This window comes from Pelodiscus sinensis, chromosome 8 (genome assembly GCF_052426305.1).
Source record: "Pelodiscus sinensis isolate ZL-2025 chromosome 8, ASM5242630v1, whole genome shotgun sequence".
Classification (NCBI taxonomy): domain Eukaryota; kingdom Metazoa; phylum Chordata; order Testudines; family Trionychidae; genus Pelodiscus; species Pelodiscus sinensis.
In genome coordinates, this window is record NC_143059.1 from 71,836,251 (window position 1) to 71,892,346 (window position 56,096).

The following is a 56,096-nucleotide window of genomic DNA, read 5'->3' on the forward strand; positions in this document are numbered from 1 at the left end:
GGGTCCCCCTCCTAGCAAGCGCTTCCTGCCCCTGCCCCGCGTGGAAAGGCACCAGGGACCTTCGCGGAAAAGAGCCACCGGCGCCTGCACTGGCCAACGGGCCGGGCTTGTAAAAGTCCCAATTCAAACCTCGCGCAGCCCCAGGATCGTTCGGTGCCCACAGCCCCATCTGACGTGTGGATGCTGCGTTTTCCAGGGCAAAGACGCAGCCTCCCGGCTTCCACGCCAGCCACGGGGAAGCCACGGCCCCGCTCCACTGCGACCGAGCCCCCTGGACCACACCAGGCAGTGTTCACCGGCGGCCCACGGAGCCCTACACGGAAACAGCTCCGAGACCCCAAACAGGGCTCCGCTCTCAACTGCGGCTGTGACAGGGGTCCGCGAAGCAACGACGAAAGGGGGACCAGGGACAATCTCTTCCGCCTGGAGAAATCCACCGTCCCCTTGTCCCCCGAAACGGGGCTGCCGTGAAGACCTGGTGAATCCTGCAAACCCCCCTCAAGCGAGGTTCCCCTTCCTCGAGGAGCCCGACGGCCGGATGGAAACGGGCTTCCTGCTGCCACGTTACAACCCGGCGTCCCGAGAGCCATCGCGCCACGGGTCAGGATGGAGAAAGGACACTCTTGGGGTGGGCAAAAGGGCCTCCGCGGGCCAGCCCCTGCCACTCCCCCTACCCCCAGGCCAATCAGGGCTTGGGGGCGGGAGCGCGTAAAGTCTCCTCCCACAGCCAGGCGCACCCAGTGCCTAGTGGGAACTGTCAGCTGTTCAGAACAACTGGCAGTTCTCTGGGGGGTGGGGAGGAAGAGGACCAAAACTTTGCTCCCTCACTCCCAGACCAATCAGGGAAGGGAATCACAGAAGTGTCCTGGCCCCGCCCCTTCCAGGACAGCCTGGGGCCACTTAAAAAATTTCTGAAGGGACCCCCGATCAAAAATGATTGACCACCCCTGGTCTATACACACCCGCCTGCCTCTGTCCACCCAGAAGGAAGTTCTCGCCCTTTAAAAGAAAAGAAACCCAAGAAACCCCTCTGACTGCGCCGACTTCAAAATGCCCAAACCCCTTTAAAACGGGACAGGAAGCCTGAATTTGACCCTTTGCCATTTTCTGCCAACGGGCGCTGTGTCACGACTGTACGCCAGCCACCAGACTCTACGCGGAGCAATAACTGGCCTCGTGTCAGGGCGGAGCCCTAAGACCAGTTCACACCTGTGCCCGGGGCGGCTAGGACTGGTCTGCGGACGGGGCGCGCTGCTCGTTGACGAAAGCTGATAAGAGTCGCACACTGGCCGTGCGTAGTGAGGGCTCCTGCCTCTTCGTCCTGGCCCCATCCCCGAACACACACCACTTGCAGAATGCTGGAGTCACACACATGGTGGCCTGGGGGATATTGACAAGAGAACGGGTCTGATTGGGATCTTACGCGCCTAGCAAGACTCCGGAGTAATTTACACTGTGTCCGTGGAGAGAACCAAAGGAAGGCCCGACGGGGCGTGCACGGGCAGCTTTCTCTGCTCATTCCCAGGGCGACTGGGAACCGCTACCGGCTCAGAACCTGCACCCACACCAACTCAAATCAACAGGACCACATTCGCGTGTTCTGCTGCTTCGGGTAGCAAAAGGAGGATGTGAGGAGCCTGAATCGCAGCTGCGATCGAGGAGCTGCTCCACTCAAGGCAATGGATTTACACCGCTGCAAAAACTGGAGTAAGAGGAGGAGAGAATCAGGTGGACCGCGCAAAGCTGCGGGGCAGCAGGCCAGGAGCAAGGAGCCGAGGCATTGAGCCACCGCAGAATCCGGCCCAACAGGAGACCAGAATCGGGCCCCTTAATTTTAAAAAGGGTCCCCCCAGGTTCAAAGCCTGCGTGTGTCTCACCAACGTTCGCGGGTTCCCCGAGCCCGGGCGCTGTGCACGGGAACATTCCAATGCCTGACGTAAAGAGACGCCCATCAACCCTGAGACTAGCTCGTCTTTAACATAAATGCGCCGCCGTCTATCGGAACAATGCATCCCGGGTCCCTGGGGAGGGGAAGGCAGGAGGGTACCAAAGCAAACCGTTTGCACTAAGTGATCACATTTATTTGAATATTTTTTTTGTGTTCTAAAATTGGTTACAGAATAAATACCTGTGCCTTATAGCAGGAAGTCCACTTTTTTTTTTATACAAAGTGCTTGTTACAGGAAGTTGCATCAGCGATACACGGGAAGGGGCGTGTGCAACGTGGCAACGCTTCGCTCCCGGAAACTAAAACAGATTTTTTTTTGTTTACTTTTTTTTTTTTAAGTTTCTTTTCCCTTTTTTTGTTGTTTTTTTGTTTTGTTTGTGCATTAAATCTCCTGCCATCGTGTATTTACAAATCTCCGAAAGAAGGGGGAAAAAAAGCCAGGATGCATGAGAAGTAGCCTTTCAACACACACACACGCACACAGGGAAAAAAAATCAGCCTTAAAAAAAAAAAAAAAATCTACAAATATTGTTTCTTACTGAATCAATGAGAGAATTTTCTTTAAAGGGAAGGGAAAATAAAAATGAACCAAAAAGAGCCCAGAGATACTGAAAGAGAAAAGGAGCCACTGTCCCTGCAAGTTTTCAAAACCAGAACGTAGCAAGTACGTGTAAAATTCAGAACCCGATGTCTGATTGAAAAAACCTCATTCATTTCTCCTCGTTAATTTCATCCTCGTCTTTTTCCAGCGAGGGGAGGAATTTGGAAAAATTAAATTAAAACCAATACTTGAAAGAGAGGAAGAGGAGAGAAAAAGACCCTCCCCAACGGCGAAGAGCGGAGCAGGAAGGAAGGGGGGGGTGCAATTTAAAAAGACAGCAAGAAAAACTGGACGCGGAGCTCCGAAAGCGTCAGGAACACCACTCCGTGGCGAGTCTGAGGGTTAACTGGTGACGTAGTGTTTGGTGGAAGGTTGGCCATAGACTCTGTAGAAATCCTGACGTCCGTGCTGCTGGGAGGCGTCTATCCAGTCCCTCACGGCAAGTCCGGGAAGCGACTGAGGTACAGCCGGCGCGGGGGGAAGAGGGTGGGAATACTCCTGCGAAGAGACTGTCCAGGGAAAGTGACCCGACCGGGGGTACGGCTGATGCCCGCTGTGATTGGACACCGAGGAGCAGTAACAGTTGTCCACTGAACAGACCAGGATTTTGCGCCCGCCGTACTGGGACAGCACGGACTGCTGAGATGAGGTGCTACTGGGGTAGTGAGATGGGTTGAAGACGGACCCCGAGTGCACCGGCTGCGGGCCGCTGGGGAGTCCGACGATGTGCTGCGTGGAGCTACAAGGCACCATGGGTTGTGCGGACTGGCCCTCGCCAGCGGAAGCGCCCTGGCTCATGTACTGGCTGGCCACAGGTCCAGGCGATGGCTCTAGGAAGCTGCCTTCGGGGAAGGCCGTGGAGTGCTTGCGTTTCTCCGCCCCGGGGTTGCTGACGCTGCACGGGTACATGGGGATGCTCTGCAGGAAGGGGACCGGGGTGCTGAAGGGACCTGGAGGGGGAGAGAGAAGAGACAAAACGGCCAGATCAGAAACCACCCCTGGAAGGCAAGAGGGGACGCTCACAACCAGACCACAGGCGCTAACGCTACAGCGGAGCCCCCATGGGAACCAAACAGCACAGACCACCCACCCGGCCCCACCAAGCAGTCCCCCTTCTGGTAGGGTTGCCCGGTGTCCGGTTTTCACCCGGACATTTGTGGCCCCTGTCCGGTAAAAAAAAAAAAAAAAACCCAGAAAATCCTGGACATGTAAAATATCCGGTATTTTCTGTTTTTCTCGGACGGAAGGCCGGCGGGGCCACTTTTCCACTGCCACGTCTGGCATTGACAGCGGGGATTTAAAGGCACAGTGATGATTTTTTTTTTTTTGGTCAACAAGTTTGGTCCCCCATTTCCCCACCCCGCCTATCAGCTGTTCCAGGTGGGTAGGAAGCCTTGAGGGGGAGGAGCAGAGGCAGGAAGAGGCGGAGCATAGGGGGGAAGTAGCAGAATGTGGGTGGAGCTTCAAGGCGGACAGGGGTGGAGACCCCCTCCTCCTCAGAACGCGGAAGTTGATGCTTATTAGGAACCAGGCCACCTGCCAAGTGGATTGTCCCGGCAGTCGTTTTCTGGTGCATTTCACCCCGCGTGGCTTGCACGCCACAGGGGAGGGAGGAAGGTCCTTGCGAACAGCTTTCCAGCGGCCCTACGCCCCAGCGTGCTTGCACAAAGCTCCCTGCACACGCCTCGGAGCCGGCTCGCAGACAACGGCCGGACCCCGACATCGGCGCGGCGCTGACGTAGAAGAGAGAGCACCTGCTACCGAATCTCAGTGCTCTCCACGGCAGGGCCGACTAGCCCGTGCTGGCCCCCAGCCTGGCCGATTGCCAGGCGGAACGTCGTCAGCGGACGCCGCAGCCGTGCGATCGCTTCTGGGGCGGTGGCCAGCGGCCCGGCAGATCAGCCAACGTTCGGCTGCGAAGCGGGAGGAGATTTTGGCCCAGGGCAGTGGGCGGACGGCGGCTCGCAGGGGACACGCTAGAGAATCTTTAGGTGAGCAGGCCTCACCCCCCCAAGAATCTGTCCTTGGAAGGGGGAGCCAATCCAGCTAAGATGGGGGCCTCCAATTGCCAGCACTCGGGGCAAACCTGAGGCTAGACCCAGACAGCTCTGAGGCCTCCGGGGGAGACGGACAGGAAGGCTGGGGAGATATCCCACCTTGAGCCAGTGGAAAGAAGCAATCCACACGCCATCTGCCCTGAGCCAGCCCACAGACCGGCCGGACCAGTCCCGCCGTGTGGGAAGAAGCTTTTCGGGTCGCTCCATCTTGCGCAGACCCTAATGGCCTAGTTCGGGAAGCAGCCGAGGACAGTGAGCAGGGCGTCTCGGAAATAAGCCGAGAGGCAGGCGCTGAAATTCCCTAACGCCCAGGCTCGCACATAACTGTTCACTGGGTTCCCTGTAAGCTGAGCGCTCGGGCGGCCACCAAGGACAGATTCTGATGCCACTCAGCTGATTAGCGGCGTATCCACAGCCAGTGGCGTGTGTTTCTACTGGTGGTGCACACCTGCACATGCCTCGGTGCGCGTAGCAAAATTTATTCCACGCACACAGGGGAAAACCGGAGAGAGCATTGGCACTGGGGCTGCTTGACCCCCAGCATGGGGCTACTGTGGAGTCAATTCCTTCCCACTCGCCCAGCGTCCCCTTCTCCCCCGCGGCCCCAGCCTGGCCCTAGGGTGAGGGAGCTGGGACCCAGCCGGAGCTGCATTGCTGGCGGCCGGTGTACAAGGTGAACTTTGGCTGCCGGCTAGAGCCAAACATTACCTCAGCCTCCTGGCCCGGCAGCGGCTCTGCGGCACCAGGGCGGCCCTCTGGCAGGGCCCAGGAGCAAGAGCAGGGAGTGGGGGAAGGCGTGCAAAGAAGCCAGTTCTGCAGCCAACTCAGCTCAGCCACCCTCCCGGCGCGCGAGACCCTGCAGTCCTGGGCCACCATTCTGCACGGGAGCATCCCCTGGGCCGCGGGCTCGGTCTGTGCCGGCAGCATCAACCCACAATCCCGGTCAGAGTCGCTACGGGGGCCTGCTGCCTCTCCCCCGCGGGTGCCACAGCAGAGCCCCAGCGCAAACCCGGACTGCAGAGCCATTTCCTGGCAAGAATCGGCCTCCGAGGCAGACGCCCGCCTTGGAACGGGACGCCGGGTTCGAGGAGCTGCAGGCTGCTCGCTCACAGAGGCGCAGGCATGTCTGCTGGGTCCCCTTGGAAGCCGGATGGGGCGCCCTATGAGCTCCCACACGGGGCTAGGAAAGGATCTGGGGATCCGGAGACAGAGGGAACTCAGGGCAGGGTCTGCAGGGACAAGCGCTAAGCACAGCCAAGCCCAGGAGCAAGCCACGGTTCCTTTTATTTAAGGGCAGGTCTATGCTGCAGGGACCAGTCGATCTAAGCTACGCAACGTGAGGTACGTCAGCAGCACAACCCAAGTCGATGGAGCTTAGATCTCCTGACTGCAGGGTTCACACTGCGCTGGGTGGATGGGAGAGAATCGGCGATTGATTTAGCAGGTCTTCACTAGACCCGCTAAATTGATCTCCGGTGGATAGATGCAGTAGTGGAGACAAGCCCTAAATCAATGCTAAAGGCAAATGGCAGGCAGGTGCCCAGGTAACATGGAGAGACGGGAATCAAAGACAGAGGTTGATTCGGTTCAGATCCTGCACGTATTCTCTGCGCAGGGTGGGAAAGTTATCTGCCTGCGTAGCCGTTTTCCATCCCTGTTTAGAGCCGGGATAGGTCAACGACAAATGTCTATTTAAACGCAGTCTCTCCAGTCCCCTTTCGTACTCGCTCTCCCCCAGCCTCCAAGAGAAAGCACGTTTTACTGGCTTGCCGATCAGCAGAAAGCAAAACCGACATTCCCCCGGGAGGGCTTGCGGCGGTTGTGCCCTGCACAGCATTTCAGGACAGGAAGTGACACGTTAGCATCTCTCATCCCCACTGCCAAATCCTTCACCCGCCCACCTTCCTTCCTGCCAGTGCCGGTTTCTTTTCATCCTTCGCTAGTTTACGTTGGCCTGGGAGATCCCGAGGCTGGCAGAAGCCCCAGACGCGCCGATGGAGCACAGTACATGCTGCGGTAGCCAATGGAAATTGCAAGGGGGCACGTAGGAAGGCAGAAGGCAATTCTGGAACCTGGCCAGAACCCCCAGGCTGCCTCCTGAACTGAAATTTCATGCCCCAAGATCCAGATTATAGTCCCGGGACAAGCTGAGCGGGGAGCTCGCTGGCCGCGGCAGACCGACGGAAGGGGAACGGAGGTTTCCGCCGGCCTCGCAGGCGGTTTCCTGCACGTGAAGCCCCTTCGCACACAAAGGGCCAGATCCCGATCTGGGTCACGCCGGTATCACTCCAGAGCAAAGCCCCGTGAGTTCCCACGGCTCTACCACAGCGACCGTGGTTCAGGGCTGCTTTTAACCTTCATGAAGTGAATGCACAACTAAGAGCGGCCAAACTGGGTCAGAGCAAATGTCCATCGCGCCCAGCGTCCTGTCTGCCCACAGTGGCCAATGCCAGGTGCCCCAGAGGGAGGGAACAGAACAGGGAACCATCCAGTGATCCCTCCCCTGTTACCCATTCCCAGCCTCTGACAAACAGAGGCTAGGGACACCATTCCTGCCCAGCCCAGCTAATAACCATTGCTGGACCTAACCTCCATGAACCTATCTAGTTCTCTCTTGAACTCTGCTAAAGTTCCGGTCTTCACAACATCCTCTGGCAAGGAGTTCCACAGGTTGACGGTGCATTGTGTGAAGACACATTTCCTTTTTTTGTTTTAACCCGGCTACCTGTTCGTTTCATTTGGTGACCCTTAGTTCTGACGCTGGGGCATTCAATTCCCTGGGCGTTTTTAGCCTGGGAGCTGCCGTATTTCCCTCGGAGACTCTGGAGACGGGGAGCGAAGGTTTGTCAACACGACACTGCAAAGTGCAGATTGATCAGCCCTGGGCGAACCCCGCTGACCTCAGAGCAACCCAGCAGGGGAGGGGGAATGCGGCTTCCTCTCCCCCCGCAGGCAACGAGCATCTTGATCGCGGGGCACCACGCTACCAGGCAACGGGTCCCCGGGGCGCTACGGCTGGAGGGGGAGAAACGGACGAACTGGCGGCACGTTCCCACCTCCCGAGGACGCCGGCGCCGGACGCGCCACTCACCTTCCAGCAGCTTCCGCAGCTGCTTCTCCTTCTTGGCGATCTCGTTCAGGAAGAGCTTGGAGTTGAGGTGGCCGATCTTGGGCGGGGGCAGGCTGCCGCCTGTGCAGTTCTGGGTCCTGTCCCGACGGGCAACGAGAGCAAAGACTCAGGAGAGGCGTCGCGCGCCCGCTCCTCCCTCTGCCCCCCCAACCTCGGCTCCCGACTTTCCCCTCCTCAAACCGTCTGCCTGGAGCGCTGGGAACGGCCTCTAGAGCAGCCAGGCCCCCAGCCCAAACGCCGGGGCAGGCCGTTCTCTGGGGCTTTGGCCAGCCTCGTTTCCCATGGCCCTTGCGGTGCGGCTCCCCCGCAGCCTACCGCTGCAGATCCAGCCTGCGTTCCCTTTCCCTTCAGCTGCATCCTCCCCGCCCTTCTGGGATCGCGGCCCCCCAAGTCAGTCCAGGACTCTCCCCCCAGCTCCCCTTCGGCTGGGGGCTAACGCGTCTGCCGGGGCCCTTCCTGCGCCTGGGTAGGCCACCACTAGGGTGCAGGCTTCCTTGGGGTGCCCGGCCTCTCGGCGAGGCCCGTGTGGGAGAGACCAAGAGGCGCATCCTGCCGGGGTGGCGCGTCCTAGCAGAGCCCGCACGCAGACCCAGAGCTGAACCACTGAACGAACGGGGCCGGGTGCCGCCCTCCGCGCCTGTCGTGCTCCCTCCCTCCCCGGGAAGGTTCTCCCGCCTTCCTTTCCCCCGCCCAATGCAGGGAACGTCTCCGGATCCTACAACCGCTGCCGGGCATTCTAGGTCTACACTTCTCATGGGAAGACCGCAAAGCACCCTGCAACCGGCCGGGGCTCAACCCTCCCAAGCCCAGGGGAGCGGGGGGAAATATAGCTCCATTTTACAGAGGGGGAAAACTGAGGCACCAGGCAGGAAACGTGACTTGCCCAAGGTCACTCTGTGAGTCTGTGGCAGAGGGGGTGCGAGAAGCCAGGTCACGCGAGTTCCCACCCTCCGGCCCCGCCTGTGAAAACCCTCCCTTCCCATCCTGGCCAGCAGATCGGCTTCTTACCTGTCCATTAAGATTTTCACAGACTTGGTATTCTGAGGGGGGAAGGAGAAAGGCTGGTCAGCAGCTGCTGCGGATTGTCTCTGCCTCTCCCAGGACCTGTCGCCCCGCCCTTCCCCCAGGCCTGGCTCCCTCCCGGTGGGTGCCCTGGCCTTTCCCACGGGCTGGGCGAGCCACCGGGCCTCTACTCGGGCGTCAATTCCTGCTCCTCAGCCGGATTCGGCCCGACAGCTCCCCGCTTTGCCCAAGGAAGCGGCAGGCCCCCGAGGAATTCGGGGGTTGACCATCCGCCTTAGGGAACGGTTTGGGTCCCAAGACCCAGCCGGGCTCAGGAGTCCGAGGGCACCCACCCCCCGCCCCGATCCACTGGCCGTTAGAGATGGGCCAGGAACTGGGGGCGGCGGGAGGCAACACCCCTCCCCTTCCCTCCCCGGGCCAATTCCCCCCCAACCCCTGCCGGCCAGCAAGGAGTCCCGGCTTCCAGCCACCAGGCCGGAGGCTGGAAAAGCTACTCCAGCTACCAGGAAGCCAGGCTAGGACCCTGCCCTGTCCCCTCCCCGGAGCCCCTCGCATACGGTGCTCCAGCTCTTCCCAGCCCCTGGGGGTGCCGGGCTCCTCTGCTCCCAGCTCATCATGAAACCCAAGGGTCCTTGTTCTGGGGGGTCCGGCCAGGCCAGAGCTGCCCCACAGAGTCCCCCATCCCTCCTCTGCTCTGTCAGAATCCAGGCCCTGGATTTCCCTGCGCCTGCCCCCGGCCAGGCGGCCCCCCCTCACCTTCATGAAGTTGATGTCCTCGGTCTTGTCGAACATGACCTGGACGGAGCTGAGCAGCTTCTTGGCCTCCTGCATGCGCTCGTTGAGGTGCAGCACCTGGGCCGCGTTCTCGTTGCAGAACTTGGCCTGGGCTTTGTCCAGGATCTCCATGGTCTTGCGCAGGTCTTCGTCCAGCAGCTGGTGCATCTTCTCGTACTGCAGGCGCACCTCGTCCTTCAGCTGGCTCACCTTCTCCTGGGGGCGAGGGGCGTGCCATGGGTCAGTCGCGGCCCCGCCCACCGGCCGCCCGGCCCCGCCCGCCCGGCCCCGCCCACCGGCCGCCCGGCCCCGCCCACCGGCTGCCCAGCCCTGCCCACCGGCCGCCCAGCCCTGCCCACCGGCCGCCCGGCCCCGCCCAGGCACGGGGCCATGGCCCCTGCCTCTCCCCACCACCCCTCTCTTGCTAGGCCGGCCCTCTGGCTTTGCCTCAGCCCCCAACCCAGCTAGGCAGGGCTGGGCAGGGACTTCCAGGAGCGAGCGGCCCGGCCTCATGGGCCAGGACGCCTCGATTCTGGGCCTGGCGTGGGGGACGGAATAATCTCAGCAGATTCCTCCGTGTCGCCCACCCAGGCCTGGCGTCTCCCCAGCCCTTCCCCGCCCGCCCTGCGCTCGCTCCACCCGGACGCCAGCGCGGCCGGCAGCCTCGGGGCCACGCCTCTGCCACTCCCAGGGGCGCCTGGGCGGGAGGGTGGGTGGAAGAGCAGCTCCAGGGCAGGGGAGCAGCCTGGGAACCGCCGAGGCCGCAGGGCGGTTCGAGGCCCCTGCTGGGACATCGCATTGAGCCAAGCAGATCCCGGGGATCTGGGGGGCTCGGGTCTGCCCCAGAGCACCCGAGGCGACCGGCAGGGGGAGCTCCGTCCTGGGGCCCTGGGTTCGTCGGCAGCGCCTGCCTGCGGGGCACCAGGGACGGCGGCCGGGACCTCCCCGTGTTTGCTGGCTTGAGACCTCCCCCTGGTGAGTTTCACCTGAAACGCTGAGCTGCAGTGGGCCGGGCTGGAACCGAAGGCGGGGGGGGGGGGGGGGGGCGGGGGGGGGGGTTGGGCCCTACAGATTTGCCCCCCAAGCAAAATATGAACTTCGGCCTCTGAAATCTCCCCTCCCCCCCCCCACCCCTCAGGGTCCCACCCCCTGCCCCAAGATGCTGCCTGGAACCTGCTCCGCTTGGGGTGTACTCAGACGGTTCCTTCCCCTAACCCAGGCACCTTCCTCTCCCATCCCGAGGCTCCATGGGGCTGGGGGGAGCGCAGCCAGAGTCCCCTCTCCTGATGGGGGAGGGAGCTCTTGTACCAAGCGACTTCCCCACCTCCCCCAGGTTCCTGGCCCCAGGAACGGGGCAGAGGGACACAAACTCAGCCCCAGCTGCCTCCCAACCCCGACTCCCCACAGCAGAACCCTGGCTTCACTGGGGGGTCCTTTCTGTTCGCTGGTTCCCTGCCCTCCCCGGAGGTCCCCCGAGGCTGGCAGACCTCCGCCAGCATGACTCCCCGCTGCCCTGGCCCCAAGCAGAGCGCTAACTGCACGCCGGCCCCCTCTGCCCCCAGCCCTCTCTGCCCCACGGAGGCCGGCGGGCGAGGGCCACGAGGAAGGGAAAAGCACCAGCTACCTCCACCAGCCGCTTGTCCGACTCCAGCTTGTAGAGCTGCTCCTCTATGTCCTGCTCCCTCTCCTCCAGGCGGTCCTGCTGCTTCATCAGCATCTTCTGCAAGAGACAGGGCAGGCGGCCATGAGGCATGGGGCGAGCCGGGGAGAGGATCAGAGTTACACAACAGCAACGGGGGCAGCTGAGCGGCACGCTGGCTGCCGAGTCACCAGGGCGGGGGGATGACATTCCCTCCTGCCCCGCGATTGGAATCGTCCACCCCTGATTCACGGCCCCCGGTAGCGCCGGGGCTGTCTGGGGGTAGCAGTGACCAGGGGAGGGTCTTACAGAGCAGCCAGACCAAAGACATTGGGCAACGCCAGGGAACAACACAGGGAATCATCAAGTGATCCCTCTCCTGTCGCCCCTTCCCAACTTCCAACAAACAGAGGCCAGGGACACCATTCCTACCCTGGCTAATAGCTATTGATGGCCGATCCTCCATGAATTTGCTTTTTTGAACCCTCTTCTATCTAGTCTTGGATTTCACAACATCCTCTGGCAATGAGTTCCACAGGTTGACTGTGTGAAGAAATACTCTCTTTGTTTTCAACCTGCTAATTTCATTTGGTCACCCCAAATTCGTGTGTTATGGGAAGGAGTAAATAACTCTTCTTTATTCACTATTTCCACCCCTGCCACGATTTGCAGACCTCTATCATATTCCCCCCGCCCTTCATGGTCTCTTTTCCAAGCCGGAAGTCCTGGTCTTATTCATCTCTCCTCACAGGACAGCTGTTCCATATCCCTCGTCATCTGTGCTGCCTTTTTCTGAACCGACATCTCTGCTTCCTCCTGCACGGGGAGGGGACTTTACATTGGTTCTTTCTTGATAAGCGAACTCTTCTAGGCGGACAGCCTGTTTGCGCCTGGAGGCCACCTTGGAGCAGCGGTCCCGAGGGTCGGCTTTGAAAGGTCGATGTTCCCGCCCCACACAGCGGTCCTGGCCACTGAGGGGTGTGACCCCTTCCTGTTTAGGATCCAGCGTTTCGGCTCCCCCCTACAAGCGATGCTGTCACGGTAACAGCAACCATCGCAATTAGCGGACACAGACTGGGGCTGGCGGGACAGCCCCTCCCCTGGATACGCCGATATCTGCTCTCCCTCCCAGACCCCCAGAGAACCATCCGGCTGCACCGAATTCCCAGGGTCACCCAGGGACCCATGGGAACCCCTTTCCCTGCACCGCTTCCTAGACAGCCACCAGGCCCGGCTGCGAACAGGAATCAACACAATCGGAAGAGGCCCCCCAAGAGGAAGAGCCAAATAAAACAAGCGGAGAAACCAGCTTCCCGCCTGTTCTCCTCCCTCTGCCCCACGTAACCCCACTTCCCCCTCACTTAGGGACAAGGTTTGCATCTGAACAACCAAGTAAAGAACCCCAGGGGCTATTAACACTGGCAATCAACGTGGCAAGCTGCCCGAGTATGTTGTCACCCTAACGTCTGGTAGGGATAACTGCCTACTACCGCCGCTGGCTGACTGAGCCGTTCCTTTAGCTCCAGGCGTGGAAGCGGCTGCTTCGGTACAGACGTTTGCCAGTTCGATCCCCGCGCGTGACCCCTGGCGTAGGGCGTTACGTTTATGCTGCTCTTACTACCTCTGTCCCTCCTCGAGAGGATCCCAAGCTGCCGGGTGAAAGAACAGTTATTCCCCATCTGATACACACGGAACCGAGGCGCAGAGTGTCTGAAGTCACACGCCAGGGTAGAAAACAAGTGCCGGCTTTCCGCCCCCCCCAGTCCAAATCCCCACGCTCCCAGATTTTTTTAGGGGTGACGAGGGAGGGAAATAGTACAGCCTGGCTGATGGGAGCGAAACGCGCAGCGTGTGGGAACGAGGCCAAATCCCATTTAACAGGCCCTCTAGAGACGCCGACCCCGTTCTAGGCTGTACACCGGGGTGGGGAATCTAAGGGCAGGATTCAGCCCCTGAGGCTCGGGGAACCCCCCCCCCCAGCACTGGGGAGCCGTGCTGGTGCGCCAGCCCTCTGTCCCCCTCCCCGCACAGAGCTGGAGCACACATCATCTACCAGCCAGGGTCTGTTGTGAGCAGGGAGTTTTTTTCCTCCTCCACACTCGCCGGCTTGAGACCCTTCACGCCGGGGAGGGGTGTTTCTTAGCTTCTTGCTTGCATGTGGCCTCGGACTGATTTTCTGTGGGTCAGCAGCCCCCAACCCAAAGCAGGCTCCTTGCCCCAGTGGTAGACGCTGCCAGAAACCAGTCCGAGCAGGCGTGTGTCCGTCCCTAGGTCTCCCAGCCTGATGGATATTGAGCAAAGATGGTTAGTTGGGACCTCGCGGTTTTTTCCCGTTGGTTCTGTTGTGTAACGAGCGAAAGACACAACAAGGCGGGAGATAGGAAGGAAAGGCTGATCAACAGCCTGTCCCAGGAGGGGGCTCGTCCCAAGCGAGGGGAGAAGGCAGCCTCCCTTTCTGATACGGGCGTTTTGGGGAGAATAAAGACTCAGCTACATCTAGCTGGCGAATTTCTACTCTCACCCCCAGGCTATGTCTACACTGGCGCGATCTTGCGCCAGAGCTATGCAAACGAGGCTAAGCGTGGACTATCGCCGAGCCTCATTTGCATATCTAATGAGCAGCCATTTTTGCGGAAGAGGCTCGTGCGCCGGAAGGAGCCGTCTACACGGCCCCTTCTTGCGCAAGAAAACCCCTCTTGCGCAACGCCGCTACGCTGATCATTTTCAGGAAGAACGGCATCGCGCAAGAGGGGTTTTCTTGCGCAAGAAGGGGCCGTGTCGACAGCTCCTTCCGGCGCACGAGCCTCTTCCGCCAAAATGGCTGCTCATTAGATATGCAAATGAGGCTCGGCGATAGTCCACGCTTAGCCTCGTTTGCATAGCTCTGGCGCAAGATCACGCCAGTGTAGACATAGCCCAGTGTTTTGGCCGGCGGAGTGAAAGATCACAACAGGGTCCCAGGCTGATCACTGGCATGGACATTTGCATGTGGATTTTGCGAGGTCGCCTACACACGGGAGTCCACGCGGCGCCGGTGGGAGAAGACGTTCCCGCACGTTCCCGCCCGAGGCAGAAGGCCCGTCCTTGAGGATTTAGGGCTGAGAGAAGAAAGAACATTTTCAAAGCAGCCCAGCCCGCCGCTTTCTCTCGTCCAACTGGGGGAATCCAGTTCTGGGACCAGGACAGCGTCTTCCCCAGGATCAGCAAATGGAAGAGACGCACACGCCCAAGCCCTAAAAGACCGAATCAATTAAAAAGCCAAAAATGGCTCCAAGCCTCTGAGTCATCTGCTAAACAGCTTGGCTCCAAGGCCTGGTGTTCCTGCCAGAAGGCAAGCTAAGAGCCTCTGGTACAGGACCAGTGCCGGGCAAAACCAGTCACTGTGTCCAAGGCGCCCTGCCCGTAACGCGCACACAGAATTCTCAGACATTTGCCCTGAATTCTTCCCTGCCTTAAGCTCGTCCGAAAAACCCGCTGCGTTCCTAAGGGTTAATGACAGAGGCGGAAGGGAGGGGTCGCTTGGAAACCGACCGGCTGGGAGAGCTATGTGGAGGAGAGCGGCAGCAAAGACCAATTTTGAGGGGATTATTGCTAATATAAACCAAACACTCTGGGATTTATAATCAAGTAATTAATTCCTGGTCTAAGCAGGGGGAGGGAGGTGGAGAGGGAGGCAGAGGGGCGGCGGACAGCTGCCATGATTAATTGCACTGCGGGGAAAGGCTGTAGCCTTCAACGTAATTCATAAGCAAGACCGTACAGCCTCCTCCTTTGGTCATTTTTCTTAAGGCCCAGGGCACCTGCATCCTCGGAGAAGCCGGGCACCAAGGGGGCCTTCAGGTGCTCAAAGGGGGACTGACATGTTGAGCGGACCTCAGCTCTGGGCCCAACCCACGACGGCACAGAGTCCTCACCAGCTGTTTTCTCCCCCGGCGTCAGTCAAGAAGCCCACGGGTTAAAATCCGCCAGCAAAGGTTAGGGAGCCTAACAGGGGACGAGGGCGCTGGGATTTATTTTTAACGTTCACAATGGAAAGTAGCTTTTAAAACAGACCAGCATTCCCCAGCTGGGTCTGTAGGCAGCCCCCTAGGCGGGGCGGGGGGACGGGAGCAGGGAACGGCCTCGAAACTGACTAGCTGCGCCAGTGAAACTGACTAGCTGTGCAATGAACAGGAAGGGGCGTGTGCACGCTAGGGGTGTAAAAACCCAGTTAACTGCTTAAAATGGGGACAGGTGGGGGCTATTCGGTTAACTGTAACCGACAAGAGCAGCCCGCCTGGCCTCCAGTTAACCGTAACCGGCAATCAGCAATCTGGCTGGGCCTCGGGTAAACCATAACTAGTAAGCAGCAGAATGGCTGGGGCCTACGGTTAACTGTGACTGGCAAATATCACCCGGTAAGGGTAACGCTTACCAGCTAACTAGCGTACACACATGCATGTGCCGCATGCACCCTTACAGCATTATTCGTATGTATACTGCATAGCACCGATTGGCCACAAGGGAAAGGGGAGCCCGGTGGTGCCAGGCGCTGTACAAACACCGAGCCAGCCCCTGCCCTGAAAAACTTGCCATCTGATCAGACCCGGCCAAGTAGAAAGGGAAGCTGGACTTGCCGGCTCCAATCCCTACCTGCTAATGCAAGGCTCCATCCACTGGACTTCCCTGCCCCCCTCAAACCTTCCCGCTCCTGATCAGAAGAGCTGCCCCCTTCTGTATCATAGACCTCACACTGCCAGGCCAGCCCCTCTAACACCCCGGTGTTTCAGGAGGCCAAGAAAGAGCCCAGTAGGGCTGCGAAGGGTTAACCTGGTCACATCGCCCGTAACGGCTCACCGGTTCCAGTTAGCCAATGGGAACAGGAGCAGCTCCCCGCCCACCGTTGACAGGGACCGTGGGGTGCGTCTAGACTGGCATGATCTTGTGCAAAAGCAGTCGCTTTCGCGCAAAATCTGGCCGCCTGTCTACGCTGGCCGCGAGTATTTGCGCAAGAACACTGATTTCATAATGTACAAAATCAGGGGTTCTTGCGCAAATACTTCGACGCTCCCGCTCAGGGATAAGCCCTCTTGCGCAAGAGGGCCAGTGTAGACAGCCACCTTAATTTCTTGCGCAAGAAAGCCCGATAGCTAAAATGGCCAGCGGAGCTTTCTAGCGCAAGAGAGCGTCTACACTGGCACGGATGCTCTTGCGCAAAAGCACATCTTTTGCGCAAAGGCACACGCCAGTACAGACACTCTCTTGCGCAAATACTTTAAACGGAAAAACTTTTCCGTTAAATGTATTTGCGCAAAATCATGCCAGTCTAGACGCAGCCCATGGGTATCCGGTTAACCGATTAAACGTGATTTTACATTCCTCGTTCCAAGTGGCCAACGAAACGCGGTTTAACAGCGCTGCGCCTCTAGCCAGGCAGGGACTGATAAGAAGGACTGAACAGAACAGGGAATCATCGAGTGATTCCTCCTGTCGCCCACTCCCAGCTTCTGACAAACAGAGGCCAGGGACACCATACCTGCCTATCCTGGCTAATACCCATTGATGGACCTAACCTCCATGAACTTATCTAGTTCTTTTTTGAACCTTGTGAAAGTCCTGGTCTTCACAACATCCTCTGGCAAGGAGTTCCACAGGTTGACCGTGCACAGTCTGAGGAAATACTGCCTTTGGTTTGTTTTAAGCCTGCTCCCTATTAAATTTGGTTATTCTCTTTCATATGTGGGTGGGTGAGATTCTGTGGCCTGCATTGCGCAGGGGGTCAGACTCAATGATCATAATGGTCCCTTCTGACCTTAAATCTACGAGTCTATATTTAAATGCCTGTTCGGTCACCTGAGGGCGTGCCTTTCAAACGCCCAAGCACAGTCATGGACCACACAGGAAGCAGCGGCTTGAACCTTGGCTGGCCAGCCAGTCCGTCACCGTGCAGTCTGGGCCTGGCCTCTCCCTCCACAGAGCGTGTTCGCGTGCAGCTTGGCCGGGGCCAAAGCCCCAGAGGTCTGGACAGGTTCAGCAGTTAGCTGGGACCTGTCCCCAGGATACAGTCCGTGTGGACTACACACTGCCCCAGAGGTGACCATCCATCACCAGTTGAAATCCATGTTGGCAACATCCAAGAGAAATGGCCCAAGCCTGAGTGGGAGACTAACGAACTTCGGACCAGCGCCCTGGGGCTCATTCAGGGCTCTGGATGCCAACGCCTGTAAGGTGTTGCCGACTGTTGCCTTCTGCAGTGGCGTTTCTGCACATGGAATCCAAAGGCCACCGATTCGGACGGGAAAGTGACAGGCTACAGCTCCGTCCACAGGCGCAGCCTTCACACCGTGCCGGGCCCAGACAGATCCCTGCTCACCTCCCTCCTGGGACGCTTCCGCACGGTCCCAAAGACCGCCACCGACCAGCGGCTACAGCAACAGCCACACGATCCCGCCGCAGCCGAGACGTCCAAGAAAACAGCTCCCCGCCGACGCTTGCCTGCTACCCGCTCCACCCCTGGAACAAGAGCCGGGGGACGGGGAAGGGCAGGGAATCGCTGGGGAAGGAGATGGGTGTAGCCAGCAGGGTCAGTTTCAAAGCCGGAATGCGGGAGAGCCTCTCTCCTCCACCGCGCCGATTTCACACCCGCCGGCGAGGGGCATGGACATGTAGGGCGAGTCTCCCGTTCCAAGCAGCATCCGCAGCCAACCTAAGCAAACGACTCCCCTCCAATGCCAGATCGGTCCACAGGCCCCGATTTCGGTGGGTTGCTTCTTCCCGATGACCGGGCTCCCAGTGAGCCTCAGTCAGCACGTAGGAAGCAGAGGGAGAGCTGGCCCCCAGATGCCTTTGCTGTTGGGTTCCCCTTCAGAAGTCAGATCTAACCGTGGGCCACCTCAGGCCAGCCAGGAGTTGACAAACTTTGCCACGTCCCCCCCCCCCCCCTCTTCCGGAGGGGGAGTAGGGAGAATCCCTTCTCAAGGGCCTCCTAGAAACACAGAAGCCGAGTGCTTCGTGCCACCCCTCCTAAAAGCCACTACACTGCTGCAGTCGAGAGGCAGCCATGGAAACCGGAGCGACACACGTGTTTCTGGAACGCTAGAGAAACCCCAGGACCGTCTCCGGCACAGCCCCTGCCTGCAGGCCCGTTCCGATGCGATCGGCCCCAGCCCGCACTCTGATCTCCGCATAACCCGGGCCGTTCCCACGTTCCAGGCAGGCCCGCCCAGACCTGGTGCAGCCCAAGACCTTGGTTTCTCACGCCGCAAGCTACTGACCCATGAAACAGACAAGGGCTGCGTCCGCTCTGTGGCCTCGAAACAGAGCCCTCTTTGCATTCTCCTCCCGAGCCCCAGCTCGTCTCTGTCTCTCCACCACCAGCCTCAGAACCCACACGCCCTGCAGCAGGCGGGAAAAGTCCCTGCTGACCTCCACGGGACGCCCCGCCCCAACGTGGAGCAGGGCCCGAAGCGGGGGTACTGGCTCCTGGCTCCCAGTATGTGAAAGCTCTGGGTTCAGCTCCCGGCTCAGGAGAGGCCCGACCAACATGCTAAGCACCTTGTGCCTCTCTGTTCCCTGGCAGCTCTTCTAACTGTGGGACCCCTACCTACTTACAGGGCCCCACAACCCTTTCACCCATCTGTGGCTGCGCCAGCCGTGCTGCGGAATCAGTCACACGTCCCACAACACGTGGCGTTTCACCTAAAACCCCAGCTCCCCGAGTTCTGCGATGATGTGCAAATCCCAGCTTGCTTGCTTGCAGCTCCCAGGCCTCGCGGAAGCAGAGAAAAACGGGAAAACATGCCGCTGAGAGAGACCGAAAGACTCCGACACCAGAAGACCCAGAAAAGAAGCTGAAATGCGTGACGGTTTGATGCCACTGAGGAGTCAGAAATCTCTGATTTTGGGGGTCCCAAGTCACGATTTTTGTATGCTTAAGGGGTAGGGAACATTTGGACCCACGGCAATTAGCTCCATTAATAAAAAATACGAGCAGAAGCCACCTCTTGCGGTGCCTATGAGAGCAATTTTCTTCCTCTGTAGCAGGGCCAGAGTTCTTTAGCTGTTTTGAAAAGGAAAGGATCTCCCTTGCACCTTGCTCCCAACTCCTCCCCCCGGATTCCCCACTCAAAGAGTGATTTTCCCCTAGATTTGCAGGGAAGTCTTTCAGTTCGCACATAACCCGAGCCCCTCTGTCTCTGTGCAATGTCTGTCAGTTTATATTTCCCAGTGCCTAAGAAAGCTTAGGCCAGGCAATCAATTGCTGGGGTGGCAACGGATCGATGTATTCCATTAAAAAAAAAAAAAAAGCCATTCCGCACGCAAGATCCTTAACAAAAACAATGAAAAAAACCACATAATGTACATTCCCCCAAAACGTGAAATTCAAGGGACACAATATACATGACAAAGGATTCATTTCAGTTTTATTTCAGGATAAAGGGGTGCCCTTTTTCTTTACTGAAGCCGTCCCCTGCGAATACAAGGACATGAAGCCAGTCCTGGAGGAAAACCAAAAGCGAAACTGACCAGAAACACCACGAGAAACTGACCAGTCTAGTTCTATTTCTCCAGCCAAGTGAAACGCAAAAAGAGACTCAACGGTAAGAAGCAAATCGGCTTGTTTAGATTCGTCGAGGCTCAGTAATTCATGGGGCCGTTGGTAGCGCGCAAGGAAGGATTCTTACGTTCTATACAAATGGTGATGGGGTCTTATGAATAAATAAGGTTTCTAGCCACAAAGGAATCCACGCCCGCACGGAGAGGCTGCCCTGTCGCTTTTCACACTTCCTCTCCCATCATGCAGCGTGGCCAAGGGGCCGCGTCTCTCGTGCGAGGCGCTGAGCACTCTGGAAGCCGGGCACGCAGCATCTTGCAGGACTAGCCCCCACGGGGGTGAGTCTATTGTTCTCACCGTGCATAGTTACCAAGGCAGTGGCTGGTTCCCTAGCAGCCGGCCGCACACTGGCTCGCGGGCAGCAAGCGGAAGCAATTCCAGCCTCAGAGCACAATGGGACTCTGAATGGAGGGAAATACTATTTCAGCTTCCTCCCAGCAGCCGACCCGTGGGGACCCCAAATTCCACAAGGGCCTGAGCTGAATGGACGTGCACTAGACACCTGCCTCGTCTATTGGTGTCGCATAGAATTTCTCCTCCAATGCAGCTGAATGGCTAGTGTTGATCCAGCCCCAAGCAGACACCATGGAAGGTACCAGGATAAAAGAAAGCCCAAAGCTACCTGTCCGAGGATGGACGGTGGCCAGGGCCGTAAGAACACCTGGGAACATACATGTCAGCTGGGAGGCGTTGAGAACCCAAGGAATCACAAACAGGAACCAAATGCCATTTGCAGGAAAAGACAGTATTGCAAATGCTCCAACAGGGACCGGCACCGCGAGCGTCCTAAGCATTAACAGGAGCGTGCGAGCAAGACACGAGAAGTCATCCTTCCGCTCTGCTCTGCGCTGATTAGACCTCAACTGGAGTCTTCTGTCTAGTTCTGGGCACCACATTCCAAGCAAGATGTGGAGAAATTGGAGAAGGGTTCGGAGAAGAGCAACAAAAATGATTCAAGGCCTAGAGAACATGAGCTCTGAGGCAAGGCTGAAGGAATTGGGCTTGTTTAGTTTGGAAAACAGAAGACTGAGAGGGGACAGGAGAGCGGTTTTCAACTACCTGAAAGGGAGCTACAAGGAGGAGGGAGAAAAATTGTTCTCCTTGGCCTCTGAGGATCGGACAAGCAGCAATGGGCTTAAACTGCAGCAAGGGAGGTTTAGGTTGGACATTAGGAAAAAGTTCCTACCTGTCAGGGTGGCTAAACACTGGAATAAGTTGCCCAGGGAGGTTGTGGAATCCCCATCACTGGAGATACCGAAGAGCAGGTTAGACAGACACCTGTCAGGGGTGGTCTAGATGGTGCTTGGTCCTGCCGGGAGAGCAGGGGACTGGACTTGATGACCACGGCGCACGTGGGAAGCCCAGACCCCTTCATGGGCACGTCCCCACTGCCACTAACCACCCCTCACAGCCGCAAGTCTCACCCTGGGCTAACGGACTTGGGCCACCGGGGAAAACAGCTGGAGCCCAGGCCCCGAAACCTACCCCCTTGCCAGGTTTCACTGCTCGTTGTAGTGCCACGGCAGGAGCCCTGCAAGCCAAGTCAGTGACCCGGCTCACAGACTCACTTTCACAGGCTGGGTTTTTTTGTATTGTAGATTCAGGGTTCCCTGTATGCTGAGGGCTTGGGCCCAGGAGAGATTCAAATGCCACCCAGCCGATTGGCAGAGTGCCCACAGCCAGGAGCATAGGTTTCTATCAGTAGTGCACATCTGCCTATGTCTCAGTGCACGTGACAAAATTTATTCCACACAAGGATGGAAAACTTAAAAAGGACCATTGGTAGCTGTAGCCGGCTGATGTCTCAAACTGAGCACCCCAGAAAAGAGGCCCCTTAAAGCAATAATCAGAGGACAGCGAAGACACAGGAGCTGCAATATTCCAAAGGTGCCTAGGGGAGTTAGGGTCTCAAATTTCACTGAATGTCAACAAGATTCCGTGCCTATAACATTTTCAGCCACCATTACACACCCCATACACAACTGTGGCTTGTATTACAGAAGCACCTAATCCCAGGCCAGGTCCTGAGGGTGCTGGGCCCAATACACACACACAGAGATGCAGGAGGAGGAGGTAATTTTGGGACTACAGACTAAAGCTTTGTAGAAATTATGTATTTTTTTTCGGATTCCAGACAGAAGATACAAGGTTCACCAGATTAGAACAAGAAGAGAGAGAGAGAGAGTGAGAGCAAGCGAGCGCTAGCGCGCTTCTGAAAATAAAGAGATCCGAAGCTATCGAGCTAAGCTTCTCACCTGGCAAGCTTTTAAAATGCAGTTACCCTCCCTGCACACCTGTGAGGCAGGGCAGCTCTCTGCATTGGACCCAGGGGAATGAAGGGCACTCAAATGACTCACATGGGCGCAGCCCACCGCAGAGAAAGGAAACGAACCCTGGTCTCCTGTAGCCTAGGCGGATGCTCTAACCACTGGGCAGGGCTCTCTGCAGCTAGCAGCGTGCACACTGTTTCGGCCCCATCCCTTCAGGAGCCATCTTGCAACTCTCTGACTTTCAGATGTTGGCCAAAGCCGAGTTGTTCCTGGCAGTGCCTAGCAAATAAGCATCACTCCCACCCACCCCACTGGAGACCAACCCCCCCCCCCCCAGCACTGTCTGAAGAGTGGGTCGCTAACCTGCACCGGGGCACACGCCTAGGGGAGCCTGAGGTCGGATGCACTCCAACTCCAGCTTTGTCCTGCCCGCTGGATCACAGTCTCCACTCTTCCCCTTTGGCGATGCCCGTGCGAGCAAACCCCAGACAGGACCAAAGCTGCATCTTCCGCCTCGACATTTCGCGTCAGCCTGGCTCTGCCCTGTGCTGCGATGGGCGCTCCTGCGTGGGGCTTCGAATCCTAGAACGCTAGAGCAGGAAGGGCCTTGAGAGCTCATGGAGTCCAGCCCCCTGCCCTCCCGGCAGGACCAAGCACCATCTAGACCATCCCTGAGAGATGTCTATCCAACCTGCTCTTCAATATCCCCAGTGATGGAGATTCCACAACCTCCCTAATCCATTGATTCCAGTGTTTAACCACCCTGACAGGTAGGAAGTTTTTCTTAATGTCCAACCTAAACCTCCCTTGCTGCAGTTTAAGCCCATTGCTCCTTGTCCGATCCTCAGAGGCCACGGAGAACAATTTCCCCCCTCCTCCTTGTGACACCCTTTTAGATACTTGAAAACCCCTGGAGAACAGCCCAACCCCCCTTTTTTTTGGCGCTGGTGAGTTTTGCTCCCTAGTTCTCCTACGGCGCCCCAGAATCATCATGTGATCCCTCTCCTGTCGCCCATTCCCAGCCCTCGACAAACGAGGCAAGGGACACCGTCCCTATCCATCCTGGCTAATAAATTCATGGAAGTTAGCACCATCAATACTTATCGAGCTCTTTTTTGAACCCTGCTCTGCACAACACCCTCCGGCGAGGAGTTCCACAGGTTGACTGGGTGCTGCGTGAAGAAAAACTGCCTTTGGTTTGTTTTAAACCTGCTACCTATTCATTTCATTTGGTGATCCCTAGTTCTTACGTGATGGGAACAAGTAAATAACTTTCCCTTTTTCACTTTCTCCACACCTGTCATGATTATATAGACCTCTATCATATCCACCCTTAATCTCCTCTTTTCTATGCTGAAAAGTCCCCGTCTTTTCAATCTCTCATCATATGGCAGCCGTTCCAAACCCCTCATCATTTTTGTTGCTCTTTTCTGAACCTTTTCCAATGCCAACATCTCTTTTGAGATAAGGCGACCACATCTGTACGCGGTGTTCAAGATGTCCCATGGATTTAGAGAGAGGCGATAAGATATTCTCTGTCTTATTCTCTGTCCTTTTTTAATGATTCATCACATTCTATTTGCTTTTGTGCCTGCCGCTGCACACGGAGTGGATGTTTTCAGAGAACTATCCACAATGACTCCAAGATTTCTCTCCGAGTGGTTCTAGCTACATGAGTCCCCATCGTTTTGTGTGCAGCGTGGGAGTTATTTTTCCAACGTGCATTACTCTGCATTTATCAACATTAACATTCATTTGCCATTTAGTTGCCTAATCACTTAGTTTGGCGAGATCCTTCTGAAGCTCTTCACAGTCTGCTTTGGTCTTAACGATCTTAAGCCGTTTAGTATCATCTTGTAACTTACCTGGACCATCCTTTTGGGGGGTTTGGGCTCCCCACATAGCTGGGACCTCACTCCCAGAATGGGGTCCCTCGAGGCTACTCTAATGCCAACAACCACCAGAAATACAAGCCATATTCTGATCAGAGTTGTTGATAAATGTTTTAAGATCCCCCCAATCTTCTGAACAGACACTGTCCCTTTAATTTAAACACGACTGGCTAGCTAGCCCTCTTCTCGCACCGAGCAGAGGGCATGTCCAGCAGTGCTTCTCTCTCTCTGCCCCCTTTGCTGATCTCGCTCTGAGCAGCCGGGTGAGGAAAGGACAGGACGTTGTTTGCAACAACCGGAAAGACGGAGCGGAGGGAAGTACACAAGGCGAAGGGGGGGCGAGGGAAGAAGCTGTAGCAAGAGAAAAAGAGGTCACCAACAGCCTCTGCCTATCTTGAGCAACCTTAAATGGGCCAGAGGTAAAACCAGTCCAAGGCGAGACCGGAGTCGTGCACAGTGGTGCTTTTGGGAAACAGACACAAAACACTAGTGACAGAGCAGACAAGTGTGTGTACACACACTCCCCCCCGCCCCTTACCTACACTGGTCACGGCCTGCATCCCATGCTGGGCGCTTTCCCCACATTTTTTGCTAACCAAAAAAATTAAATTTCCCAAGAGAAATGTGTGTTCGTAACTATGTGTGCCCGGTCGACGCAGGGCAACAGGACTCCGGCTTGCCAACAAGCAATCGACTCGATACGGCCACCACGAAAATGCGGCCTTCTCTGGGGTGGAGCACGACAGCGGTCTCAGAGCACGCTGCGGTACTAGAGCAATGCAAGGCAGGCCAGGATGAACGCTGCACCCACTGGACGCCACAGAAGGACTTTTCGGGGGGTCGGAATCAAACCCCGGGGCTGGATTTGGCCAGGACACCCCGACGACGGCAGAAACGATCCATGGCGAGCGTTTAGGGTCTCGAGACAGACGACAGGCAGCCCAGCACCCCGCTGTGCCGCACCGGGGAACTGCTCCAGCGTTCCAGAGCATCAGCGACCTCTGCACCCCCCGCGACTGGATTTTCCTTCGAAGGCCTCTCGGCTCAACTCCTACGAGCCCAGCCCTGCTGAGTTCATCAGATGGGACGCAGTCCCACGCCTGGGTCATGTCTGTGCATAAGGGAGCATCGTTGCCTTGCTTTAAGAAAGAAACCAGCCTGCAAAACCTAGCAGCTTCCCGGCTCTACAGCAGCAAACCTGTCCCCATCTGAAACAGTCCAGGCCTCCGAGTGCAAGGGGGGGGGGGGGTGATGAACCCGCTAAGCTCTGGAAAAGTGTTCGGATGCATCCATACACAGAGGCGTTGGTCCTTTAATTATCTCTCCTACCCCCCAGACACTCACTGTAGGCTGATCCATTTCCATGGACAGGAAGGAAATGTTTTCTGAGTTTCATCTTACACAAATTTACAGTAACCAGCCGTCAACAGAGGAGGCCGGAGGCCAAGCGGAACGCCTCTCCTCCCCCCGGCCAGCTACACACACAGAACGTCTATTTGCAGGCCTGGCTATTCTCACGCTACTTTTAGGAGGCTCTAGATCTCGGGCCAAGTTCCACCAAGGTTCCTGGGAGAGGGGGAACATGTTGCAAAATATGCACCATACCCGCCAACGGCTCCATGTCCCCCTACGAGGGAGGCGATGCAAACAACAGTCAAGAATTCACCCGGCCTCTGCTCAGTGACATCTCCAGCTCACTCCTGCAGCTGGCTTTCAAAGGCAGTTTTGCAAGCCCTCGCGGAGGCCTCAAAACCGCACTGATCTGTCCTTCCTGTCAGGGCCAGCCTCTCATACCGAAATCAGGTGTCATTTCTTTACCGGTGAGGATTAACTGCTACCGCCGCCTGTCATTTTACAAGCAGGGTGGGATGTTTTTATAAAAGGCCACATGGGAGTTTTAGGGAAGACCCAGGGCCTGTGAGCTCCCCGAATTCAGACTGCACCATGGCCGTGGTTACAACTGAACGGATTGCCAGGCCGGAAGGTATTTCAGCATTTGGTGCTTGCAAGGCGAAGGATTGGACAAAGGGGTCTCATTCGGGACAAGCTATAACAAGCGGAGGCAGAAGTCACTGAGCTGAATGCAGCCAGGCCATATGGAATTTCACACTCCCAGCAGGGATAGAACTCAGATCTTGTCCATGTGAACTAAAGGAAAATCTCCCCTAACCCAGAGCTCTATAGGGCTTAGGACACACAGAAGAGCCATTTGGTTTAAGAACCTCCACCAGAATAAGTCATACAATAGCAAACTCTTACTAAGTGGAATTTGAACAGTGATAAGGTGGGGGAAGTCATATTTGTTATTTGAACAACTTCTGAGACGAGCTTTCGAACTCGCACAGGGCTCTTTTGCAGGTCTGACGGTGCTTCCTACTGACGCTAAATAAGCTGCCCCACTTCATGTTTAGCTGGGACGCTCAGAGTACGCCTGCCAGCCCTGAAGAAGAGCTGGGTAAGCTCAAAAGCTTGTCTCTTCCACAACAGAAGCTGGCCCAAGAAGAGATATTAACCACCCCCGCCCCCCCACCTTCTCTTCTCCCAGGGGATACTGCTTTTAGTGACCTCGTAAATGGCTGCCGTGTTCCACTCCAGAGATGGCTGCATTTGAGCGGTGACTGTGCAGAGCCCTGCAGACCGGTCTCAGTTATGAGAGAAGGCACTGAAAATCTAAGGTTAGCTCTGAGGCGTGGGGCAGTTCTGGCCCAATGTCCCGCCCCTCCTGGGAAGCGCCTGTCACCTTCCCAAAAAAGCCACCTTTGGTCGGCTCTAGCGCCTCACTGGAAGATCTCAAAGCACCGGACAAACATTTAATCAAAATTCACAACCCCCTGTTGTGAGCTGGGGCCCCTTTGTGTGAAACTGACACCTAGCAGTGGAAGCCACTTGTTCAAAATTCTCACTGCAAGCGAGGAAGAGAACCCAGCAAAGTCCAGTCGTGCCCCTATCTCCCCAGGAAGATGCAACATTAGCTATGGCTTCTGCAGGGAGATGAAAAAGACGGGGACTTTTCAGCTTAAAAAAAGAGTGTCAACCTGTGGAACTCCTCGCCAGAGGATGTTGTGAGGCCAGGACTTTAAGAGGGTCCAAAAACGAACTAGATACATTCATGGAAGTTAGGGCCATCAATACTTATCAGCCAGGATGGGTCGGAATGGTGTCCGTGGCCTCGTTTGTCAAGGGCTGGGAATGGATGACAAGGGAGGGATTGATTGAAGATTCTCTGTTTCTGTTCATCCCTCTGGGGCACCTGGCATTGGCCACTGTGGGCAGATAGGATACTGGGCTAGATGGACCTTTGGTCTGACCTAGACTGGCCACTCTTAGGGCTTGGATATTTCAGTCCTGGCCAGTCCATAAACGGAGTCCGAAGTCAACCACACAGGCCATGAATCGTGGGCAGCTTTTGGCCCTAAAATCCGCCCCCCCCTTCTCTCCCCAGCTGTGACAGATGCCGGGAGATGCTATTTGGACCACACCTGGGGTCAAGCCCCACCCTCACTAAACCCGTCCACGCGAGAGCATGGGTACCAAGTGCCATTTCGGCTCCCGGCTGGGACACGGGGAAGGCGCATCGTGGAGGGAGACTGTCGGGGGGTGTAGGAGGGCTGAGGGCCCATTTGTGATCACCCGGGGCTGCTGCCAAGAAGCCCGCAGAGGAATCGATTGTGAGTTGTAACAGCCGTCACTTCACGTCCTGAGGGGTACAATCCCTCCCCCCCCCCAGCAGATTAACACCCCTTCCTCCCGGGGGTGGGTACGGACGCTCCCATCCCAGGATCCCTCGTGCTGGTTTGGGAGGAGAAAGGTGCAGCGTGTTCCTGGGCTGCAGACCTGGGGGGGTCGGGGGTTCATGCTGCACCTGGCTGCAGCCCTGCCAGAAATTAAATCACCGTTCTGTGCTCGGGGTTTCCCCGGGGAATTGCCCCCACTGGCCCCATTTCCAGTCGTGGCTCCCAACCCTCTCCCCCCCCGTCCTCCACGCGAGGGGGACGGTCATTGGTCACGGCTCCCCACGCCCGCTGCCAGGTCACCACGTTCTTGAATGAGCTATGGGGCAGCACCTCTCCCCCCCCCCCCCACCGGGGGCCTGGATTCACTGAGGGGGCGGGGAGTGATTGCTCCACCCACTGACCTCAGCAACGCCAATCTCGCGCAGGCAGAGCGCCCAGGAGAAACTCCCCCTCCCCAGCGGAGATGCTGCCTACCCCTCTGCAGACACCGGGTGCAAAACCCGAACACAGGGCGCAACGAACGGCCCGCGCGGTCACAACAAGCCGGGGGAACCTCTCGTTCCCAGCGCGGCACGGCCAGCCTGGGACAGCCGACGCCCCAGAGGGCCAGGGAGTCAAACCCGGCAGCGGCGAGATAATTTTCCAGCCCATAATATTCAAGTCACACATGGCAAGATCGGGGGCAATTCAATTTCATGCTTCAGGAGGCGGAGGTCAGGAAGAAATCCTCCATCCCTCCCAGCGTGCACAGCACCACCAGGCCGGGGAGTGGGGGGGGGGAGAGGTCTCTCTCTGAAGCATCACACGTTGGCCCCATGGCTGCTCAGCCAAACGCCCCTATGGGAGATCTTCAGAGGCACCTAACTTCCACGGAAGCCAATGGGAATTAGGTGCCTGGGCCTGCCTTCCTTGTGTTGCGACGCCATCCAGGTCTCACCCCTCTCTCTCCCCTCCTCCTCCTCTGCTGCTGCAGTGGCAGGAAGAGACAAGCTATGGATCTCGCAGCGGCAGGAAAACGCAGGCCCCTCCAGCCCCGTTTCCCATGGGGCGGCCTTCGAACGCCCTCGCTGACCTCCCTCCCCGGGCGCCGCGGGGGGCCCCTGGCACGAGTCCTGCCCATTCCCGCGGCCCCGCCAACCGGCCCGCTTTCTTTAGAGAGACTTCCAGGCTGCCATGGGGAAAACGTCCCCTCCGGGAACCACGCGGGCCAGAGCCCTCCGCTGGGCCGCCCGGTCCCCCACGGCGCTGTGGTGAGTCACCCCCGCGGGGCGGCGGGGGCCCGAGATGGGAGAGGCACAGGCAGCCGTGTCCAGGGGGAGACAATGCCAGCGATTGTGAGTGCACAGCCAGGCGGATGATCGGATCCTTTCCTGGCTCCCCCCCCCCCGGCGGCCACCCCCGTGGGCAGGCCCAGGGCTCCTCCATCCGCGGCAGACCTGCCAGGCTGCCCTCGGCCGGCCAGGGTGCCCTGCCAGAGGAAGGAGAGAGAAAGGGCCAGGAGTGAGTGAACGCAGGCAGCGCCCTCCCCCTGCATCCAGCACCCTCCCCCTGGCCACAGGTTGGGGGGGAGAAAGCAGGTTTATCCTGGTCACAATCTCTGCTCCCTCCTGGAGATGCAGGCTGGGGTCCGGGGAACCAGCAAGCCAGGGGGCTGCAGCCTGGGAACACAGGATCCCCCCGGGAAAAGCCTGCTCCATTTCTGCATCCATCCCCTCGGCCGGGCAAACTCCCCCCTGAACTCAATGGAAGCCGGAAGAGGCCCGTTCCTCCCTGGGGCTGGCCCCCTGGATACGCTGGGACTGGGCCCACGTCCCCTGGGGTCTCAGCCTGAGGCTGCAGCCAGGGCAAACATGAGGGGAGGACAGAGCGGGCAGGGAGAGGACACCTCGGGCCAGCCCGACACTCGCCCCGGGTCTGCCCTTCCCGAGCGTGAGATGCAAACCCTTTTCCTTCCCCGCCCGGCTGCTCTCCCCGCCAGACTCCTCGGAGGACGACACAGCCCTGGAACCTGGAGGAAGGCGAAGGCTGGTTGGCTAGGTGAAGCCAATAAACGGGGGATGGGGGTGACAGCGTGGCCTAGTGGGCACTGAACCGAATAAGGATGCTGCAACCAGCTTGCGACTCCCTGGCTGTTTCACCTGCATTTGCTCCCTTCCCACCATTGGCCTCCCCCGGGCTTAGACCGCACAGGCTCCGTGGGGCAGGAACGACGTTTGCACATCGCCCAGCCCCACGGTTGGGGGTCAGGCTGCTACAGTAACGCGAACAGCAGCGCCCAGCGAGAAGCTGCGCAGTCGCCACGTCTGCAGCGAGGGGCCCGGCTCGCCGGCTGATTTCCCAGCTGCAATCCACTTCCACGGTTGCCCTTGCAGAATTCAAAGCACCCGGAGCCCCGTGCATACTAATGGGTAGCGCTGCGGCAGCAGGAGACGGCAGCCCTGCCGGAGCCAAACAAACCGGGGCGGGTAGCCGGGATCGGTCCCAGCGGAAGCAGATGGGGGGGGGGTAAATTAATGCTGCGTTGAGGATCGTGGGATGACGAGTTCTGTGCCGGGATCCCACGTCCCCGGCCGGCTTTCACGGATGCGCGTGGGAATTCTCGTGCACGCGGTTGCAGCCAGCAAATTGCAGACTCGGTCACTGGCCCTCCATCGATATTTTCGGGGGGGGGGGGGGGGGGGGAATCTGTTTTATAAATCTTAGCGATGCTCTGTGAAAGTTCTCCCTTTTGGGCCCCGGCGCAGGGAAAATGGGTCGCTACTGCCATTCCCCAAGGAGGCGCGCCGATTCTAGGGCACGCAGCCTCTCCCCCGCAGCCATAAACTTCCTCGGGGGGGGGGGGGAGGCGGAGGAGGGGAGGGGCCACCATCAAATCAGAGACTTTCACTTGCCCAGTCGCCATGGCAACAGGCTGGAGAAACCAGGGGCAACAGCGAGGCGAGGGGGAGGGGGAGAAAGGTCGGCCGCTCTGAGCGCTCACGCGGGCTCATCGGCCCGAAGAGCCCGGCGTTTGGCCTCTGGCCAAGCGAGCAGGCGCACGGCTCACAGGAGCGGCTGTGGCCCCGCGCGAAGGACAGACTCTCGTCTGCCCCGCAGCAAAGGAGATAAGAGAGGTGACAGAGGTGACGGGGCAGCGACACTGCAGCCTCGCTGCAGAAGGCAGGGACGCCATGGGCCAGCTAGAGGCTTTATGGCCCATTCGGGGTTCACAAACCCAGCGAGGACGCCCTGGTGGGGAGAGGGGCCTTGGTGACCGTCGGCCCAGTTTTCACCCCAACTGGCCTCACCCTCCGTGTTTTTATAGCGGCACTTGGCTCTTCGGCAGCGGAGGATAAACAATCCGCTGCCCTGAGTTGGGAGAGGGACCGGGGGACTAAGGGGAACGTTTGAAAGTGCTTTTATCGTTCTGGGGGCTCAGCTTGAGCGGGGTGCAGCACAGCGGGCCCCTGACTGAGAACAAGCAGGCAGCGGCACTCGAACACAAGCCTGCGTCCACAGCCCCCCAGCCCACCGCATCGAACCGCGAGAAGCCAGCTTTAAGGCCACACAGACAGGCTCCTTTCCTGACCCTTGGAGGACAGACCCGCCCCCCGCCTGGTGCTCAGTCCCACACCCTTAGCTCCTCTCGTGCGAGCGTGTGAACGAGCAGGCCTGGTCTTGATTCTCAGCAGCACAGCAAGCAGGCGCAAACACGGAGGCTTAGCAAAAAGGAGGCGGGGGGGGGGGGGTGCAGAAAGGAAATCCGGCCGGGAGAGAGGCCGAAAAGCCAGAGGGAAAAGAACAAGAGGGCCATGGTGTGATGGGGGGGGTGGAGGGTTGCTGCAGAAGAGGGATTTCCCCTCCCCGCCCCCCCAGCCAGCACGTGCCCCTGTAACGATGATTTATAACGTGTATTGAAGGAGGACAGGGGAGCCCCAGACCCGGACTGGGAACCCGCTGTAGAAACACGGGAAGAGGCCAGGAGCTGAAGCCAGGGGCTGGATTTTGAACAAGAGCCCAAGGGAGTTAGGTACTAAAGCCCTTGGCCTTTGAAAGCCCTGGCCAGAGCCCTCTCCCCCACCCCCCGCCGCCCCATTCCTGGTGATGAATGAGTCAAGTCCTGACCCTGACTGACGACAATGGAAAAAAACTCCCGCTGACTTCACCGGGACAGGACTTCCCCCTCCCTGGGTTTTCCCCCCATTCTCGCTTGCAGGGGATCGCTGCCGGCGGCTCGCACAGAACCAGCGGCTGCCTCCACACGCCGGGGCCCAGTCCCAGCTGTGCCACCGCCTCCTGGTGCCGCCTTGGTCAACTCCCCCGGTGCCACAGCCTGGCCCCGGCTTGAGAACAGGGGACAGCCACGCGGGGGGGGGGGGGGGACCTCTCTTCCTCAGGAAGGCTGAGGGTGGACTCTGCCAGAGATGAGCCGCAGGGGGGGAGGGGAGACACCCCCCCCCAATGCTTCTGCAGCCCGTCCGCGCCGGCTGGGAGCCGAGACGCGCCGGGGGCCGCGTGCTCGCTGCAAGGCGCTACGCCGCCTATCGCACTTCCGCCATCTGTTGGCTACAGGGGCCGGCTCCTGGCTTCCCTTCCTCCCCTGCGGAAGCAGGCAAGCCCCTCCCCCCCAGCCCACCCCCTGCCAAGCCCCGGCAGATCCGCTCTGTACTTTAGACGATGTAATCTAGGTCACTCTGCGGCTTACGCCCCTGCTGCCGAGTAGCTGCTGCCAGCAAGCCTCACCCCCCGCCCCCCCGCGCGCACTGCGCTCTCCAAGCCACCTCCTCTGGCACCAGGCTGCGCGGCTAACACAGTCAGGCTGGAGCGCGGGGCCAGATTGGAGGCCCTGCTGGATTTCCAGCGGGCAGCAGCGCCAGTAACCAGGCAGGGCCGCGGCCCAAACGCCCCGTCGGGCTCCCAGAGGGACAGGAACGAGGTAGAACTCCCCACCCAGCTGCTATGGGGCTGGGAGAGGCAGGACGGGGTGGGGGATGGGGGGCTGCCCTCAGGAATCCTTTCCCCCCCCGTTGCCGAGTCCAGTCCAGCTTCAGGGAGCCGCTGGAGGGAAAGGACAGGTGCAGGCGCCGGGAAAGCGATGGCCAAGCGGGTCTAGCAGCCTCAGTAAAGACACTCTCGTTCTATTCCCAACAGACAAGGCAGGGAGGCAAAATCCCAATCAAAACCCCAATCTACCTGGCTGCTCCTCTCCCCACTGCCTCCTAGCCCTGGTGCAGGTGGGGGACTGCTCCTAGGTGCTGGTTAAGCCTCAGGGTGGGACTTGAACCCACAATCCCAGGCTCCACAGGCCAATGCCTTATCCCTTAGGCCACCTGGACCCACCCCATCTCTCTACCATCACTGGCTACTTTAACCTCCCTACTTTCACCTGATGCCAGCTCCATCCCTAGGGAAGCAGGGGGTGGTGTCCCAGCTGTCCGTGGGGGGGGGGGGGGGGGCTGGAACTGCTCTTCTATCCTGGCAACCAACCTCCAATTACCACCCTTGTGTGGGTAAAACACCACAGCCCAATGGTTTTGCTGAAAGGCTGAGCACAGTCATAATCAATGACGGTATCATTAGGTTTCAGAGTTATCGCCACTTGATGGGCACAAGGCAGGATTGCTCAGAGCTGGTTCAGGCTGCATGCAGACACACCAGTGCGTTGGTTACACTCAGATCAGCTCCACACTGCTCATGGCTGGAGCCCTGTCCTCCTTCCCCCCCATTGCGGCAAATAAGTCTAGATTCTGCATTTTTTTAATCTAGATTTTTGAACGCTGCGTGTATTCTGCAGCCATGAAGTCCTGGAACATGGGGGCGTGAGCTAGAGCGCAGGGAAAATAAACGAGCCAGAGGAAAGGGTGGTTGTGTGGGTCTGGCCACAGGAAGGAAGAGGCAGGAAACCTGGGTACCCTCAGGCAAAACCATTAACTTCTCAGCCTCAGTTTCCCTGCCCGTGCAACAATGCTGAGAACACGGGCCTATCTGGAGAGGGTGCATAAGGATTAAATGAGGGTTTCGAGAGCACGCTGAGCGCTTCAGATGGAAAGCACAAGAGACAGTAATCTCTGGCCTTCAAAACGCCTGACGCTATTTTTGCTCTGTGCCAGCGAGTGAGCGGAGAACTCTTGTCCTCCGCTGCCTTCAGTCACTCACTGCAGCGCAGACACCCGCATCACCACCAGACCGCCTGTGTCCCTCCAGCCGGAGAGCCCGGCCATCCGCACACGGGGACAGATGGCAGCTAGGAGTGCCGGGGTCCCAAAGCACCTTGGAGATTTCGGACGGGGAATGTTTTTGAACAGAACACGGCACAGATCTAGATGCTGTCCAAGAGATGCTCCCGCCAGGGCCGGTTTACAAAAGCACGAGTGGATTTAACGCTCCTCCGTCCGGCCAGCCAGCCAGGTGCTGGGGGAAATCAAACACACGCTGACGACCTTCCTCCACCTCCCTCCAACCCCCAAAAAGGTTCTGCCCGTGCACCTCAATCCAGTCTTGCAACAGCCCGTTTCCCAGCCACGGACTCGACACACGCGGCACTGCCCCTCAATACCTCCAGCGCAACTTGCCTCTGCCGTGGCTACCTAGGATGCTCCTCCTCCGACCTGCTCTGTCCTCACCCCTCCGACCTGCTCTGTCCTCGCCCCCCATTGCCTGGGCTCCTCCCCACCACTACAGCTCTGCCCACACCCCTCAATCCCCATGTCTCCGTCTGCCAGATGCATGGGGAGCTCATGAGTTCAGCCGGGACAGAATTACCCCTTCCCACGCAGCTCTTGGTCTAGTCCAACAAATGGCTGAAAAAACTCCACTCCCCTGGCTGGCAGCTGCAATGTCTCTGCCCCGTGCCCAGCCCACTGGGTTTAGTCCTGACATGCAAGACAGTATCCCTTCCATCTCCGTTCCGTCTCCCACTGAGACAATCAGCAAGGAATTGGACAGAGAGCATCCAACACCTTTCAATTGCCCCTCCAGTCTGGATCTCCACCGGCGACGCAAGAGACCAAACCTAGCCCTTCCGCCCTGTCCACACTAGAAAACGTGCACCGTTTTAAAGAAGCTGATTTTTACACTCACGCCAGATTCACGGAGGCAAAACCCTCCAGAGGCACTTGGTGGCTCCATGCTCACATCCAGAGAGTTTAATTGTGTTATGTTACAGAGGGGTCGCCGGGTTCATCTGTACCTGCAAAAGCAACGTGGAGTCTGCGGCATCTTAAACGGATTGATTTGGATGCAAGCTTTTGTGGGCAGGCATCAGATGAAGTGGGTTTTACCCACGCAAGCTTATACCCAAATCAATCTGTTAGTCTCGAAGGCAGGGCTACTCCAATTTGGAAGCCCCAGGGGCCACAATGATATTCAGCACATGCCGAGGGCCGCAACTTACGTGTGGTTGCATAGACATGCACGTATATAGGCAAATAGCGTCTTTCACATTGACGGGCATGAATTCAAAGAGTAAGGCAAGACTACACAACACACAGGCCCCATTTAAGTCAGGTCTGCTGATATTAATAAAATGCAATATTGACCCCATTTCCACCCATAGGACAGCATTGTCAATGAGCAATGACAGGCCAGGAATTTAACTCACACCACACACATCAAGCCAAACTGCACCGTAAAACCCAAACTGCACCGCAGGCTGCAAACAAACAGGCCACAGGCCTGCTCTAAGATATCAGAGGACTCTGGTTTTACATTGTGTTGGTAAGTTACCAATTGTGACTGAATCGATATGCACACGGGATGGTCCCGCTTCAGTGCCGCTCGCAGGGGGCTCCGTCAGCTGAAGGAAGCGGATTTCTGCACCCTTAAACTGGTGAAACTTGTCCAGTGTAGATGGGGGACAACATGTCTTAAAGCCCTTTTCAAAAATGACCCAGGCATTCGGGAACATCACTGAAAACCATCACTAAACAGGCAGCTTGGCACCGAGTGGACTTTACAAATGCTCCTATCTGGATCTTTTGGTGCCTGAATACCTTTGATCCTCTGACCCCGATCCCTTGGTGAATAGGACTTAGGCACTTCCTGAACATTTTACTTGAGGCCTTCGCTGCATCATCACGCACTTTATACTCCAGTTTTTACACCGTCCCTGGGTGCCTCTCACAGTTGCAAATGGCTAGTCCAGTAAACAGCAAAACTGCTGCCTCAGCTGAAGGCAGAAAAACAAGCCAGAGGAATTTGACAACCAGCTGCACTCAGCAACCAAGAGGGAAAATGCAATGAGCGTTAGCACTTCTACAGCACGGTCTGGGGCAGGATCTCATGGCGCCTTCCAAACCCGGCCTGCTCCAAACCCACCGGCAGCATGGGACAGGTGGGGGGGGGGGAAGGAAAAGTCACCCGCCAAATGCTGAAACGCACCCACACGGGCCCAACTCCTGATTCCACAGCAGCAGTATCTCAAGCCGGGCAAGACACTTGCCCATGAAACTTTGCATTTCAATCATGACCTGCCATGACCAGTTACAAAGTCGCTGAAGCCCAAGGCTCATCAGCTGTCTCCTTTAAACCAAAAATCAGCCTGCATAGTTGAGTGGGTTTTTTTCCGAGGGGGTGTGTGGTCAGAATTCTAAAGGCTTGGATTAGGATCTTTATGAATCCCATCGTTAGAATGTGCCGCACAACAGCCCGGGAACACCAGATGTTCCAGTCAAGCTGCCAACCAGCAGCTGCGTGCAGCCTGTTTTTATTTTAAAAAGCAAAAGGATCTAGATCTATATTATAAAAAGCGATGTGTATTTTAGATACACGCGCCCCTCCTGGTATCAACTGAGGCGGTGGGTATTGCTTCTTTTGGGTGGGGAACGGCAGCAAAAGGATGGATTATTTTAAAACAACGCTCCCTCGAATCCTGGCCCTTTTCCTACGAGGAGTCATGTTACTTTCTGAGTGGGAGGTGGATTTCTGAAGGCCTGTCCAAAAGAAAAGCACCCCCAATAAACACCATCTAACTAACGGAGCCGAGCCTGGGAGGGGAGAGGGGAGAGAAGAGAGACAGCATCACCTTGCTGGCACGGTTTACCTTGAGGTGCGCTGGAGGGCATGAGGGGGTCAGTTTCAGATCAGTGTTAGTTGAGGGGTGCAGGGAAAGCGTTTGGGGAGGGAGAGGATGTTCTTGTGATTAAGTCATGAAAAATAGGAGCCAGATCTTTGTTTATTCTCTGCTCAGTGACGTACTCACTGGGCACAAGTTACTTAACCATGGTGCCTCAGTTTCCCCATGACATGGGGATAATTATATGTGCCCTTTTAGGCTTCAGGGCTCCCCCTGTCATCCAAACTCACAAGTGCAGAATCCACACACGCTTTCGTGTTTCATTATGGTGAGAACCCCTACCCCCAACATGCTATAAATAAAAGGAACACGCATGGTACCACGGAGTGGTGATTTCAGGATGGGATGACTGAGCTTCTCGCAGGAAGGAAGACGATCAAAAGTCAGCCTGATCACCGATGCTCCCTCTGATCTTTTCCATCCATGTGTGGATTTTTCCCGCCCTTATGCGGAATAATTTTGTCTATGTGCACGGAGGCATGTGTGAATGTGCACCACCCAAAGAAACACAAAATCTAGCTGTCAACTGGGTGGTAACTGAATTTCTCCTGAGTGGCCACACAAGTGTACAGGAAACACCGCTGACCATCCATCTGTAGTGGAGTGATGTCTAGTGGTTAAAGCAGTGGGGGGGTCAGTTTCTGTAGCTGTAAAATGGGGATAAAAATACTTCCCTGAATGGCACAGGACAAAGTAGTGGTTCAGTTGGAATAGCCCCATTGTCCCTTAAGTCCAATATCTGTCTCTCAGCAGCCAGATACTTGCCAGGAAAGCAAACACACCCTCGCTGAAATACACCTGGCCATTGGTGCAACACCACCCCCTGGGGACATCCCAGTGGGTGATTAGTTTGCAATTTGAAGTACAAAAGGCACAATGCAAAACCACGTCTATTACATTCAGATCTGCTGTCAGAGAGTCAAGATTGAAGCCCCATAATCCAAACACTCTAATCTTTAAAGGGTGGGTATATTAGGATTAGGAGTGTTGTCACAGCTCCAAAGCCAGCCCTTGCTTTAACAACATCAGATTCTGTTCCGATAGCTAAGCACCTGCTCCTGTGAGCAAACCGACAAACTATTTGCCTCAGTAATATCATGTGGCAGGGAGTTCCAGAGGTTAATCACATCTTGTGAGAGATAATCGGCGGTGTCCATAGCAATAAGCTTCCTGCACATTGAGGGGGGATATCATCACCCCCAGGAGAAAGGGGGATTTTTACCTCACTCAGGACAGCCTGTCTGATATTTGCAGTCACTGCCATGCCAAACCCAGGCCTATGCTGGAAGGATGGATGTTAACGGGGAGCAGGGGTGATTATTAAAGTCCAGCAACAGAGCAAATGCAGCTCCAGTTTCAGGGCCAGACCCACTCCCATGCACTGCAAAATGCCCATCAATCAAAGCGGTGACAAAAGACTACACGTCCCATCATGCAATCTTCTGACTTGCTCTCAGGCGAGTGGAACATACCAGGGCAGTTACAAACCTGCTTCACGTTGGTAAGAATCGGGGGTGGGGTCCCCAGGTGCAGGAGACGCTGCTAGGAACAACGTGGGTAGAGCCACCGTGTTCGTGCCTTTCCCCTTTTAAGCTAGGCCAGAGCTGCCAGCTTTCCCAGGGGGACCCGAGCTGAAGCCATTAACCTCATGCCCACCCCATGCCGAGTGTTTCCTCCCAAGCCAGGCGGCTGCCAACAAGCCTCTGGGTTTTTTTTTGGGGGGGGGGGTCCCTAATTGGGAGCAGCACCTCCCTCCCCTCACGGGGCCAGCGACAGGCCCTTCAAGAAGTCTCAGATCCTTTCTGCCAGCATGAGGGATTGCGTCACACAGAGGCCACGCCCTCTGGGAAGACACAGGATGCAAATTCTCAGGGTGCCTACAGCAACTGAGGCCAAAAGGGAGCACTACAAACTCCCGCCTTCCTCGTTTTTGTTGGGAAAAAAAAATCGAGTAGAATTGTGACCTCAAGAGATGTAAGTTGAGCAAGGGAGACCTGGGGTGAGGTTTTCCATTCACACTCCTCGGCTTCGGGGTACAGGCGTTTGAATTCAAAGACCCAACACACACTTGGGAGAAAAGTTCTCTTTGTGAAGGCACCTAGTTACTACAGCTTTTTGAGTCAAAGGTGGCGGCAATGCTCATCCACAGTTCTCTAAGTCCTCCAAGGAAGCCATCAGCAATAACAGGAGACACTTTTTTTTTTTTTTTTTTAAATCTAAAAAACCCAAACACCCCCAAAGCAACCTGAACGCACTGTCTCTGTACGTCGGGAAGAAGGAATAAAGAGCACATTTGTTGATTCCCCTCCCTCTTTGTAGATCACCTTTAAGATCAGGTGGGGCAGGCGTGCGGGACACCTTCACCAGGTGACGACAGAGGCCAGACAGGCAGACTACATGTCCAACCACAGAAGGAGTCAAGGATCACAGCCTGCTCCTAACAGTGGGAAAACTCCACCTGCATGTCCATCCATGCAAATCACCGTGGCTGAGAAGGGGATTGTGGGAATTTTACCCAGGGCAGAGTTCTGCCCACTGACTCACACTTAGCTCTTCTTTCCCTGGTACAGTCGATTGGCATCATCGCAACCAGTCGCTAATAAACCCAGAACTTTTGGTTTCCTCCCCGACTGACAAGCCAACTCACCTTGTGAGCCCCATGCTGTACTGCCTCTGTCTCCAAACTCGAATCAGACCACACCTCTTCCTGGGACGCATCAGAACCAGGGCTGGTCCCAGGGACTGAGCTGTCACGGCCATTTGGAGACCAGAAAGTAGCAGCAGGTGTTTCAAACGCTTTTTTCAATGGATATGACCCCCAGATCAAGATATGATCGTCTTCTGGGATCACATGATCCATTTCCCCCTGTGTCAGGGAAGCACGTTTTAACGGATCACTGCAGTTTTGTTTTTAAAGCTACCTCTCCTCCCCTCCCCCCGCTAACATCTGGATGCCCGTCACTAGCTTTTAATCTTCCCCGATTTGTTAGCAGCCTTTGACTCTACTGATTTGCAGACCCCGACGCCTCATTTATCTTCTCGTTTTGATTTCCAGGCACTGGTGCTCAGGGATTCAGACTGTAGCCGAATCAGTTACCCCAAGTGATGGGGGCAAGAATTTCTCGTGCATTTCAGACAGCTGAGCTGGGGGATTGGAGGGACTTCGAGATCCACAAGCCTATCCCCATTGGAGAACGCGACGATAGATTTCAGTAGCCTCTCTCAGCAGGTAATAATACAGCAAATGCTCTGATTCTCCACCAGAATCCACCCTACCTTACAGGCATCTAGACCTGGTGGACACCAGCCCAGGAAATACCCCCTCACACACAGGGGACTTCCCTCAGCTTGGGCAGAACTAGTGTAAGAACTCTGCCCTAGTTCGACTGCGGCACAGAAGGCGGGAGGGCGTGTGGCCATGCAATATAAACCGGTGCAGCCCCAAGCAAGTTGGCTATCGGCAGAAAGAGAAACCGGATCTCCGGACTCTAAAACTACAGCCCCAGTAGGGCTCCATGGAGTTTGGCAGTACAAAGTCTACAATCCCTCCTTCTCAATGCCTTGACGTGATCTCCGTCTTAAAGAGATGCAAACAGCGGTATCGAGGTTAAGTGACTTGCCCATGGCCACAAATGGAGACCCTGTCAGAGCAGTGATTCAAATTCAGGTGTAGTTGCTGGGTTCAGGTTTACTGACGTTTTCCGAAGCAGGGCTCCAAAGACGAGGCCAATTTTTTTGGGCCTAAGGGGGGGCCTCAACGCCGCCGCTGCAGTTTTATAGCTTGCGGAGGTCCAAACAGTCGATCCAAATTCGATCTGTTGCACAGTTAGTCACAGGGCCTGGCCCTGCAGCGGGGTGGGCCTGGCTGGGCTGAAGTAGGCGTTGTTCTGACCAGGCTGGGCGCTGGTTAACCAATTACCGGTGAGCACCACCCGGTGTTTACCAGGTGACCAGTTAACCGGTTACCTGTTTCCATCCATGCCTCACGAGCCTAGGCCAGAGAGGTTGCAGCTGAGGAGCAAGGGCTTAGATGTACAGTTAGACTCTCCCGCACACCCTCACCCATCGTGCCTTGCGGGTGGAATGTCAGCCCGGTCCCATGGGAGCTCCCCCCCCCCCGACTTCGTTTGTTGAGGGGGTGTTAATTATTAGCTGGCCAGCTGGCACACGTGTATGCGACGCTTAGCACTGTGTAAATCGACAGGCGACAAGGAAAAGTCAACCCTGGAGAGATCCAAAGCCCGGAGAAAACAGGGTCCCATTCGGCAAGGCGCTGGCGCATCGGAGTAGCCACGCCGGCCCGCTCGCGCACTCGGCACGTGCCTAAGGAACTGGCTGAATCGGGGCTAGAAGATGCAGGCTCCAGTCTTGGCCGTGTTGGGTGACGGCGACTGAACACCCGGTAGTGGTTGGAAAACCGGACTCCTGGGCAGCCCAGGACTTGCTGTGTGACAAGGGCAAGGGGCCTCCCCTCTTTGAGCCTCGGTTTCCCCAGCTGCAAAAGGAGGAGACCGGAATGTAAGCTCCCTTTCCCGAGGCACAGCAAGTGCTCTGAAATCCCTAAGCGGAGGCCAGAACCGGGCGTGAGGCGGCCGGTGCCAGCTAGCACAGGGGTGTTAACAGAGCCATGGGGAGACCCCACCCCATCTAGCACAGAACGGGACACGAAACCAGGGACCTGCCTGATACAGGGATGGTGCAAAGCCTAAGAGACTCTCATGACTCAAACCACAGCTGTCTTCCCCCCTAAGCGAGGCACACGTCGCCAGACACTCCTCACCACCAGCACAGCCGGACCCTTGATTGCGAGCGACAATGATCTGTAGGCCTCCCCCGCCCAGCCTGTGCACGGCCCCCCTCCCTTGCTCCACCCAACAACCCTGGAGCAAAAAGCGTCCTTCGCCTGGAGCAATTACACTGAAATTAAACCAGTCGGAGCCAAATCTCCCCCTCATGGCCCACCCCCGAGGCCGCGGCCGGCGAGAGGCTGGCGACGGAGTCCTCGTGGCTTTATTATGAATTCCTCCCCCCCGAGAGGGGGGCCGAGCTCTCAGGAGCGCTGGCTGTCAGTGCCCGGCCAAGAGAACAAAGAGAGAGGCGCCGGCGCACACACGCAGAGAATCCCTTTGTCTGAGTGCCGGGATCCTCACTCAGCCACCGCGGCTTCCCACGGAGCCACTGCACCGGGTGCGGACGCATTCGGGGGGCAGCTTGGGGAGGGGAGGGAGTTACACCCGCATCTCACACCTGCACCACCGCCTTCCAGGGGCAAAAATCCAAACAACCCCACAACAACGTGCCCCCAAACCAACGCTCCTCCGTGGGTCAGAGCATCCACCTTTCACAGTGGGAAACCCGCAGTAACAGGGCTCAAAAATCGGGGGTTCTATCCCGCCTAGGGAAACTTTTAGTAACTTTTTTTTAAAAGGACAGCACTGAACAAAGCTACATGGGCCAGGCCAATTAAAGTGTTTTGAAATCAGGAGCGGCCGGGGAACCAGACGATCCTTCCACAGAGAACCCGCTTCAGGAGCGGAGCACCCAGCTCGCCACGAATCCACAGGACCCTACGATACTGGCCGGCCAATAGCCATTCGCTCACGTTTTAGTGAGCGCGCTCATGCCCCGACCAGAACATCCACTTCTGCTAATCGCTTCCTCTGGATCCATCCGCAGCGGAGGAACGTGCGAAGACGCGCGCGGACGTGTCCCAAAACACCAACCACAAATCAAAGAACAGAATCAGACACTCCCAGCACTGGAAGGGACCTTGAGAGGTCACTGAGCCGAGCCCTCCGCCCTCACAGCGGGACCAAGCACCATCTAGGCGTCCAACCTGTTCTTAAATCTCTCCAGTGTTTCCACAACCCCCCTGGGCAACTTATTCCAGTGTTTAACCACCCTGACAGGTAGGAAGTTTTTCCTAGTGTCCAACCTAAACCTCCCTTGCTGCAGTTGAAGCCCATTGCTTCTTGTTCTATCCTCAGAGGCCAAGGAGAGCAATTTTCTCCCTCCTCCTTGTACCACATTGCCCGTGTAATAGAAAGCATCAATGGGGGTCAGGAGCGGAGGGGGCAAATCCCAGTTTGTCGGATACATCAACCCCAGGAGACACAGAACCCAGATTGCAAGGTTTTGCTAGATTTCACCCGGCACAAGCCTATCCCGGTTTTGCTTTGGGCCTCTTAGAGCTGCCCTAGTACAAGCAATAGGAAGGAGGAAGAGTTTGAGGTTCTGATCCAACGCTGGGGCCCGGGTGGCTGATTCACCTCCGCTGAAACCGATCGGGTTTGGACCAGAACTATTTCCTACAGATCACCTCTGTGAAGAGACATAATCAACCCAGGATTTCATGGCAGAAAACATGCTGCCCTTGCAGCTGCTCAGGGATAGGTCTCTCTTCCTCCAAAAGCAGGGGCTTCTACCCCTTGAGCTAAAGGAGAACCGTCTCTGTTAGCACAGGGTTTATGACACCTAGCTGAACGGTTCGGATTCTGTGCGATAAAGGGAAGGACACACCCACACCACACTAACCAGTGGACTGCAACACTTCTCTCCACGGCACTGTGCAAACAAACAGGGTTTTCCTCTGTCGTACGATAAATGTCAGCCCCATTTTACAGGTGAGCAAACTGAGGCACGGAGACGCGACGTGGCCTGTCTACGTTCACACAAGTGAAGAAAAGGTGTCTAAGATTAATTCAGGAGTCCTTGGCTACAAAGCCACTCAACACCTGCTCTCCTAACAAGTAGGGGCTGACAACATGCCCCCCATCCCCCCTGTAGCAGCTAAGCCAAAGAGGGCAACGTTACCAGAGAGATCAGTCCCGAGAGAAACAAGCAGCACAGCCCGGACTCTGCCCGGGAGCCCCCGGGGACCAGCGTGCGTGACGCAGAGCGGGGTGTGGCCCGAAGCATTGATTTCTAAATCCATCCGTGCCCCTACAGCTGAACTCTGACCGCGGGATGCACAGTCCCAGCACTCTGCGGCTGCCACACCGGCCGCTGCAGGCCAGCGGGGCCAAAGAGCAAATTTCAGCCACCGCGCCGCTACTTCATTGTTTCAATGTCAGTCCCTCCTCTTCTCCTCCCCCCCACATCTTTTGTCCCCCTTCTAGAGGTGATCTGCTTTTGTCAGGCCCAGTTCAACTCCAATTACAAGCACAAAACCTGGCAGAAGGAGGGGGGGGAAGCCCCCCCATGCTACCAGGCAGTCCTAGAACTTCTCCATCCTCCGTCCTTGTGCCAGCTGCAAACTAAACGCTGTCCCCTAGCACCAGGCAGCCAGAAAAGCAGGAGCCCCTGGGATGAGATCACCAGCGCGCTCCGGGAGGCGTTTAAATTTTACTTCCCAGGCCCCACCCCATAAGCACCAGGAGAGACGGCCTCATGGAGGGAGCGCTGCCCCGCCAGGCCTTGCAACCAGAAAGCTTGGGAACAATCCAGTCACAGAGGGGAAAAAAAGGAAAGCTGCCAAGCAGGAAGGGCCTTCAAAACATCGCATTGACCAGAACCCCTCCTCTCCTTCCGTTCCAGCTGATCGAGGGTGTCAAACTTCCAAACATGGGGGAGGGGAGGGAAGGAGAACAGGCAGAAAAAAAGGGGGAAGGGAAAGAAATTAGACTTTCAAATGAAGGCCTTTTCTCTTCTCTTTCAGTCAACAAACCTCCCAGCCCCTCTCTCTCCCAGCAAGATCACGTCTAAGAGAATGAGTCCCCGGAGCCTCTCACGCTACGAATATTATGGGCTAGCCTCGGTTACGAGCTCCGAGACCACGTTTATTACACAGAGAGCATCTCCAGAGCCGTCCAAAGCAGCATTTATACCCGCAGGTTTATAATGGAACAGACTTGGCCAACACTCCCCCACACTCTGTCTATTGCACCAAGGCCTTCCTTTTGCTCTCCAAAACCGGCTGCTTGGTGTGCCTGGAGCTGCAGAAGAGACGGTCCTTGAACCATAATTTGTAGGGGAGGTCAGAAGAAGGGGGGTTCCAACACCCAAGCTGTCAGGGACACAGTGGGTGGGCAAGTCACCCAGTCTTTCTGTACCTCAGTCTTCCCATCTGTGAAATGGGAGAATAGCTAAACCATGAAAAGGGGGGGGGGAGGAGGAAAGAGCTTAATTTGCTACTGGTTCTAAAGCACTTAGAACCTCAATAGCAGATACTATGCAACCTACAATCGCAGGTGCTATGCAATCAAGTGCAGTCTACACACACTTACCCTTAACACTGCCCTTCCTCCCCTGCACACACCCATATGCAGTCTTCACTTACAGCACTAGGGCCTTCTCCTCTGCTGCTCCTACTACATCAAGCAGCCTTCTTTCACCTTCCCCATTCCATCAGCTTCATATCTGGCACCTTGGTTCAGCCCCGAAACCCTCCCCCCCCTCCCGCCAGCCTCTGCCTCTTAATTCCCCTGGTCTCTGCCGTTATTATTTATGCTAGTTCTGGAAAAAGCTTGCGAGGCTGGAGACGGGCAGCGAAGCTGGCATAAGCCACCAAGTGGGGGAGGGGTAGCTCAGTGGTTTGAGCATTGGCCGGCTAAACCCAGGGTTGTGAGTTCAATCCTTGAGCAGGCCATTTAGGGATCTGTCAGAGATGGTGCTTGGTCCTGCTGTGAAGGGGACTGGACTCGATGACCTCTCAAGGTCCCTTCCAGTTCTAGAAGTTCGGTAGATCTCCGTTTCAAGTGGGCTGGGTAGGACTGCATCCCGAGACCCTCGCATCAATGAAACCAGGCCGCCGGGGAGATCCACCCCCAGCTAAGGAGCTCACTAGGGAAACTCAAGATTGTTTTAGCGACCGACGAGCTAAGAACACCAAGGCAGCATCTTGCGCTGAGATTCTCCCAGTGCAAGACAAGTTCTTGCTTGCAGACCTCTCCCTCCCGCCCTGCCGGACTTCAAAGGGTTGACATCAGGGATGGCCAGGCCGGGATTCCTCTGACGCACCCTTTCCTGCGAGCTTATGCATTTAATTTCCTGTCTTCTAAATCAGCAGGAAAAGCCAGGGCAGCAGCGAAGCCCACGCAAACCAGTGCCGGTTAAAAGCATGGAGGTGGGGGGCCAGGGAGGGAAGAGGAGACCTAGGACAGCCAAAAGAGGCAGAATCCCTGTTCCCACGTGGCAGCCCAGCACTGGAATAACAAGGGAGGCTGCCGGTCAGGACTGAGGGACATCGGAAAGGGGGGGTGACTGGAGGACATCAGCAGAGCCGTGACTAGAACAGCCAAGCAAATTCCCAGGAGGACGGCGTGCTCCAGTCCTGCGGGGCAGGAATTACTGCTGGAACAACTCAGAGCCCCCGGAGTGCGGAGGGAGGCACGTTTGCAGAGCACCATGGGAAACGCTGGTCCAGCATCTGCCCACGCGGACGACAGTCACCAAGCCGTATATTCCTCCAGGCAAATCAAGAGGCGGGGCTGTGCAGCCCACGATCGGTACGGCGCACACCGACTTCGTGTAGCGAATCCCCAGGCAAACCAACACGCCTGCTAAAGCAACCACCACGCCCCTAAGCGACAAGGCCTGGGCTGGTTTTAAAAAGCTGCCCCCACCAGCTCGGCCGAAAGATTCGTCCTTCTAGCCAGTACGGGATTGAGACTCGGCACCCCAGTTGCAATCACATTTACCACCACCGGGAGAGAAGGGCTCTTTCAAGGGGAAAAAAATTCCCCCAGCTCCACAGCTGTCCATTAGACACAGGCCTGCGGCGTCCACTTCGAAAGCCATTAACGGACAAGGATTTGTCCTTGCTGGAGTGTGTCAGGGCCAGCTGACAGGGCCAGCCAGGAAAGTGAGTGGAAAAACCCCACAATGGACACTTTGCACGGGCCATCCACCGGGAGACTAGCAAGATGAACAGGTCACATCTGTGTCAGAATGTGCTACCAATTCTCCCGGCAGCGTGTAGCGCTGGCACGGAGCCAGGGTCCGAACAGAAATTTCACTCCCCAAAATCTTCCCCTGCAGAAGCGTAGAATTCCCCACTGTCCCGTCCTCTTCTCCCCCCCCCGGCGCTAATTCATTTTAGACTTTTCCATTGGGCAAATACAAGATCTCCTCTCTCCTGGATTTTAAAACAGCTGCAATCAACTCGGAAATGCGTGTCATTCAAAAAAAAAAAAAAATACAAACATACCACCACCACCACACCAGCTCCCCTCCCTCCCATGTCCATCTAAGCCACCTGTTCGGAGTGACAGCCAAATCGGCATGGTTGTGGGCACAGTGCTAGGCTTCCTCACCACCTGTAGGGGGAGTTCAGAGAGGTCCCACTAAAAATAATGTTCATTATATATAGATCTCTCATTCTTAAAAAAAATACTAAAGCTATTCAAAAGATCAAATATCCCCTCCACATATACCCACCCCCCCCCCCCCCCCGGGCCCTGCAAGCTGTCATACCTTTAAGGCAAATCAAAAGCAGGACAAAAAAAACTCTTGAATATCCTTTAAAAAAAAAAGGGGGAGGGAAAGCCAAGGCACGGGATATAAATGGCATTTTCACGTCGTACTGTCTGCATGGAGATTCTCGAGTAAGATTCAGTCTAGACCAAGTCAATCGCATCCAGTATAAAGACTGGGAGGAACGTGGCAACATTTGGAGAATGTTTGGGAGGAAAAATATTTTGCTGGTTTCGTTTCCAATCCCCCATTTCGTGCCTTCAGAACCAGACACAACTTTGCTTTATTAGGCTAACAAAAACCAGAAGAGCAAAAGCAAACTGTTTCCCAAACGGGTTATTTTCCAAGGCTGGAAAGAGAGTTCATTAGAACTGGGGTTAAACCGGGCAAATTGGACAACTTACGATTCCAACAAGGCAGGTAGGGCCTGAAGAAACACACCTCCATTTCTGGTTTCTTGATAGAAACACAATGACAAGAAAAACAGAGGGGTTGTGTTTTTTTTCAGGCTACAAAAACAGGAAATAAAAGGACAAAACATCTCTAAGAGGGGAGCGTTCTATGACACAGCCAAAGGTGAAAAACTAACCACACACTTTACGGCCTCTCGTTACTGCGCTGGTGTCTGTCAGCTCTCTGCTACATGCCGTGCACACGGAGAATAAATAAATATAAAAAAAACCCTTTGCCCTGAAGAATTTGCAGCCTACACACAAGGCTAGCTGCCTTTGCAATTCTGCATGTGTTTATTTCAGAGTCACCTGTCCCTCCTCCCACACAGCCTTCCCGCCGACACTGCATTCCTCTCCCCTCCCGCCCCCTTCAGGAACCTGGAACCAGCCGGCCTGATGGCAGCAATTCACGATTTCAACTAGAACGTACAGCACCGAGCACAATGGAGACGAAACCCACCACTCCCTGCACCCAAAGAGCTGACCATCTCCCAGGCTAGGCCTAACAAGTAGAGGAGACAAACCAAGGGGCAGTCACAGCCTCAGGGGACCTGGGGAGCAAAAGTCATACAAAAGGAAGACACCTTGGCAGGTCAAGGAAAGGATTTTCAGGTGCTAGCTGTGACCAGGTTACCTTCAACCCTCCCATGCCACCTTCAGCCAGGCTCCTGTTACAGACACAGAGCCGGACCTCATGCCCCGCTACACACCGACATCAGGAAGGTGACAAAGAATCAGACCCACAATTTTGAATTAAAACAAACAAAAAAAAAAGGAGCTGAACAGGAAACACGAATATCGCCCGAGCATTTTACTCTCAGAAGCCTTCCCCCACCCAGCCCCCAATTTCACTAGCTACTTGCTCTTCGCCCTTCATCCATAGGGCCCAGCTCTTCAGGGGGTTGCCAGCCCTCGTGCTGTGGCTAACCACATGCCAATGGTACTAACAAGGGAGGATTTGCCCGAGTAACAACCACCAGATCCAGCCCTGAGACTTCCAGATCCTGAGGGCAGGACGTTGCCATGTGTTACTTGTCTGCAAAGCATCAGGAGCACGAACCCTATGTCCAAGGCGGATTGACTGCTGTTTGAGTGGAAGGGGAAACTGAGGCAGGAGGCCTGGGTCACAGTGAGCTAACGGGAGAAATCGGGACTAGAAACTAGCTCTCCTGACTTCCGGTTCTGTACTTTATCCACTAGATCTCGGTGCCTCGCTTACTCAGACACATACAGGCTGAGGACTTGTGGAATTGTTAAGAACCTCAATATTCGGCCTTGGAAGGAATATATTGGGGGCCACCGTCTTCAGTGGATGGCCCCATAGGGAGGCCAGTGCCATGATCCCTATTGCTCAGGGGCCCATGGGGGCTAAGTGACTCACCCAAGGTCACCCGAGAACACTGTGGCAGAACAAGGATTTGACCCCAGATCTCCCCAGTCTCCAGCTGGCGCCCTACCCACTGCACCATCTTCCTAAATACTAAAGGTTTGCAGGGAGATTGCAGCATATTCTCCCACTGGCTGCACCTCTGCAGCTAGGAAACCCCCAGAGGGGGCTAAGAGAATCAGCAGAAGGTGTCCTTCGAGCAGCCGTGCATTTTAAAAGTGGGAGCGGACGCGATCCAAGTCCTTGGCGCTCTCGCTAGCACGGCGCAGCGGCCCGCCCCGCTGGGTGCGTATCCCAGCCCAGCTGAAGGTGTCTTTTCTACTTGGCTCTGCCCTTTTCCCAGGGCGCGGTGAGTTTGCAGAAGCAAACAAACAGCTTCCCACAAGCCTGGCTGAATCTTTGCCCTTCCTGTGCGGGGAAGAGGGACGGGTGGAGGGAGAACCCCGAGCAGTAGCTCCCTGCAAGTCTTTCCTTTCCCCTGAAAACCTGGAAAGGGGAGGCGACAGAAATCACTTTCCTGCAAGCTCCCACTGGCTCCTCTCGGCAGAGAATCCCCCACGGCCTGGCCGTTCAACTGGAAAGTAATTATGCTGCGCTTTTTATTTATTACCCTTTTTTTTTTAATTGCTAAAGGGTGACTCATGTTGGCAGCGTTCAAACACACAGGAAATCATCCCCATTTTACAGCAATTGCCACTCGATTCACTGGGAAATGTTTATTCCGCACACGCTGGTGCCCGGCAGCCCGCGCCCCGGACGCGGTGACAAGACAAAAGAGGGGGGCCTAGGGAACTAGCCCCAGGGGGACAAGAAGGCTGGGATGGGCCGACGGCCTCTCTGCTTGTCAGACGTCCACCATCTCCTCCACTCCGGGCAAGAGCCTAGGGCTGGAAGTGCCAGAGCAGCCTCAATGGACAAAAACACCCCTATTCTTCCATTCTGGGCACAGGCTCACAAAACCCCAGTGGTCTGTGCTCCTCCCAGGACGGGCATGGGTCCTACCCGCCCCCACCACAAACTCTACATTGTTCCGCCAAATGTCAGCCTCCAGGCCCGTGGGCAGTAGAGCTGGTGCATGAGTCTGGTGCTGCCCCCGCCCTGGTGTCTGGAGAAAGCTAGTCACTGGGGACACCACCCCCAGCTGCTGGAGCCCCGATCGCTTACTCACCCCTCCTCCACAACACCCCCCAGCCCTGCCAGAGGTTCCCAACATCACGCTGGGGAACCCAGCTAGGCGTGGGAAGGGGAGTGCCGGGGCGGACACTGACAAGCGAGATCATGGGAGGAATGCGTTGGAATGGAGGCGCTGCTAGCAGCCCCTGGGAGCGAGCTGCCTGGAACCAGATTTCAACACAATTCCACCTCCGAGCCCATCTGCCTGCCCCACCACCTCCGCCGCTCGCTCGGGAAAGCCGAGGGCCTTCGGAGAAGGCGCCTCGCAGGGCCCCGGGTCTCTCTTTTCGCTGCTGTTTGCGCTTTACACACGGGCGCGCCGGGTTCAGCATTCCACCGCTGCCACCAACGGTCCGCAGACCCCGTCGCTGCTAGCCGCAGAGCCACAATTAGCTGCGTCGGCAAGTCACCCCGGCCCGCGCCGTTAATTACTTGGGGAAGCAGTTTGAAGATTACAAAGTCCCCTTGTCACCAATGGGTGACAAACGGCTTCAAAAGGTCCCCCATCCACTACCTCAATGCTTCCTCTTCCCCGCCCCCGCTTCATTGTTTGAATAACCCCTTGAAGGTGGAAAACGCCTCCCCCTCCCATTCCAGTGATGTTGTCAAGCTCCCTGTTGGGCCTGCACTTCCCCGCCCCTATTCTCCCCCCTCCCCCCATGCCTTTCCAGCTGAGCTTAGATTTAACTCTGCTTTGGAAGCCCCACTAGTCACAGGAGGAGACACACTAACTAGGTGAGGTAATAGCTTTTGAGGGAGCAGCTCCCTTGCCTCACTCAAGTTTGCTTTTCGGTCACTGTGGGGCCGGGAACATCAACCAGCAGCTGCACAACCATCAGGAAAGGAGCGTTATTTTGTGTAGGTCCTACATAAACAGTGGCCTTTTAAATAAAGACAAACCTTTCTCCACGGCACAGCTGAGGATTCACGATGAGGCAGATCGGGGAATAGGCAGCAGATTCCTCCCCCAAATGGTTTTAAAGCAGGTTGAACATGGGGCAGGGGAATGGGGCAGGAGGGAGGTCTCATATTTGACTGTGCCCACAAGAGTTTTGGTACGTTCGCAACAGAGTAAAAGCCCTTGATCAAAAATAATTACCACGGTGGGGAGAGGGAAGGCTAGGCAAAGGTTCTGCAAGGGAATCATGGAAAACACAGGGAAGGGATTCGCTTCCATCCCACTCTTGAATGAGAAGAAACCCACCAAGTCCCTTGGCCTTGACTCATTGGCCAGTCCCAACTCAGTTCCAATGACGGGAGGGGGGGGGGGGGGTTGGTTTTTTTTTTTATTTTTTATTAAACATGGAATTTGCCTCTCTCTTTTCAATTGGAATCTCCTCGGGGCAGAGACTTAATTTGCCTTTGCTCCTCTCTTGTACAGTGCCACCCCCCACTGGCGCGCTGCACGCAACCCACCTGCCTCAGAGGAACAAACTAACCCAAATAAGGACAAACAACGCCGGGGTCCGCTTACCCTGATCTCGTTGCGGCGGATTTCCACGTCGCACACCGAATGGCCCTGGTGCGCCCCGCTGTAGTAGCAGCAGAACTGGCACACGGCGACCTGCTCCGCTTCACAGTGGTACAGTCGGTAGGCATTGTGCTGTGGGCAGCTCCAGGCCCGCACATCGTCCGCCTCCACCAGGAGGTGCCCCCGGGCCGTGGAGGGCTGCTGCAGGTGAGTCTGCACATGGGACTGGCAGCAGGGGGCCTCGCACCTCAGACAGATCTTTTGGGCCGGCAAGGGGGGGCCGCGGCGGCAGAAGACGCAGTGCAAGACCGAGGGGGTCTTCTCCAGGTTGAGGGAGTTGAACTTTTCCACGATGTTGGTCAGTTTCAAGTTCTTCTCCAGGTTGGGTTTCTGGTTGTAAGCCTGGTTGCATTCCGGGCAGCGCACCAAGCCGGCCTCTTTGGCCCATGCCTCCCCTATGCAGCCCCTGCAGAAATTGTGCTTACAAGGAAGTTGAACAGGTTCCACAAAGACATGCAGGCAAATGGGACAGATCAGTTCCTCTTCAAAACAGTTCTTCCAATTTTCAGCCATTTCGACGGCGCTATTTATCGTCGCTCCCTGACGGGTTCGGTTTGATCTAGAAACGAAGAGAGCAGGGCTTTTCCCCCCGCAACGGGAAGTCTCCGATTGAACTGCGATTGAAAAATAAAATCTACAGTAGATCCTAAAATTCCAAGGAAAGTAACTCTCAGAGCAGAGTTCTATGGAACTCAAATGCTAACAAAAATTAATACAGACTATTTGATGAAGGGCCAGTGTTAACAGCTGGAAAAAAAAACCCCACAAGCTTTCAGAGTTTAAAGCCCACAATTTTAACAACTCTTATGTACAGTTTTGTTTCTTTTGATTCCGGAAGGTGAATCAAAACTTACCAAAGACGGGGGGGAAAAAATCCATACAAAATCCAGTAGCAGAGTCCAAGTTCCATAAAAACCTCCTAAAATTAGAACTCCGGATATGATTTTTCTTGTCTTCGGTTTGCAACTGACATTCAATATTTTAAAGGGACTTTTGTCCACTAACCTGGTCAGACGCCCAAGAGAATAGACAGCCTCAGTTTTCTTTTTTTCTCCCTTCCTTTTCTCCCGGAAGGGGAGCTAGGAATTAGTCTTTTAAAAATGAAAAAAAAACAAAAAAAAAACAGAGTTAAGATCCAAATGGGAGGAAGATTAAAAAACAGTGAATTAAACTGGATTCTTCCAATTGTCCCAAAGATTTTCTTCTAACCCAGCTGAGCAGCAAAACACGATTCTTTCGGTTGCTTTGGAATAGTGAGATCTTGGACGGAAGAGCACTGTAGGAAGACGGGTCAATCATTCAGATGAAATTCCAGCCCAGCGCCAAAGGAACCTCCCAATCCCTTCTTCCTTTCACAAGTCGGAATGAGAACGAAAGAGGAGGAAAAAAAAAGGTTTGGGAAGAGGGGAGGGGAAAAAAAGACCCATGAAATAAAAATCAACCTGTGCTCTAAATTCGCACTAATGAACAGGCTTTAAAAAAGAAAAATCTTGTTTTAGGATCTGGAAAGATTCTGATGCAAGGTAAAACAACCCAAAGTAGAAACAATAAAACAGAACAGTCGCTCAATATTTGGGAGAGAGCTGGTCGCTGGAAGGAATACAAGCATGCCTTGATCAAACTGAAAAGGAATTTCTCAACTGCTAATGAAGAGCCCTTCCCCCTCCTTTCCCTTCTCTTCTCTGTTTTCTCTCTGACATGAAAGCTATTTCTCCTTTCAGATCCAGCCTGCAAAAAAAGGGGGTGAGAGACACAGAGAGAAGCTTAAAGGAGGCTGCTGAAAATGTACAATTCCAGCAGGACCTAGTCCTCAGCCATTTTGAGTTGCCTCTCTCAGTTTGGATGTTAAAAATAGAGCCACAAGAGAAAGAAGAGGGGACTTTTTTGAAAAAAAAAAAAAGTAATAAAACCGATCAAAGATAATCGATCCGGTAAACGACACCACCCTGCAAAGTAGGCGCCTGATGTGTCACTGTATGGAGGGGAAACTCCACATTGAGTCTGCCGCTGCAGCTGCTGTTGTCTTTTGGCTTTATCATCAGATCAAAAAAAAAAAGCCAACACGCTCATCACGGCCACCTCCAGCCATCTTGGTTTTTTTTTTTTTAATAATCTATTTAATAAAAATAGACGTCTCGGATTTTCCTCCCTAGGCCCCCAGAAGAATACAAAAATAATCTGGCAGAGCCGCAGTTTCAGCGCCTCCCGGTCTCTCTGGCCCCCGGTCCTTTGCTGAATCTTCGCCCCACGCAGGAGGGAGGCAGAAAAAAAAAAATCAACCGACTCCCCGGCAATTTTTTTTCTAACCCCCCCCACGCCACACGGAATAAGACACAGCCCCAGGGGGCGGCCCCGAATTCACACGCACGCCGCGGGGGGAGCCACAGGGGCGGCCGAGCCCCCGGGCCGGGCCATAAATGAGGAATACGGACCCCGGACAGCTACGGGGCCATGCTCCGGGGCAGCTCTAGGGAAAGGCGGTCGCAGCCCAGGTGCAGCGGGGGGGATGCGTGGGAGGGGGGGGGGCTTGGAGCAGCAGAGCGACCCCCGCCAATTTAAAGCCCCCAGATTTTAGGGGCCCCCCCAAAGTCCTGGGGGCGGGATCAGCCAGGGGAGGGGGCGCCGGGACCGGGCTGCGCAGGGGGGGGCGGCCCGAGATCGGTCTCCCCGCCCCACGCGGGCTCTGGGGGGGGACACGCGGCGGCCGGGGGGGGGGGGGATCCGGTCCGGAGGGTGCGCGGCCGCCTCTTCGCCCGCTGCTCCGGGCCTCGCCGCTGCCGCCCCCCGCCCGTGGCCGCGCCGCCGCCGTCTCACGCCGGGGCCGCGCCGCCGCCGCAGCCTCTAGCGCCGGCCCCGCCCCGCCCGCGCCACGTGACCGCCCCCATTCGATACATTGAAACACCGCCGCGTTCGGACGCCCCGCCTTAAAGGGGCCGCGGCGCGGGCGGGGTGGGGCCCACCGGCCGCCTCCCGGGCTTCCCCCGCTCCGGGCAGGCAGCGGCAGGAGCCCACGCGCGCAGGGTTCCGGGCCCATGTCCCCCCTCGCGTTTCCCCGCTCGCGTGCGGAATAAATTTTTTTTTGCCGCGTGCACCAAGGCTGGTGCGGAAGTGCACCACGCGGTGGGCGCTCTGCTCCTCAGCTGGGCGGCGCTGGACTCCCGTCTGTGCGGCTGCCCACACTCAGCTTATAGGGAATGCGTGTCGTCCCCCCCTCCCCACCCCCGTCTCAGCCTCGTGCCCCAAGCACCCGCCCACGTTGTGGGTCATCACAACGGTTTCATCTCCAAGAAACTGGTTGGTATTTCTAGCTGCCGACTCTGCAAACTCGGCCTTCTGCGGTTTAAACTTTTGAGTAGCCTCGGGTCATGGTTTTGAAGCCCACAACTTGCCTCGTTCAAAATAGGCAAGGTGCGTGCATTGTCAGATATCCAAATAGCAGGAGAGTCGGGATAAAACTGTGAGAGCAGGCAACACGGCAAGAGTCCTTTCTTGGAATTAAATGCTCAACCCAGTTTTTAGGAGTGATCGGGCAGTTATTTTTGTTCCTTTTCCTCAGCAAAGAGATATGATTGAGAAATATTTCCAGCTTTGCTCACCAGCAGTCATCCCAGTAAGCTGGGCGCATGGGTGGCCACTCAAGAGAGATTTAAATGCTGCCCAGCTGATTTGCAGAGTGCCCACAGCACAGCCTCCCACAGCATGTGTTTCTATTGCACGTGCCTGAGTGCACATAAAATTTATTCTGCACAGGGGGGTAGAAAAATTACAGGGAACATTGCTCACCACCACAGTCTGATGACCCTCCTTGCCTGCTCTTTGTATTTAGCTTCATCATGGCTCGGGGTTTTGTTAAGCTCCTTTCATCCAGGCCGGTCCGTGGCTTGTCAAACCCAAAGGACTGGGGAACGCCTAACTTCCACAGTACACTTTTCCTGTTACTGATCCTGGTCCAGAATCCCAGGGAGCGTCACTTTCTTGAACCGTGGCCACTGAGAGCTGTGAGTGGACACTTAAGTAAACAAAGCGGCCCACCAGCAGCTAACTCTGATGAACTGTGTGCGGCCTGTGGGCTGGCGGTACTCCACTCCTGATCTAAGCACTGAGGAAGATAGAAGCAGCACGCACTCCTTTTATTTATCAACCAGAGCCAAGCTGAGGCTGAACGCACACGGGCAGCAGGTCAAGGGAGAAAGGAGGAGCCACGTCATGTTTTTAAACTGGGGCCCAAAGAGCTCTGTGTGGCCTCCCCCCAGCAGGGCTCATAGCAATGTTTGAAATTGACGATGGCTTGCGTCCATGCACTGACTTCAAACACATACGAGCTAGGACCTATCCATCGTGGTGCAGGGGTGGGGAACCTCAGGCTCAGGGACCGGATGTGGGCCCCTGGCTTGCCTGGATCTGGCTCCTGAGGCTCAGGGCCCCAC

General features: G+C 56.3%; 1 protein-coding gene across 2 annotated transcripts; it reads right to left on the bottom strand.

Moving 5' to 3' along the window:
• Window positions 1-2,059: 2,059 nt before the first annotated feature.
• TRIM8 (tripartite motif containing 8) lies at window positions 2,060-54,508 on the bottom strand. 2 transcript variants are annotated; one of them, XM_075935574.2, is made up of 7 exons: window positions 52,524-54,508; window positions 51,613-52,283; window positions 11,155-11,253; window positions 9,516-9,749; window positions 8,745-8,776; window positions 7,698-7,813; window positions 2,060-3,499 (listed from the first exon to the last, which is right to left on the bottom strand). In XM_075935574.2, the coding sequence occupies exons 1-7, from the start codon at window positions 52,546-52,548 to the stop codon at window positions 2,892-2,894; spliced, it is 1,785 nt and encodes a 594-aa protein (XP_075791689.2). In that variant the 5' UTR covers window positions 52,549-54,508; the 3' UTR covers window positions 2,060-2,891. The 2 variants fall into 2 exon arrangements, with proteins under 2 accessions (XP_075791689.2, XP_089636355.1); XM_089780229.1 differs by having other exon boundaries at window positions 11,158-11,253; window positions 52,524-54,506.
• Between the last annotated feature and the right edge of the window lie 1,588 nt (window positions 54,509-56,096).

Coding starts and splice junctions, on each gene's coding strand:
- TRIM8 (XM_075935574.2), bottom strand. CDS start 52,548: ATGGATTTTTTCCCCCCCGTCTTTG. Junction 11,254..51,612: donor TCCGCCGCAACGAGATCAGG/GTAAGCGGACCC, acceptor TGTCTCTTGCAG/AAGATGCTGATGAAGCAGCA. Junction 3,500..7,697: donor GCTGCGGAAGCTGCTGGAAG/GTGAGTGGCGCG, acceptor CTCCCCCTCCAG/GTCCCTTCAGCACCCCGGTC.